This window comes from Lygodium microphyllum, chromosome 18, assembly GCF_053477565.2.
Source record: "Lygodium microphyllum isolate KBCC chromosome 18, Lygodium_microphyllum_v1.1.10, whole genome shotgun sequence".
Lineage (NCBI taxonomy): Eukaryota > Viridiplantae > Streptophyta > Polypodiopsida > Schizaeales > Lygodiaceae > Lygodium > Lygodium microphyllum.
Window position 1 is genome coordinate 25512188 of NC_141152.1, and position 72089 is coordinate 25584276.

At 41.5% G+C, this 72089-nt stretch overlaps 1 protein-coding gene across 1 annotated transcript; it reads right to left on the bottom strand.

Moving 5' to 3' along the window:
* Positions 1–22706: 22706 nt before the first annotated feature.
* Positions 22707–53738, bottom strand: LOC148020690 (uncharacterized). The gene is made up of 6 exons (XM_087698491.1): positions 53626–53738; positions 53368–53499; positions 51627–53295; positions 27757–27873; positions 23255–25470; positions 22707–23155 (listed from the first exon to the last, which is right to left on the bottom strand). Exons 3-5 carry the CDS (start codon positions 53193–53195, stop codon positions 23326–23328), a joined length of 3831 nt encoding a protein of 1276 aa, XP_087554617.1. The 5' UTR covers positions 53196–53295; positions 53368–53499; positions 53626–53738; the 3' UTR covers positions 22707–23155; positions 23255–23325.
* Positions 53739–72089: the final 18351 nt, after the last annotated feature.

A 72089-nucleotide genomic window follows, 5' to 3' on the forward strand; every position in this document is an offset into this window, starting at 1 on the left:
GATCGTGGTCTTACTATATGATGTGATGAGACATTGTTTGGTTGCTTGTTCCTTGGATACCTTGGTTGCAATTAACTCCAGAACTGCTTCAAAATCTTTAACGAATACGAATTCCGATTTCTCCAAAGACCAAGGGAGTGTTCACACTTCCATCGCTATAAGTTCTTCCAAGAGTCCGATATCTAGTCGATTGTAGCTTTTAGCCAATGTCATGAAAGTAGTGTCCAAGCATCGGAGACAAGTAACCAAGTCATTCCCCGCATTTTTAGCTAAATCCATGACCAAGGTTAGAATTGAGCGTTGCTCATAAGAGGGTTTGATCCCCCGGTAGAGGTGGTTGAGGTTTGACATCGCTAGAGAGGTTAGTAGCTAATTGTTGACAGCGATTCCATGCCTGCATTCTTAGTATTGGGTAACACATTGAAGATTATTGGCATACTTTTAGACTCGATAGAAACTCCAACCTTGCACTTTCCCAAAAGTGCATAGCGTTGGCCTCCATAAGGGGTGAGATTAGCAAAAGTGGGTTGCAACTACAGTTTTCCAATTTGGGTCCAATGGTCATGAGTCAAGATATTAAAATCAACTCCCCCATCGATCAATGTGTTGATGGTGCATGTGTGGTTAGCAATGACCGTCATGCGTAGGTAAGGTGGTGGTACTGCTTCCTCATCCTCACCGTCCACCTCAGTGATAGTGGCTACTCATACATGGATAGGGGGTGCTAGCATTGGGGGCTCAAGCAATGGGTGCGTGGGAGGGAAATACTTCTTTATGCGACTTCCATTAAAGAAGCTTATGCCCTCACCCTCTAGGGTTTCTAGTTCAATGTTGCTAGTTCAGCTGATGGTTCGAACCTTAAAAGGTCCTAGCCCTTGAAACTTCAGCTTTTGCTTATGTCCCTTGACCTCTACAGTAGTACTAAGTCACTGTGTTTGAAGCTGCACTGCTTGACATGCTTGTCAAACTAGCTTTTGCATCTTGCCTTCTTGCATATGAGCGCATGGGTGGCTAGAAGTCAAGTTTCTGTTAAGCGCTTGAGTTCAATCAAGTGTTCCGTCCATGACCCCTTCCCATCCCATCTTTCATAAAAGGCGATCTTGAGGCTTGGTACGAAGAATTCCAAGGGAAGGATTTCCTTTGTACTATATGTCAATCTAAAGGGGGTCTGTTCTACCATAGTCTTGTAGGCCATGTGATAGGTCCACAAGGCCGCTATCAATTTTTTATCCCAATCACTGCGTGAAGTAGAGACAACCTTGGTCAAGACATTTACTAGGATTTTATTTGTTGATTCAACTTGATCGTTTGCATGTGGGTAATAGGGTGAGGATTTTTTATGGATGATTAGGAAGGAGGACAAGAGGTGAGCTATTACTTCGTTGATGAAGTGCGTGCCCTAGTCACTGACTAGTTCGATGGGGTAGCCGAATCGTGATATCACTTGCTCCCATAGGAACTTAGCGGTGGTCCTAGCATCATTCTTTCTCGTAGCTTGTGCTTCTGCCCATTTGGTTAGATAGTTGGTGGCCACGATGATGTATTTAGCTTGTGAATATTGTGTTGCAGAACTAATGGGTCCGATGAAGTCAATCCTCCATTTCTCGAAGGGTTGTCGTGCAATAATTGGGGTTAGCTCCATGCAATCTTTACAGATAGGGACTTTAGTTTGTTGGCACTCATCACAATGCTTCATGAATCACGTCGCATATCGAAAGAGGATAGGCCGCCACAGCTGGGACTATAGCACCTTGCAGGCTGTCGCATCTCTACTGAAATCTTCTCTTGAAATTCCACTGTGTGCCTCTGTCAGTACGTCATGTATCTCATGCTCACACATGCATCTACGTAGCAACCTGTCTTTCCCTAGCCTGTAAAGTTGGCCAGCTATCAACTGATAGAGTTGGATTTTCAGGATAAGCCGCCTAAGGCAGGCCTTCTCTATCGGTCATTCTAATAGTCCATGTTGAAGCACTGGAACTACGTCATCTGCCCAATACGGAATCAGGTCATCTTTAAACAAATCTTTTTCGCTAGATAAGCGAAATAGGTGTGTATTCGGCAATTCATCCTCAACGCCTTTTCTAGCCACTTCTCCCGTGGGGATACGAGACAAATGGTCAGCCATGTAATGATGCTTCCCTTTACACACCATCACAGAGAAGTCAAACTCCAAAAGCAGAAGCAGCCATCTAGTAATGTGTCATGTAGCACATGGTTTATTAACCAAATACAGCAAGGCTTGATGGTCAACAAAGAAAATAAAAGGCGTAGCCAAAAGATAACGTTGGAATTTCTTCATGGAAAATACCATGAATAAGCCCTTTCTCTCAGTTGTCAAGTAATTCATTTTAGTCTCTCAGTGAGTTGTCTGCTAGCAAAGCTCACTAGATAATCCAAGTTGTGTTCACCAGGTTGGCACAACATAGCTCCTACGGTGAATTTCAAAGCATCGATGTGCACATGGAACGTGAGTGTCCAACCTAGAGCTTGTAGTATCGAAGCGGTGGTTAGTGCCTTTTTTAGTTCCTCATATGCATGTTGGTACTCCACGGTCCATTCGAATACAATCAACAACTTATATAGAGGTCTAGCAATCAATGTGTAGTTTAACACAAACCGTCGATAATACCTGGTATGTCCTAAGAAGCATTGAACACCCTTGTAATCAGCTAGGGGTAGAAGATCAACAATGGCCTTGATCTTTGAGAAATCCATGGCAATGCCATTCCTTGACACCACGTGTCCTAGGATACATCCATGCTTCGCCCATAACTAGCATTTCAAGGGGTTCACTGAGAGGCAGTATAGTTGGCATTATTCAAAGACTACTCGGAGCCTGCCTAAGTGCTCTCACCAAGCAGAGTGAACGCACAAGTCATCCATGAAGACTTCTAACTCCTTCCTTAGCATGTCTTTCAATATTGTACACATCAGTCGTTGGAAAGTGGTTGGTGCGTTAGTCAATCCAAAAGGCATGACTATGTAGGCAAAGACTCTCCATTCAATGGCAAATGCCATCTTATGCATATCGTCAGGATCCACTTGCACCTAATTGTATTTTGAGAATCCATCCAGAAAATTGTAGACTTCTTTGCCAACCACTCTCTCTAACATGTGCTCGATGTACGATAGTGGGTAATTATCTCTTTTTGTAGCTACATTTACCTTATTGTAATTGACACACACTTGAATCTTTCCATTTTTCTTTAGGACGATGACTATGGGCGAGATCCAATCCATGTGTTCAATTTCGTAGATGAATCCCACTCTCATTAATTTTTCAATTTCTTCCTTAATAGCATGAGTGTGCTTTGGATTCATGGGATATGGTTGGTACTTGGCTGGTGTTGCATCAGGTGTCATGGGTATGTTGTGAGTCACCGCACTTAGGTCTACCCCCTTGAGCTCTTCTAGAGGGACCAAGCAAAGACGTCTACATACTCTCGTAAGAGATTGATGAGACTTGCCTCATCTTGCTCAGCCAAGTTATCAGCTATAAAGAAGGTCGTGGGTTCTCTCCTTCCTTGGCCAAATCAACCTCCTTAACCTTGGTAGGTCCCTCGATTGGTTCACTTGCTTGCCCCTATCGTTTGGCTCCTACCAAGATCACCACCCAATCTCCCTTTTTTAACTTCGTGAATTGTTTTGGTAGGTCTTGTGGTTTTTCTTGATTGGCTGTCCATATTTCTTTGCCTAGTGCATGTCGTTTCTCCTTTAACCATCCGTGTCATAGGTGGACAGGTAGGTCCCCCTTAGTGCATCGAGTCTTGGGATGATGAGGTATTTTCAAGTCACTATCTCAGCTGACTTTCGACTCGAAATTGATCTCTCTCTCTTTGCTAGAAGAGGGGCTCTCTCCTGGTGGTTGTAGCTCAGAAGGTGAGTCAAATTGTAGCAGTGGTGCGTCACTTGGTTAGGCTAGGCCTGCTTGCTTGTAGTCGCAATTGTGCCTGTGTGCTCAACCAAATTTGATCACAATCCTTGTGTTTGACTCATTTCCCTACTCTAAGTGCACTCTGCTTACATGGTTTGGGGTCTACTTGTATTTTTTTGATCATACGCCCCCCAGTGTCGCACTCTAGGATATCGAATTTATTTTCCCTCTCATCATTGATGAAGGAACAACAATCCTCATATTCATCATCAAAGCTATCTTTTTCCGGTTGCTTTAATTCTCTTGGTTCTAACTATTCCCTTCTTGTTGGTCGAGAATTAAGGCCCAACTGTATTTCAAGTTCAAATCGTGCACCTTGGGCCATCGCCATTCAGGCTCATCCAAGAGATCTTGGAGTAGCTTAAGGTTCGTCATTGGATTGCCAGCCAACTTGTTGGTTAAGTCTCCTCGGATCTCTTGGAGCTCATGTCTATTGTTTGGGACTCACAATGTAACATGATTGGGTCTTTCACATAGACTCCCGACCATCATGTAGACTGTCTCACTGAAGGTGTGTCCTTGAACTTATCAGTTTCCTTGAGGGCTTGTTCGTACTCCTCAGCATCTAAGAATTGTAGGTTGATGGTAGCAAGAATGTGCATCCAGTCTCGTTCATCCTCAAGGTATATGATATACTTGATAAGAGCTCCATAGGATCCCCTAGTCTGTCCATTGCCCTTTAGCATGGCAAAGATGTCATCTATATCAAGCGACATAGTTTTCCAGGTGTCCATCTCTATTCTCACAGCCTATTTTCGATTGCCTAAGAAGATGAGACCATTGCCCCAATCTTCTACGACCCTCGCGTTGTGCATCCAAGGTCGGCCTAGCAGGATGTTGTAGTCTGTAGAGGTGATCAACCATCGAGACCCATGGACCACTTATTGTTTCAAGCATTCCAAGCTGAGCATAATGGCTACCTCTCACATAGCCAATATGCTATCCATCTCTATGAGTGTAGTGAGCTTACCTCTATGCCCGATCAAGTTACATCCTCTCCCAAGCGCTTCGGTAGCTCCACGATCTAAGTGCAAGCTTCAAGCAAGCTCCATCCTCAAACTTCACGCTCCAAGCTCCATTACCACGAGCAAGAGAAGAGAAGAGAAGAAGAGAGGAGAAGATGGAGAGCTTCTTCCACCACAGTCCCTCACCCTCGCACACTCACTCCCTCACACTCTCACGCTCCCTTTCTCAAGCACAAGCTCAAGCAAGCAAGCAAGAAGAAGAAGAAGAAGAAGAAGAAGAAGAAGAAGAAGAAGAAGAAGAAGAAGAAGAGGAGGAGAGCTACTTTTGGCCACACACAAGAATGAGATTCTCATTCACTTTTCAGCTTTATATACAAAACCCTAAATCCCTTTTGGGTGGTCATCCCCTTATCCCCTTTTTTTACATAGCCGGCTCTTTTTTCCATTATTCTCCTATCTTCCTAGCTTCCTTCCTACTGCCTATTTACCTTTAAAATTTGCACGAGTGTAAGCCTAGGTGAGAACCTGGTGCTCTTAAAATAAATCATGGTGCGCCTTGCGCTCTTTTACAGAAGTATTGACTTGCGCTTTTTCTTGTGCACCTTTCTCCTTGATTTAGGACTTTTTTGCACTTCTTGTACTTCCAGATTCTTCTTGGCGCGCCTTCATCTTCCGTTTCACTTTTTCCTTGGCCTTGTCTTCTGCTTTAGATTTTTTGGATTTTCCACCTTGTTTGTTTGAGGGTTAACATTACCCCCTCCTAGATGAGTGCTAGTCCCATAGCACTTGCTAATGGTGAGAAGGACGGTGGTGCTGGGTGGCTAGGGGCTTCTTGAGGTTGTGGTCATAGCTCTTGAGGGTGGAATGAGCCCTGGTATTGGAGGGATGGTGAGGTGCGGGTTCATCGTTGAAATTCAAACTAGTGTTAGATGGATCTAGTTTGGAGGATGGTGAGTGGACAGTTCCTTCTTTGAAATTTAAGATTGTGTTAATCGGATCCGTCATGTGACCCCCTGTGGCTAAGTTCTTCTACATTCTTCCAAAGGAGATTCTTCATTCACTTTCTGATTGTGGTTGTTGCATCCACCCCTTGCTTGGTTGTGCTTTGCTTGGAAGGTCATTGCATGGATGATGGGGTTCCCAAAGCTGGTGGTAGGGCCTTCACATGTACCTAGAAAGAAAAGGTGCACTACCTGGGGTATGTCTGCCTGACTATGGAGTGAATGGTGCTAATGCTTGTGGAACTGGGAGGTGGGTCTACCTTGGGCAAGCCCTTGGTGGTGTCCCACACTTGAGGACCCAGCTGGTGTGGATGGAGGGTGCGGTGTGTGGAGCTTGGGAGGCCTTGTGGATACCTCTGAGTGGGAGTAAATGATAAAGTGGTTACCTAGGTGGGAATTTCCAAGAGGACAATCCCCTCCCATGACATGAGGTGAGAGTCCTTGTGGATGCCTTTGATTTGGGAAAATGATAGAACTGCTACCTAGGTGTGAGTTTCCATGAGGAGCCTTCCCCTCCCGTAATGGAACCAAGTCTACATGTAGAATGCTATCAGTTTGTTAGATTGTCTTCTTTTGCAATGATAAAACAATTGTTTAGTAGTTATAAGAAATTGAATGCTTAAGGCTTTAGTCAAAATAACATTCAAAATCAATACATTGTATTTTCCTTAAAGTAAAGTTAGTAGAATGGATAGTACATTACATGTGATCACTTCATGTCTAAAAGGAAACCTAATCTTAAGAAGTTTGAAATAACCTTGATGCTATTTTTTATAAGTCATACTTGAAGAGAATATGTTCTTAAAAGGATTAGATAGTAGAGTATTGGTCTCTTGAATAGAAAATTTCATCTCTTTGATTAGTAAGATATTATCTTTGCTATAGAATCTAAGAAAGAATGGTAATGAAGACCTCACAATCTATACACTTAGAGGACGTTAATCCAATATCCCTTATAAGGAAAGGTTTCTCATTACCTTAGAACAAACTATTGTGATATAACATTGTAATCTAAAGTAGACACTAAGGTTTGAAGGCCTAGAACCTTGATGAGATACAAACATGAACTTAGAAATGAATAGAGTTTCAAGGAAGGGGCTAGGATAAACTAAAGATTCCATAACAACCCCAAGATTGATATCCTTCCAATGAGATGGATTAATGCCTAAACTCAAGCTCATAGAAACTTGATTAGTTGAATGGAACCCCATGCTAGAGGGTAAGATACTTAGATAAGATCCTATACATGGATTGTATTGCAAGAAGCTATTTGATACATTACAAAGGATTGATTGGGTGTTTATGTATTCTTTAAAAGCAAGATTATGCCAACACAAGCTGATTTTGAGGAGCATTATTGGTCTCCCCCAAGGACATATATTGATCTCTTCATCAAGGAGCTAATTTTCTACTCAAGATGTGCTAGGACTGGGCACTAGAGGTGAGAGGTCTCTCCATAGCGAATTGTAGTTGGCTAGGACGTATCAAAGAGCCAACATGGCTTTGGCCATAATTCTTTGGGTGCTAGTTTAATCCTAGAAAATCTTGCAATAGATCTCTCCAGAGGCCTTGATGCTAGAGTTGAGGGTGGATTATTGGTTTACCTTCGGGTAGAGTTTGCTTTATGGACTAAGGATTGATAGAATAAAATAAAGATTATGTGCATTTTCTAGTGGAATAAAGATTCATGCTATCTCAAATATGTTTTTTTGCTTATGTTTGTACCTATGCTAATATTATGTGAAGAAATGCATCCTAATGGATTAATAATGAAAGTATTTGTAAATGTCAAATACAGTTGTGCTAGGATTGATTTAAAAACCAAAACTACTCCTTCAAGGGAAGAGAGTGGGTGAATCCCCAACAAATTTATCCTATGATAGGAGGGTCTCAATTATTCAAGAGGTTTTCCAATTATAAATGTTAAATTAGGAAGATCTAACAAGAACTAAATTTGTTATCATCCTAGAGCATTGTCCTAGAGCCTGTGTCTTACTATCATTTTAGGGGACTAAAGTGACACTTTATCTTATGGGAAAAGGGGTTGATGTGTCTTGTTCCCCCTTATTTTTTCCTCTCCTTGAACCAAGTGTGATGCTAGTCCACTTTGATTTGGGTTTTCTTGCATAAGAAATTGCCAAAACTAATGCTAAAACCTTTGATAGGAGACCTTACAAGTCTTTTAGGACCCCTTTTTAGGTCAATCCTTATGGAGATAAGGTGGATCTTTCCCTATGATTGTAGACTCAAGAGATCCTAGGCCACAAAATTTGGACATTCCTTGGGAGTTTTGGACAAATTCACTTAGATACTATCAAAGATCATTAGATAAGTACATAACGTTTGATATCAAAGCAAAATGAAATATACTTATAAACCTAGGAGGATTGTTTATGAATTTTGTAAAAGATTATGATTAAGTTGTCAACTTTCTTGTCAAGTGTTTTTGCCACACTAATGAATGATGGAATTCTCTAGAGTGATAAAGCTTGGCAATGATTCCTAGTATTTTACTAGGATATCTTCACTTTAACCATACACTCTTGGGATTTTAGTTGGAGGGCTCGATTCATGTTTACTTAGATCAGATCTATGACCCATCTCCACTATATCATAAGAGGTGTTGGATACATGAAAATATGTATTGCTTCATCAGCCTTGATAGTCACCTTGTTTATATCTAGATGAATATGAAGTGAATTGAGTGTATAGAAATTCCCAAAGTTATTAAGTTCTTTAGTTTTGAAGAATCTAGATTATACAATACCTTGCACATAAGTGGATAGTAGATTTAACAGAACTGCTATAGCCTACATTTATCAACACATAATTCAATGTATCTTGGTTAAGCATATTTCTATTTGACACCACTCTTGTTGCCACAAATACTATTAAGAATATTACACATACCTTTATTCTCAATACAAAAACCTAGATATCTATATTAAGCCTCTAGCCTTCAAAGCTATTGATGTACCCAATTTTCATGGATAAGATTTTTTAAAAGGATGTTTATCATGATATAAAGCAATTGATCAAAGAGCTGAACCCTCCATTGGACATCCAATTGGAGGCTGCATGACCCTCGAAACTTTAGAATGCCTTATTGTGAGTAAGATCCCTTTAACAAGGCATCCAATCCAAATATAGAACCAAAAGATGCTAGGGAAAAGGTTCTCTGAAAAAAGGACCGTCTGCTTTCATCAAAAGGTCCCAATTCCAATAGCAAGCTAGTGTAGGAAAGAAGGCTAATGTTAATGCAAACTTTAGCTCAATCGATCAAAGCAATGATACCCAAAGATATTACCATTGCAATGAACCAAGACACTTCACAAAGCCATAAGCTAAACCAATCTCCCCATCAAGGATAGTTTCATGGAAAAAATAGAGAAGCAACAAAAAAATGAAAGGAAAAGTTGTCATAGCTACCTACAATGTAGAAGGAGAAAAGGAAGAGCCAACAATGGAAGTAGAAATATAAAGATGAATGGTTCATTTCTCTCTCAATAAGAAAGGACCAAATCAGTACTTCTTGGTGATTCAAACATTTGCAAGCCATCAAGATAAACCTTTCAAGATTTTTTAAGATCATGGAAGCACTCATTTCTTTATTTCTGCAAAGTCTGCAAAGAAATTAGGCTTTGAGCTTGCAGTTTCATCCAAGCTCTTTGAGAAACTAGCTAGTACAAAAGAAATTATATCCTCATATAAAACTAGGAAAGTGGGTTTGATCTAGGTAATGAGCCCACTAGCACAAGATTCCATGATATGAACTTGGGTTCCTATGAGTGCCTTTTGGAAATCAACTAGTTTCCTACATCCATTATGAGAAAGGCCAAGTCTCATTCTTGAAAGGAAATCATGTGAATAATTAGGGTGAAATTGGTAAAAGGCTTGCACTTCATACAAGGCTTAAGGAAAGAATTTCTTGTTTATTTGATTAATCTCAACAAGACTAGTCAAGATGACAAAGGGTTAGAAAAGGAACCCTCTTGGATGGAGTTTGTAGCTATCTTCCCTTTAGGAGCTAACCAATCAAACTCCTATCCAAGAGAAAAGTTGATCATGAGATTAAACTTGTACTAGGAGTAGGTCCTAATAGAAAAAAGGACTTATTGGATATCAATCCCCAAGGCTATTGAGTTGAAAGAGCAACTCAAACATTTACTAGATCAAGGATAAATTCGGTCAAATAACTTGACATGGGGAGCCCCAATCCTATTTTAAAGAAAGAAGGATAGAACTCTTCATCTCTGCATTGACTATCATTGGGCTGAACTAGGTGACAATGAAGAATATATACCCAAGTCTCAAGATTGATGAGCTTCTTGATAGACTTCAAGGATCAAATATCTGTAACTCTAAAATTAATCTAAGATTGAAGTACTAGCAAATCATAATCAAGGAAAAAGATATCTCAAAGACTATCTTCAATACAAGGTACATGTACTATGAATTTATTGTAATGTCATTTCAATTAACTAATGCACATGCTACTTTCAATAGGCTAGTGCAAGACATCTCTAGGCCTTATCTTAACAAGTTTGCTCTTGCTACCTTGATCACGGAAGAAGATATCCCAAAGATCTACTCAAAAGAAGAACATGAAGAAGGGAAGATCTCAATTTTGCTAGAGACACTAAGAATTCACAAGCTTTATGCTAAGAAGAGCAACTGTGCATTCTTCAAGAGGTAGATAAATTCAAGGGAGAAGACGTCAAGGTGGTTCTATGCTTCATTAGTAGGTTTGCCATAGTAGGCCCCTCACGATCATCTTGTAGGGGGCAGCTACAATATATTGGTGATGGTGAGTGTTTACATCAGGGGGCAACCATATGACAAGCCCATCTTCTCCAATTAATTGTTTGGTACTAGGGATCCAATTGGTTGCAAACTTGTCGGACTTCTACATGAAAAGCTTACATTTTAGCAAAGAAGATTTGAGCTTGAAACTCTTGTAGTGCTTTTGGGAAGAAACAAGGGGCTAAGATAGCAAGCCATTAAGGCCTTGGAAGGGGCATATAAGTTGTGTATAGGAGAGGGATGTTCATTGGATGTCAATGTTGTAGAGAAAACACTTGTGGTAACCATCGTATTCAACAAAACTCATCTACATAATCCTCACCATTATATGCTTCCTCCATTTTATTGTCATTGGAAAAAAATTTCCTTGCTCATGATCATGGGGATTTCCCCTATCTTTGTTTATTGGATAGCATATGCTGCTTAAACCCAATTCATTTAGCATCATGCCCTTCATACAAAGCATGCATTATATTTACTTGTTTCTTTGTGTTATTAACCACATCTTCATTACATGTACTTCTTCTCATAATAGCAATTTCACTCATCATGGGCGTACTTCTAGAATAAAATTATTTCAAATATGTGGAAATCAATTTGAGATTATATGAGATAATCGGTGTTATGTTGAAAGATACCTTTCAATGGAGAGTGAGATTTGTGCCAGGTTTGTCAATGAGTGTTTTTTGAAACAGTATGTTCATGTGGTTTGGTAATGCTTGAGATAAAGTGAAAATGGTTTGTTGTGACTCACACATCACCAAAGCCATTTGATAGAAAAGAGATACACCCTTTGAGGCTACAAGATTGAGTTTGCCAACAATGTGACCAAGATATAGAGAGTGTGAGATCTTTAGGGTCCCCTACCAACATTCCTTTGCAATCCGTCTCTGTGAGCAAAAGAGAGCATTCCCGTAGCCAAATGAAACTAGACTTTAAGTTTAGGGTCCCCTACCAACATTCCTTTGCAGCCCGTCTTTGTGAGCAATAGAGAGCATTTTAATGTTTTTTGCCACTCACATGTCATCATGACCTCACTTATCAAACAAAATATCCTTCATTACATCAATACCTTCGATACTTCGATAGACTATCTAAGGTGCAACAATTTCTTGAATCTTATCAATCTCACAACTTCATCAACAAAAAGACAATAGAAACTCCAAAAGGTGACAAACAATTGTAGGTATGTCTAAACCTTACAATGGTGGAGGAGATCTTGTGACTCCCGACTCAAACCATACTAACCACGTTGCAAGAGCCCCAAGACGATTTCTACTTTCCTAATGGGAAACTAGGATAGGATTATCTTTGATGACATCTGCAACCAAGCCCTCAAAGTGGAGCCAATTCTTTAATATGGCTCTTGTTTCTCTACATCCTACCACTCATGTGGCCTAGTTGCAAAAGCATCTGATAGGAAATCTACTCACATACACCCTCTAAAATTAAAATCGTAATAACTTTTGGCTTGAGAGAGTTCATGAGATGCACAAAGGTATCATCAACATATGCATAGGTTAGTGCATGATGTAAGGTCAGTGATACACTAAGACCCAATAAGACAGAAATGAAAAACCAAAGAAGAAGACTATCAAGAAAAAGAGCCAAGGTGATGAAGAAACCAAACAAGAGTGGCTATTGAACAAGTAACATCATAGAGAACAAAAATTAAATTGACCCCCTAAACCTAAGCTAGATGTAATGGAGCAAGAAAAGCTTGAGTGGGGCCAAGAGGAGTCTAGAAAAATGGCTACCCAGAGAGAGAGAAGCTAGGAAAGCTTGAACAAGACCAATTAGTGTAGGCTAGCATGGTACCTTGAACTACCCCAATACCAATAATCTATGTTGAGTCAAGCTAAAGCACAGATAAAGGCAAGTCTCCTCAAGAGCACATCTTGCTACCTAAAATCAAATCAACATTGGAGCATACAACGATCATTGTCTAGCAAGTCACGAGATTCCTTGCCACACTACCTAGCTTTGGCTCCATCCTAACTACAGAACAACTTTTCCATGTTTGTACTCACAAGAAAACAATCTAAAGGCTATGTCTTCCATCCTAGCACCACTATCTTAGCATCAAGAAGAGTATAAGCTGTCATCGAAAGAATAAAGATAAAGGGGAAAGGACAGAAAGAGAACTTCAACTTTCTAAGGATTACATCCATCAAAAACATCTCATTGACATCACAAGTCATCGAGCATGAAAGCCAAAAGAACCAACTCAAAGTCACAATGAAAGTAATGATATGAACAATTGTGGCCCATCAGCTACAGCCCTAGAGCAACACACACAAGCTAGCCAAGCTAGAGAAGAGTAATTAAGAGATATTGAAATATACAACAAGAGACCTAGCAATGGCTCACCAAGAATGCAAAGTCCACAAAGAATAGAACCTCATCCTCAAACAAGTGATGGATGCACAACCGCAAAAATTCCACGTACAATTGAGAAGACCACTATCCCTATCAAGGATCATGATATCCCTAATCTAAATGCCAAGTTGCAAGTTGCCCAATGCGCATTAGCTCATAGATTTCCTTTGACAATGCCTCCTATTGAGTTCACTAAGCCTAAAAATGCTAGTGTCTATTATTGATAAGACAAGGCTACACAAGGGCTACACTAAGGTACAAGTTAAGGAAGTAGGCTACTTCTGTGACACTTGAAGAGAACTAAACCTTCAAGGTCACGGTGCTTCAAGATACCCTCCCTTCACACTTTGGCTTTCCCATGCCTAAGAAATTCAAGCATATGATGTCTCTTAAAGATGTCAACTATTTCATCTATATTAGCAGCCTCATTATTAAGCATTGCTTGCCCAATCCTTGGACTCAATCAGATTGACCTTACAAAGCATCAAGCATTTGCCGATGTAGTTATAGATTGTTCTTTTTGCTAATTGTACTCCATCAAGGTAAGGATTTTGGCCCTGCAACCCATAGTTGCATAAATATATTTTTGCTCAAAGAAAGACCCTACAAATTATGTACTCCTATATTATTGTCCATCACAATTTCATCCTACTTTTGTAACCATCTTTGCCTTTTTGGGCCCTATAATGACTTCTCTATAAGCTAGCAACTTCCCTAAGATCCTTAATGTAAGTCATGAAGCTAAACTCTATTTCTTTCAACTCAATGGCCACATCTTTTCTCTTATCTCTTCTTTTAACTCCTTCATCAACCTCTTCAATAATTGTGGAAACCCCGTCTTCATAACCAATGTAAACTATCACTATTTGCTAAACCTCCTCATTCACAAATGTAAAACTATCTATGAGGGCCACTTTCCTAAACTCTTTTAAATGTAAATGCATGCATAGATGCTCGCACAATCACACACCTCTTATGGCATTCCTCTTTCCTACCTATTGCTTTGCCCTATTAGATGACATGATAGAGAGTAGATTTACAACCTACAATCACCTATTCCTTCATAGTGTTTGCCTCCATGTAAAGCTCTCTCAGAAAGGCTATATGCTTAGTCTTCACTTCATTAAGTCCCTGCAACCTACCTGTAATAGCCTAGAGTCCCCCATCCTCTTGTATTTTTGAAAAAAAACATAAAACAAAGAGCAAGTAGTAGAGTGCATACATGGAATCATTACGCTTGGGGTTCTCCAATTAATGATGCCAAGTGACATGAAGTTTACTAGCTCCTTTATTAACCCCGCAAACCTTTCCGCCCCTCACACGCTAAAGTCATGAGGAGAAAGATCTCCTTTTGGCTTGCCAAAAAACCTATCCCCTAACACATTGCAAACACACTAACTTGTCACTAATTATATCCTCAAGGTTGGGACATATCTAGCATGCTCTCCTAGTTTTAAACCTACACCCTAATTGCTTTTGCATGAGCAACACTCTTTGTAGTATAGGTACACCTCCTCAGGATGCACGTACTTTTCCTACAAGTATGAAGGCATCTCCACCTTTTGCAATGATAATTATAAGCAACACTACTCCAATGCTCAATGGAGATAGAAGGGGATAATGTCACCAAGTTTTTGGAGAAATGGAAAAAACAATGGAAAAGGAAGTTGAAGAGCTTGAAGAGCAATAAAGTAAGGTAGAAAGAAGAAAAGGAAAGAAGATATGAACAAAACATAAGAAGAATGCAAGAAATTTGGTTCATGTATGGCAAGCAAATATCAAAAGCAGCACTAACATAATTCTTCTAGAATAGAATAGAAATATGCTCTAGGAAAGCCATGAAATTATTGGCTAGAGACCAAGAATTATAAATGGACAAGAGAGGAAAGAAAATTTAGGGCTTAGACAACTAAAATTCCATCTCAATTTAATGGAGGAAACTCATTATTATGTGTACCAAATATTAGAATCTACCCTATTTATTTTCTTCTCTTCCTCTACATCCACCATCATAGATTGTGAATGAGAGATTCTATGAGGCAGTGAGCTTGAGTGAGTGTGAGAGAATGGAAGCCTCTCTTTTGATCCTCTACTTCTCCTCTTCTCTATTTTTTGTCGCAAGAGTTAGAGCTCCGAGGATTGGAAGCTTAGAGGTCATTTGACCGTTTTGCGCTTGAAGAAAGAAGCCATTGATAGTGAGGATCATGGAGTATCGTATCCACTTATCTCATCATATAGACTACAATGGAGGAGCAAGTTACCTAGTAAGCATATAGCCTTCTCTCTTGAGGTTGATCTTGTTGGGTTGCTGACTTGAGGATAAAAAGAGCTTACATTTCTTGCTCAAGAGAAAAGATAGGTAAGGATCATCTTGGAGAGCTTGGTAGGAGGCTATGAGTGTCCAGAAGCTCTTGAAGGAGTAAAGGCTTCATCCATGTGCCAATTGGACTAAGCCTTGGCTTTTCCTTGACCTAAAGGAGGATAATAAAACACGAAAGCAGCAAGGCTATTGGAGCATAGGCAAGTGAGTGCTACGAGGCAAGTGATAGCCATTGGATTTGCTTGACTAGCCTAAAAGCATTTAAGTGTGTCTAGATGTTAGCTATGCCAATGAGAAAAACATGGTTTCCATCTCTCTGCTAGCATCATAGTTGCTAGGGCAAGACATTTAAAGAAATTCTCTTAAACCCATATCACCTCTTTGTATAGTGCAGTGGTGTCATAATTGTTTTTAAATTTTCGTTCAAAACCTCCTAGAATGCAATTAGGGTCATAGTAATGTTAATGACTTGTAGATTTTTCCTACATGATTTAGGCCTCTTCATTAGTTTATTTCTCATAAATTTAACATAAAATTGTTTGTGCCTCCATGCTATTGATGGCATCAATCTATCTTCATGTACCACTCTATTCAAGAATAGTTGAGTTCACTTTCTTTCATGCATTGTAAAGGGACAAAGTAGACCTCCACTTCAATCATTTCACCCCTTTATTGCAACATCTATTTCTTTATTTCAAGTTTTTAAACACTTTGTCAAGATCAATCTACTCCTTCTAAGGCATGGAATAATGATATTTGCAATTCACCTATTTATTAAATGAGTTGAGGAGAAACTACATTATTGTTCAACTTCTTTATCCACTTTTTTTTAGTTGATTAGATCCTTAAATGTTAACCTTAATCTAATTGAAATAGCTCCCACTTTGTTTGTTCCTACATGCACTTAACATTTTCATTTCCTTTGATTATCTTTGAATACTTTGTACATCTATACTTGCATTGAAGTCCACAAGTATGCATTGTCTTGCATTTCTAAGTTCTAAAATATCCTTGTTTTGTCTAAGTTCATAAAATATTCAATTAAGGGAATGCCATCCAACGAGTCCATGAATACTCATGGTACTTGGTTGTCTTATATTGAGTGACCTCATCTAAGAGTCATGTACCTCTAAGTCCATATTGGTTATGATCACCAAGAAATCAGTTGTTTGTATGTTGTCCATGTATGTAAAGATGGTTGTAATTGTTGGTCTCTATGCTTAACCCACTCTACTACTTCATAAAAGGTAAAGTTTTGCCCAAATAATGTATTAGCTAGCTGAGTATTTTGGATCGGTGGCAACAATGGGGGATCTTTGACAGGGTGTTTTATGCCCTAGCCATAAAGGTGATTATGCACAAATTTCTAATATCATGCCCCTCATTTGTAGGGCACATTCAAACCATCTCTTGTAATAAGGTCGTGAACAACAAAAGAACACACCATATGCACCTTGACCAAAGTTTTTTAAGTTTTTTTTTGTGAGTTGAGTATGCACAACAAGTTGTGCAAGTGCTATCACAAGGCCAAACCCTTACACCCATGGTTTTGTCTAACATGTCCACTTATTTCCACTTCCTTCAATTGATAGCTCTAGGAAGATTGGCCTTATGTTGGTGAGGGTAGGCACCAAGCATCCCATTGAGGGGCCCAACAATGCATGGGGTACCTCATATTGAGAGACCAAAGTTGGCCTACATGTGGAGATGCCTTCAAAATGTTAGTTTTGTAGAGCTTTATATCTTCCAAAGTTTTTTAAATGCAAGGATGCTATATAAACCAAGAAATAATTTGAATCTACAAGAAATATGGCATTAGCTTTAACTCCAAAGTAAAAGAGTATGAAACTTTTAGGAGGAAATCAATATTTCTTTAGCAACATCATGCTAACTATAGTGTTTGGGAAAAAGCCATGTGAGAGTGGGTGAATTCTTGCACATGGATTTTAAAAATGCATCCAACATTTGAATGAATTGGTTTGAATCCTACGAGAGCATTCTCAAAATAAGGACCAAAGCTCCCTCATTACCTTAAGGTTTTTAAGTTTGGATGGTCAATCTAATTTTCGACATGTCACCGGAATATGAGATAGGGAATCTAAGGAGAGATAGGCCTTTTGTTGATTATAGAAAATGACATAAAATTTTTGAGACATGTGACCTTCCAAAGAGAGGTAGGACTTTCACCACCTCAAATTTGGCATAGTATCAGAGCCTAGGTTGTAATCCTAAGACTTTGGTCCAATGGAAAGTGACAAGGTTTGGGCATTGCAATCTGGAATAATAAACAATAGCATTCTGTGCACGCTTCGTGCACACAGAATGCTAGGCTGCTTCGCGGTAGCTTCGTTGCCTCGAAGCGGCGCTCAACAATCCATTTCTCATCTTTCTCTCTCCTATTTTTCCTCTCTCTCTCTCTCTTCCCCAAATTCCCTATGTCTAAATTTTTTCTCTCTCTCTCTCTCTTTCTTTGCCTTCTATTTTAGTTTATTATTTCTTTTCTCTTGGTTCTCTCTCTCCTTTTATTCTCCCCCCTCTCTCCTCTCTTTTCCTTCTCTCTCCCTCTCCTCTTTTTTCCTTTTTTTTTCTTCTTCTTCTTCTTCTCTCTCTCTCTCTCTCTCTCTCTCTCTCTCTCTCTCTCTCTCTCTCTCTCTCTCTCTCTCTCTCTCTCTCTGTCTTCATCCTCTTTTTAAATTTTTTCTTTTCTCTCTCTCTCCTCTCTTTTCCTTCTTTCTCCTCTATTTTTTATTCTCTTTTTAAATTTTATATTTTCTCTCTCTATAATTCTCTCTCTCTTCTTCTTCTTCTTTCACTTTCTTCCCCCCCCAAGTCTCTCTTAAAGTATGTAAATTTTATCTTTTTCTTATATATAATTCTCTCTTTATGTTTATTTTCTCTTTCTTCTTCTCCTCTCTCTCTCTCTCTCTCTCCTTATTTTAATTAAATAAAATGTTTACATTAAAAAGTTTAATCTAACACACACACAGAGAGAGAGAGAGAGAGAGAAGACCTAGGCCCTACGCATGAGAGAGAGGGGGGAGGGGGAGAAGAAAAATGTTTAATTAAAAAAGATTGTTCTCTTTCCTCTTTCTCCCCCTTCTCTCTCCGTCTTCTTCTTCTTCTTCTTCTTCTTCTTCTTCTTCTTCTTCTTCTCTCTCTCTCTCTCTCTCTCTCTCTCTCTCTCTCTCTCTCTCTCTCTCTCTCTCTCTCTCTCTCTCCTCAAAATGTGTGAAAAACTATATTTAAAAAAATTCAAATTAAAAAAAGCTTTTAGAATGTTTAATTAAATAAAAGTTTAAATTAAAAAGTTTAATCTAACTCAGAGAGAGAGAGAGAGAGAGAAACTTTTGATTTAAAAAGAAGTTTGATTTAATTAAAGGAGAGAGAGAGAGAGAGAGAGAGAGAACCTAGGCCCTACACATGAGAGAGAAAGAGGGGGGAGGGGGAAATAATTTAATTAAGAAGGAAATGGGAAAAAGAAATAGAGATTATAAGTGAGAGAGAGGGGACGGGGTTTTAATTTAAAAAAGGGAGGTGCCAAGGGGGGGGGGGGGGGGGGGGGGGGGGTGCTTTAATGAAAAAAGGGAAGGGGAAGAGAAAATGAGATATTGCACGTGAGAAAGAGAGGAGGGGAGGGGGTTTTGATTGAAAAAGGGAGGTTTGGAAAAGGGCGTAGGTTCGGGAAGCCCTCTAGAGGTTCAAGGCTTTCCGAATCTATAGCTAAAATAATATAATAGTAAGACTAGGCAAATGGGAACCCATCCTTCAAAAATGACAAACAATCTCACAAACTGATTTCCTATGCTAGAGAACCATGAAGAAATCATGTGGAAGAGATAATGATCATGCATCATATAGACAAGAGAAAGTTAACACGTGTCATATCGACTAAACTTTGGTATATTATGAATTTTCTTTTTAAAAAATCGATAACCATGTGTAATGTGGATTCTAGAACAAAGAGATTTGCTTTCATGCAAGCCCAATGAAAGTTAACTCTATATAAACAATGGAGACAGTAGACCTTGCGAAAAGAATTTGCACATTTTGAGTTCAATAATTTCAATGAAAGGAATTCTTGACTCTAAGAAAAATAGGAAAAGTTAATGTTTGTTACGTTCTTCATTTTGACATTTTCTAAGTTTGTATCATAGATTGGATCCTAACTTTTCTTTTTTTCAACCTTTTGCTTGGCAATGCTCGTGAGAAAAATAACCACATTTAGTTGTGGTCAGGCCATTGTCTCACATTCATGTTGATGTACATAAACTAAGGAGAAGACTTATTCAAGGTTCCACACGCATTGATGTGGAACCTAAGACCAAAACAAACAAAACACAATAACAACTAGACAAATGAGAAAGGATCACTTTTCATGTTTTTGTTAACATTTCTTGTCAAGGTAGTGGACTTTATGAGGTGAGGCATGTTTAAAACAAGAGTCAAATATTAATTATGGTCAAAGTACACTTCATGTAAGAGAACCAAATGGGAATACTAACATGTAAGAGTAATAATTGGAGCTATTATAACACTCATATAGTAAAATAGCCAATAATGAAAACAACTTTAAAGAATCCTTACATGCATGAGGAATGATTGGAGCCATTAAAATAAACATTTTAAAACATAACCAAATGCAAAAAAAAACCCACAAGAGGAAGACCCACAAATCTTAAAAGGTTAATATGTGCATTTTACCAGCCAAATGCCACAATGTAAATGCTCAAGAACTTATCCATTTGTTAGCCTTAATGAATATGGCTTGGAATAAGTAGCATGTGTTACTTACGTCCTACCTTCATGATAGGATCAATTACTCCAATGTTTGCCAAATATTGCACTGGAGTGGTTCAAGCAAATGGCTAGTTGAAATGAAGTTGAAAATTGGAGGTTGTGCATGCAAGCTAAAAAGTTGTTTACGTAATATTGATGGTTCATGCCCTTCTTGTCAAAGAGTTTTCTTATTGTTTTCCTATGTGCATCAAGATGATCTCTCTTCCATCTCTACTTACATACTCATTTGACAAACTCACAAGCACTCTCCCTTGGCCCTCAAGTATCTCTCTAATGAGTCAAGGATGACACAAATCTACCATGTTTTTAACTCTACTAATCAAAGATGAAGTGTAAAGCTTGTAAATGGATTAGAGCACGTACGTATTATCCAAATAAGTAGTCAAAAAATTAATCAAGTGTGATAATCATTGAGGATCCAATCATTCATCCATGTGTAATCATATTATCAACTAATGTAGAGATTACATATATTCACTTTTTATACTAGAAAATTGGATTTTAAAAAATATGTAGATCTTTAAGTGGGAATATATATGTGCTTAAACTCTTTAAAACTTACTTGAAGTAGCCAAGGACCCCTTACACCAACTCTACATTTTACAATGTTATGTCTCTTTATCCATCATAGTTTTAAATTTAAGAGTTTTCCACAACACAAGCATAATTTTCTACTACTTCCTACTTGTATCAGAGAAGCTTCAACGTGTTCACAAGCCTTAACAAGATACAAACTCTCTATTCCAAAGATATCATGGGTAGCTATGATCACAAGTGGCCCAAATTAGCACCTTACACACGAACCAAAGCAAGTGCCATAAACAAAACCCAAATAAACTTACACCTTGTTTCATGAAATAGAGGCATTCTATGGAATTTTGATAGAGATTACCCCATATCTAAACAAAAAATTATCATCTTAAATGCCAAATCAACCACTAGGCAAGTGTCTTTTCTAACTCCACCTTATAAGTGGTGTTGATTTGTAAAGTGTTGTTTTCCCCTTCAAATTTGAAGGAAGACTCCAATTTTATTAAGCTTCGAAAACTTTCCAAGGTTTGCATGCTAGCACTTGTTCACCCTAGAGGTGAAACCGGTCCCCCACCCCCCAAAAATAATAATTATAATTATAATTGTAATAAAGGAACTATAGGTGCTTTGAGGAATACGTATGTTAACAATTACTAGTTGAAGGTGGATTTACAAAGATCTATCCTCACAACTCTTTCCAAGTAGGTTCACATGCTAGCACTTGTTCATGCTAGAGGTGAAACCGGTCCCCACAACTCGATCCCAATTTCAAAGATCTATCCTCACAACTCGAGCCCAATTTCAACCTAGAAAACAATTTCGGCATCACTTTAGATAGAAGACCTAATCATAATGATGTTCAATTGTTTACATACAGTGATGTGATGACATTAGGTGTGCTGTATGTTTTAGCAAACCCCTCCTAAGATCAGATTAATTTCATAGCTACTATTAAGCATTCCATGGAGTACCTCTATGACCATTACTTTTATTCCATCTTTCAGAAAAATGTTGCTTTTTTATCATGGTTATTGTGCCAGCAATGTCATTCAATCACCACGACAAGCAAAAGTAACGCATCCCTTCAGTACTCCTCATACGTCTGCTAAGATATCAAAATTGGATGATTATGATAGTTTTACCAGAATGATATGCCAGATGTATTACCTTTTTCAATATTATTTTCATTCAGATAATCCAAACTCCAAATCCTTGTAACAATAATATTCAGATCCTCAGAGTGGCGGTGGATTTTAATTTAACTTGGCCTTTCACCCAAAATTGATTCCTTATGATAAACATATTGATCATTATCTTAGTTTATATATTAAACCTATTCATCATTATCTCAATAGTGACAAAAACTCCCAGTCCAGATCCCCCCACAATATTTAGATTTGCCTTTTACCCTGTAACAAATTCATATCTTACTTGGATGAAAACCTATTTTAATTTAGATCTTTCACACGTTACAATAAAGCTATTGATCATTACCTCTCTCCTTAGCATTACCGTAAGACCTTAACAGAAGCTTTGTCATGATGACAAGTATTGGCATGCAACTTTAATTCCATTTAGAAGTTTGGAGACAATATCACCTAAATGTTTACCATGACCAAATTCCTATTGAAAGTTAGAGACCACATTGCTAAGAGCACAATGACATGTACGAAAAATATAAGTCTCAAAAAAGCTTGACCTTCAAAAGCTTCTCACTTCACAGTTTTGCATTTGAGGCGTTTTTTAGCATTCTTGTGGATGTCTGTCTGCCTCGACTTCGCTGTATGACAGACTCCTGATTATGTGGCATTCCCCAGCAGAGACTGACACTCACCCTCACATTCTAGATTTTCTATTAAAAGTTGAAGAGACCACCAAAGGTGTGTGCAGTTTTCCAACGTTCTTATATGTGACCATCCATGTATGCTTAAAAGTATGTTTCACATGTTAACGATAGACAGCACTCCAGCACATAGAACAATGAACCTCATGCAATTGCAGATTAGTCGAGAATCCCGATGACAAGCTTTTATGATATGTACAAAATCTATTTCCTTTCTGTACAGGATGTAGCTTTCGAAACAGAGAACAATGCAGAGGAACTGCACTCATTATGACACCATATAGTATTACTGCACAACCTTGCAGCTTTGAAGACTCTTACACTTCCTTTCATTGCTTTGCTACAATTCCTGTATGTTGAAAAAATATCTTACAGCCAACCCAATAGAAGGAATCCCTAACAGCGAATGATCTTCCCAACAAAGGAAGCATAATACCCCTGTCCACCACTCTGAGCCACTTGACTGGCAGAGACAACATGCCAAAACGAGGAAAATGTGGACATGTAAGCAACATTTCATGAGCTCAGTGTCTGTAAGCGGCTTTCTTGTGGAAGGTCCAATGTTTGGACTTTGAACAACTGCATCAGAACAGGTCCAAATGTCAGTAACAAAGGATAAGACCTCAATGCAAACAAGATGTTTCCAGCCAACTTAATTGACCAAAATCTGCTTCCTACCTGAAGCTGACTTTGTCAAGCTTTTTAAATTATGTTCACCAGAACCAAAGAGCATAAGCATCAAAGCAATCCTAAAATCCCCGTCGAGGAACATACACTTCATGCTTGCTCCGTATCTGCCTTGTGTCTTTATAAGCCTGGACCGCAACTTCTGTAGATTCATTATTGTTGCAAACACCTACATTTGCTTTAAAATGGTTGTCATTCAACATCCTTGGGAAGTATGACCCATGAAAAGAATGTGGAGGCCCACGAACACCAAAGTCGAAGCTACCAGATATCTTTGAGTCAGAATTTGGGAGTGCAACATCTGGAAAACCTTTGAGCACACACCTCTCCTCCAACACTTTGGGAGGTGGTCCCAATATGGAATCACCAGGAAGAGTTTGTGGTCCTAACCTTTCCCATACACTCTTTCTACTGGGAGTTCCTTCGACATCAGGTCCAAGAGTGCTCTTCATTGTCTTAATAGCCACATTAGCTTTCTGCTGGCCACCATCACTCTGCATAGACCTCCTTGGACCCTTCTCTTTGCTCAAGCTCTTTGCCCTTGACTTTCGGATTCTGGGGCTGGCATGACCAGAACTACATGAGTTATTACTGTTGAAGCTCTCAGCTCTGTACAATAGGCTATCTGGATTTCCATTCCTACCCGCCTCCACAGGTGTTTGTAAAAAATCGTAATTGTCAGGAAAATCATCAACAATATCCCCCCACTTACCTGAGAGGGGTGTAGAGTAGTAAGGAGTTTCTTGTACAGGTAAAGGACTCAGGTCAGCTTGCAGAGGTGATATCCCCTCCTTCCTTTCATTTTCAGGTTTCGATCTCTTGTCAGACTCCACACATTGCTGAGCAGAAGAAAGGCTGTTTGCATTCTCCTTAAACTTGCCAGACCTAGTCATGACTTGATAATCTGACTCAGAAATGCTGGATGCTTGGCGAGAAATACCAGATTTTGTTTGTGATGAATCAATCTCTTGTAACTGGTTCATCAAAGGCGACCTGTGTTCTTTATGCTTATGCTTATTCCTTGAATCTCTCTTCTTTTTGCCCCTCTCAGCAGAAGTCACTGCTTTCTGTTTCGCATCTGAATCAGTCTGGTTCCTTGGATTATTAGACCGAGAGCTCTGGGAAGCAGACTGTGCATTTGTACCCTTACTGTTCCTGCCTTCAACTGGCCATGCTCCTACCACATCACTTTGAGTATGTTCAAGATGGCTAGAGTTTCCAGAATTAGAACTATGTAGGGTTGGCCTTATCATTACTACAGTGGCATCAAATCCTCTAGTATACTTTGATTGGTTATTTTGAGGATGTTCACTGCCCTGATCAGCAGTGCCTTCCTTCAACCACAAACTCGACCTGTCATGTGTTACTGGAACAGCTGCAGTACCCATGGAAACAGCAGATTTTGCCCGTGCACCCTTTTCTCTTCTTAGAGAGTGTTTATTGTAACTGCTAGAAGATGGGTCTCCGCTAACAGTGGCATTGTTGAGTGACAGTGAGCTCCCATATAAGGCAGTGGGGGAGTTTCTAACCAGGCTGTTGCCTGGAGTTGTCTCAGACATATCTATTGTCTTGCCTACCCTGCCTGAATCCAGACTTTCAGTAATTTCAATGTGTCTTGTTTGTTTCTCGGTGTCAAACGTGACCTTGATACCCATTCCAAGTGTGGATTGTTCAGAATCAGAATCCATATAGTGCACATACCGCTCCCCGGAGCTGCTCTTTACTACAGTAAGCATTCCTTTCTCTCTTTCTAAACCTGGTGATCTCACAGAAGGGGAGTTGCACTCTGAAACTGAGCTTACTGAGCCATCCGGTGAGTTGGTCCTAAAAAAACTTGCGGATTGTTGGTGTGACAAATCTGAATACTTCAGCTGATCATCTGCCTCACGTGCATTAGGTGGTCGATAGATTGGCATAAAGCAAAGCTGCTTGTGTTGACCCAATTTTGCCGGCTGTCTTAACCCATAGATAGCCTCCTCTTCCGAGAAGTGAGGTGCTTCACTAGCTTCAATCCCTTCAGAAAGGGATTCCTTGAACTGTTTGGGGTCACTCATAGCTGGAGATAACACACCTTTCTTATTGATTCCACCATGCCTTTGCTGTAAGACCTTTCTATGTCTATCACCTTTAGGATCACTCGGACTTCCAGATGTTAAACTTTTAAGAGAATTAGTCCCAACTTGACTTTTTTCAACTGTGCTTTGTTCCTGAGAGTCATGATAGTAAACATGAGAAGTTAGCTATTTGATTCTGCTCATTGTTCAACTAGAAAGGTATCTGCAGTAGTTTCAACCCCACAAATAAGAACTTTATAATAGGAACCATTTGCATACCCAAAATCTAGTCAGTCTCTGAGTAAGGCAACTGTTCTAAGACTAGCTGACTAGATTTACCTTTTACCAGATGTTACCATTATTCTTGTGCATCATTATTGTTATAATTCGTACCTTAAGATCATGAATAAATGTCATTTTCTGTGTCCTACTTTTAAAATATGTTTACACCCTTGCCAATGCATCAATGGGTTAGATTTAATCCACTTAACCATGGTTGTACCCTCTATATTTGATTAGCATGGAACAGAACAATTTAAACCCACAAAATCAATAGGAACAGAGAGCTTGAGCAAAGTGCTCATGTGGGAACCCACGTTAATGCCTTTGACTTTCACACTATCTGTGGAACACTGACTGCTGCGCTCTAGTTACACTGTACAAAATGCACATACTGAAGAGTAAGGGGAGATGAAATAATCAAGGATTTGATTCTAGTGTAAACTGAGCTAACTATACACCTAAGAGGCAATCAATTACCAATAACAGTAAAATACATATGTTTTCTATGAAAAGTCAGCCTGATATAATGGCAAATCAAATACTGTCAATCCAAATGCTAAATATGAAAACTACAAAAAGCTGGTCTACTAAGACTACAGTCACCTCTGAGGAGTGCCAATAGGAGGACCATATCTGTGCCTTGGAGGTGGGGGTATGTATTCCATAGGTGCAGGCATTTGATTGGGGCAGAACTGAGCAAGATATGGAAGTCATTCACTGATTGAGAGTACTCCTTCGCAGGCAATCTTGTTGACGTGGATTCTTATTCAGGCAGTGAAAGATCCCAAGAATGTGGACACATCCAGAGAGAAGGAAATATTTGGAAGATGTTCAAGCCATGATTTAGGACCTTATGGCAGATCTCAAAGCTGGCTACAGGTTCATTACAGCACAGTTAACAAAATCTGCATTTCCAGCAACAAGGAAGAGTGTATATTGACCAATACACATGGCAGCTGGAGGTAGGGCCAAATGTGTAAATATGTGATGGTGTATCAAAGTGTACATCAAGAAACGTCAGGAATGAAAGTGGCTGGCCAAGCGTGTGCAGTTTGATGAGTAGGCCCTACCCACCAAGGCGCAGACTACAGAGATCACTTTCACAAATGATGGGTTACCAAACAACCAAGCTACATGGATATGCATATGTCCCAATAGCGATAGTTTCTGGAGTCAATGGAGAGCAAGAATAATGATGATGATGATGATGATGATGATGATGATGATGATGATGATGATGAAGAGGATGGAGAGCTGGCACAACATGAGAACAAGGGGATAAATTATGGATGCCCACATGTCCTTACATATCTTTGGGCATTTGTGGCAAAATAAAATACCTTACTAGTGAATAATAAGCTTGGGGCTGTTTTTGTGGAGCTAAATTGAGCCGAAATGCTTGATAATTTTGTGTTGAGTGAGGCCTTTAATTTTGGTTGCTCAAATAGTTGCCACTCCCCTAATCACAGTAAGTGCAGAGTTCAAATGCCAGAAGTCCGCCATAATAGGTGACATGCACACACATGGATGCAATTGCTAAATGTGTTTGTTCAACTATCTATCTACATATCACACTACAGATTTTGCCACAATAGGTGGCATGCACACACACGGATGCAATTGCTAAATGTGTTTGTTCAACTATCTATCTACATATCACACTACAGATTTCACTTCATCAAGTGATAGAGAGCTTTATATGCTCAATATGCAATATGCAATTGTTATGGAGAGAAACCTTTGCACATTTTCACTCTGTTCCTCCAGCATTTTGATAGTCTTCTAATGTGCACTAGTTGTGCAATAGAAATTGTGCTATAATCATCCCCTCCTTCCCTCAATTCTATCAAAAGAAGTGCACATTTCTACGAGTTGCATCATCCAATCACAAGTTGCTAATAAGTATGAAGCATTTGAAACATGCTATTCAATGCAAAGAAAAGCTCAACATAATGACATGTGTGGACTAAAAGATCTTACGGTCTTCCTTTGCTGCTCATACTACATATCCCAATCAATTACAAGCACACCTCCCCAGGGGAAGGAACTGAAAGATAAGGCAAAGGAGGGAGACCCAATAGCATTTCCAAGTGCTCAAAACAACAGTGGCATTGAGTGCACATTCATTAATGCATGAAGGAGATGCAATGAACTTGCCTTGCTATCAGCAATAGTCTTCATATTTTGGTGAGACATATTAGCAGCATTTTGAGCTAGGATCTGCCTTTCAATTTGCTCCCTGTCATACTGCTCTCTATCGTGCTGAATTTTCACCTAATCCAGTCACAAACAAAAGATATGGAAAATCAGACACTTAACTGAAGCAGCGAGCATAAAATACCCCTCTTAGAAAAGCATCCTCTCAGTGACAAATAAAACACTATCAGCTGATCCTTCCCAAATCTTGTACTCTTAAGCACAAACAATTTAAACTAGGGGTTGCATATATCTTCACTCCTCGATGGGACCAAAACAAGCATCAGGTTAGTGATCTATGTGCATATGCATATGGACTTGCTCTTTTGCTAAACTGTCCTTGGAGGTGCCAGATAATACTCTTGTAGCATGTTATCATTCACCTAGAGATAAATGTTTGTCCTTCACCAAATCTCTTGCAATATCTGCAGGAAGATGCTTTTCTTTTTTACTATTGCAAAGGCTCAAGCATGGCAAAGTTTTCTTCTTTGTCCTTCACCTCCTTCCATAAGACGAGCTAACACATCTTCAAACTTAGTTGTTTGGTTGACCCATAACACAAAATTTTTCAATGCAAGATAAAAGTATTGTCTTTCCATTCATTTCAACAGGTCATACATCTAGACATTCTTATTGTGAAATACAAGAAGAAAGTAGCAAGTGTCCAGCACAAGTGATCCCTTCTTCCACTTTTGACCCACCCCCAAGAAAAAAAATCAAGAACAACCTCTGAACTTAATCATTTTGTGGCCAATCAGATTTTTTATTTGGTCCAAATTTCGTATATTGTGCTTTTACATGTGAAACTGGTCAGTTTACTGCCAGATATGTCAAACTACAAGGAACAAAGCAAGAGCAAAGCAATGCAGACTTCAAAGGAGCATGTGAAAGTGGTGAATTTACTCAGTACTGACAGATTTGTCAAGCTACAGGGAACCAAGCAAGAGGGGAACAGCACATAGACTTCAAAGGAGTGGCAATCCCACTCACATTTTATGCATCAAGAACCAAGTCCGAAACTTGGCTCTGACACCATCCAAAGAGAGAGAGAGAGAGAGAGAGAGGCATGTAAAATTACATGCCACAATGAAGGTTAGATGGTGATCTAGACAAATGCTAGGTGAGGAGCTGAAAGCCTGATGGATGAACTCAAACTGGGCGAATGGATAATCATAATCAAAGAAGGCCTCCTTTTTAAAGCGCCTCAAGGTGGTAGGTTGGCATGACTAACATAGCATATTGTTATCCTTCGCAATACCGCCAAGCAATATCAAACTCTGCCAAGGGGGACGCTAGCCCCCTTGGGGACCCCCAAACAAGGGAAAATAGGAATCCCTAATAGCTCCCACACCCACCAACTCCATCATGGCTTCTTCTCATAACAAGGGCTGCCATAAATCATTGGTGGCACCTTAAAGGGTTGGGCATTGAATACATCTACAAGTGAAAGAAAGAGTTTTACATGACTAACAAACTGACCGGTTTGACTGTCAAGATTCCAAAAGATACATATCTTCATTTTTAATAAGACTCGGATTTTCTTTAACACCTTGAACCACATTTAAAGTGGAGATCAAAGCATTTGCACATATTTCACATGCACACACTAGCAAATGAGGAGATAAATAATCAACTCATTTTCATATTTAAAAATTGGAATTAAATGGTTGGCCAACTTTATATCCAATTCTTAAGTTTTGATGCAAGCTTTTCCTCATATAGCGCAATACGCTTAACAATTAAAATATTGGCTTACTCCTATGACTAAACATTGGCATTGAATATGACTATTACTAATAAATAAAGGATATCATAGACATAAAAGAGATGGAGATAAGTTGAAGTTTGAAGATAGTTACGCTAAAAAAGGACAATTACCAATTTAAAAATGTAAATTACCAATTAAACCTTAATTAGTTCTTCAAAACAGACTCAAAACTCAAAATTAACAAAGTTTCTGTGTTCCATAAGCAAACACCTAGACTCTTGGAGGGATCTATTGACCTGTTCTATTTCAGTCTATCATCTTAAGTGCCCTTGGTGTACAAAAGACTATTGTTGGTCGTGTGTTCCTTTTGCATCCTTGCCTTTAACTTTGCTTTCTCCATCTAGTAAGTGCTCAATATCTTTAAGTGAGAGACTTGGAACATTACTTAGGGTGGACACAAGATTCTCATATGAATCCTTATTTACACTTGCAAGCAATACAACTATTGCTTCATCTTCATCAATATTCTTCTTAAGAGTTGTAAGCTGGATTTTTAGGCTCTTGAACTTGTTAATGTATGTGGTCATGGAAGCACTATTTAATATATCCAGTTTATAAAGCTGCATGAGTAATTTTACCTTTGAATTCTTTGCTTGGATACCAAAGATCATGTCAAGTTCCTCCCGAGCAATTCTAGCATCTCTGATGCCAGAGATGTGATATAGCACATCATCACTTAGTTCTCAAGCAATGATGCCTAGTGCCTTGTTATTCATCTTCTTCCATTCTTTGGTTTTTGGTGGAGCTACTACAAGGATTCCGCTTTCTGAATCTTCTTTCCCAACATCTGTATCACCATCATCATCTTCAAAGAGATCTCAGAGGTCTTTCCTCATGAGGTGGTACATGGTCTTTTCCTTCCAGGCATGGAAGCCTTCTCCATTGAGCTTTGCTATTTGTTTGAGCTCTGCCATTTTTTATCAACAGCAAATCAACCAACAAAAGAGTTGTACTTCAATGTGTCAAGAGACACAAGATGATTAGTGTTTAACAACACTGCATGAGCATTTAAAAAAATACTATCTTGGAGCTCAATGTTAGATATTGATGCTTGATCTTCTTCTTGCTTGCTGATTTAGTGTGATGCTTTGCTAGAAATTAAGTGCTCAATAAGGCTAGAGTGATAATCTTCAGTGGATTGAAAATGAAAGATTTTATGACCTTGAGAAAACTTGGCTATGGTTACCCTTTAGGGTTTCAAGACAGGCGACTGGTTTTTTCTCATTTCAGTAGCTACAATGAAGCATTTGGGCTAAAATTTTGTCAGGAGAAAGCTCATGTGTAGGCCTTCCAAAGCCCTAAGCTCCCATAGTGAATCGTGCCACGCAAGGAGAGAATCGACGTACGAACTGCAGGTGGCGCAAAAACGAACAGCGAACAAGGAAAAGCACAATGCTGAGCTCTGCGATCAACAATGTTGAGTTGTAATGTGATAGGATGGTGCACCCTGCGCAGAGAGAAAGATCTCCAGAAGAAACTGTGTGGAGATATTGACTGTGGAGAGAGATCTAGGTGCTACAAGCAGACAGGATATTACTGTCCATGGCAGCCATGAAAGCTCTAGTGAAGGTGAAGGTGAAGCTAGAGTAGAAAATAAAGTCTTGAGTTTATACGAAGTTGGGCAGAAGTGAAAGGGAGCTGGAGAAGTAGAGTAAGGAGCTGACCATGCTAAACTGAGCTCTGATACCAAGATAAAAATGTTGGATCTAGAGCATGGCAAGAGCTATGGAGGTTGAAAGATGAAGACTAAATTCATGTTGACATAGACAATGAGTAGACAATTGTTATACAAGTGAATTAGGTTCCAAGATGGAAGCTTGGACTCATAAAGGCAATCTTGTGTATTGGACTGACAATGACAATGACACTAACTAAAAGAGAAAAGCATCATGATATTGTATTCATCATTATAAAAGTGATAGTCAAGTACAATGCTTTATAGAAGTTGGGTTGTTCCACTCTCCTCATTTTGCATATGGGATTCAAGACATCTCTTCCTACACATCTCAGTCGACAACGTTCTCAACTCCAGAGGGCTTGTCTGACTGGTCTGCAAAGGCCCATATCGTCTCCATAGAGACATCATATGCGAGTCTCGTCCACATCTGTGAGTTGCCTCCCGACGAGATTACTGCAGAGGCCCACTCGTCATAGCCAAGCACTTCAGCTCCAATTTGGATTGTGAACAGTGGAGCTACACATCACATGACTGCTATAGAGGACATTTTCCGTACCCAAGCCCCTGCAGCCGGGCGGGTCTGTGTAGGAAACAACTCCTCGGTCAAGATTCAAGCTCAAGGTTGCGTCAGTTTTGCCACTGCCAAGGGTCCAGATCTGGCTTCGCTGGACAATGTATATCATGTCTCTCAACTTGGGGTGAACTTGTTATCTGTTCAGCAGCTTTGCCGATTGGGGCGAGCAGTTTTCTTTACAGCGACCACAGTCGAGATCCTTGACTCTCTGACTGGTTTAGTGATTGCTCGCAGTGAGGCACAGCCTAATGGCCTATATCACATGACACACTTTCTGACCGAGCCAACTGCCGAAGGCTCCGTGTTCCATAGCTTTCAGGCCTTAGCCACATCTCGAGAGCCTACTCACAATGAGCGTCTTTGGCATTTTCGCTTAGGGCTGTCACACCGTGAGCTGGTTGAGGGCCTTCCATACCTGAAGCTAGCTCAAGATGTCTGTAAAGCCTATCAGCTCGGAAAGCAGCACCGTACCCCATTTCCTCAGCAGTCTACACATAGAGCTGAGGAGCCTCTTAGATTGATTCACGTTGATCTTTGTGGGTCGACATCCACTATTGCTTTGAACGGCGCGTTGTACTTCTTTTTTATAGTGGATGATCATTCTCGATACATGTGGGTGTACTTCCTCAAGCATAAGTCAGATGCTTTCACATATTTTTCTACTTTGGTGCTGCTGGTTCATAACCAGACTAGTCGTCGTGTTGGGTGCATGAGGAGTGATGGCGGTGGTGAGTTTATCTCCCACGAGTTTTCCGAGTTTCTACAGAAGCATGGCATTTCTCGTCAGCTCACCTCTACCAACTCCCCCTCTCAGAATGGAGTCGTAGAGCGTAGGAACCGCACAGTCATGGAAATGGCACACTCTATGCTGTTCGCAGCAGAGCTTCCTAAGCGCCTTTGGGTCGAGGCTGTTAACACTTCGGTGTACATCCTCAACCGGTGCCCGACTATAGCTCTTCCTCAAAAGACCCCGTATGAGGCATTTTTTGGCTCTCGGCCTGTTATTTCCCATTTCAAAGTCTTCGGGTGTTGTGCGTACTCACACACACTTGATGACAAGATAGAAAAGCTTACTCCCCGAGCTGATCTCCTTATTTTTGTGGGATATTCCTCTGAAGCGAAAGCCTATCGTTTGTTCGATCCTCGGACACGCAAGGTGATCATTAGGCGGGATGTCATCTTTGACGAGAGGGATATTGTGCAGTCTTCTGCACCGAATTCCGATCCGCTTCCTTCTTCCATATCATCAGAGATCGTGCCTACTAAGCCACTTCCCGCTCCTGACATTCCCGTAGTTTCTTCACCTCCCAAGCCCCCTTCGCGAGACCCGTTACCTCGCTGGTACCAACAGACCATGCGTGATTCAGGGATCCTACCACCGGATTCCACTCCGAAGGGACATAGAAGATCTGTCCGGCTTGCTCCGCAGGCATCATTTGCATCGTTGTTTACAACTGATTACATAGTGCATTCTGAGCCAAATACCTAGCAGGAGGCTCTTCAGCACCCTTAATGGTGAGAGGCCATGGAAAGGGAGCTAGAGAGTATTGACCGAAATAAGACTTGGACATTGGTGGATCGTCCAAGCCACAAGACAGTCATCGGGACAAAGTGGATTTTTCAGACAAAGCTAAAAGCTGATGGGACTTTAGACAAGTACAAGGCTCGCCTTGTAGTGCAAGGGTTTCGACATAAGCACAGCATTGATTATGAAAAGACCTTTGCCCCTACTGCACGGTTGACTTCATTTCGGTTGCTACTCGCACTCACCGCTCACCACGACTAGCCAATACATCAGATGGATATCAAGAGTGCCTTCCTCAACGAATACTTGGAGGAGGAAGTCTATGTGGAGCAACCACCGGGCTTTCCCTCAGGTAACCCTAGGGATACGGTATTCTGCTTGCAGAAAGCTCTTTATGGGCTGAAGCAAGCGCCGCTGTCTTGGTTCCATAGAATAGATGAGTTCTTACAGACTCGTGAATACCATTCTACCCCTTATCACCCAAACTTATATGTTCGATCCACTCCAGAGGGGGTTAGCTATATCCTGCTATATGTTGATGACTTACTCATCACAGGTTCAGATTCTGCTGCCCTAGCAGAAATTAAGGCTAAGCTTAAAGCTACATTTGAAATGACAGACCTTGGTTTGTCGTTTTATTTTTTGGGAATGGAGACAGTTCGTTCTGAAAAATATATTTTTGTGTCACAGCAGAAGTACGCACTTCAGCTTGTGGAACAGTACACTTCAGATCAAACACGGCCAGTGGCCACGCCTATTGATCCTACTGTCCACTTGTCGAAGGATACCCTAGGATAGCCCTTCGATGCACACACCTATCGTTCTATTGTAAGAAAACTTCTTTGGTTAATTCACACTAGGCCAGATTTAGCTTACTCAATTAGCATACTCAGTCGGTATTTCACAGCACCTAGATGTCACATTGGATTGCATATCTTCGTGTGTTGCGTTATTTACGGTGTACTTTTTATTATGTCTTGACATATGGTTCTGGTTTATGTTTGCAGGGGTACACTGATTCTGATTGGGTAGAAGATCCTGACACCCGGCGTTCCCATGGCAGCTACCTCTTTACCTTGGGCACAGCTCCCATTTCTTAGTCCAGCCGTAAGCAAGAGACGGTGGTGGCTTCCACGACTGAGGCCGAGTACCGGGCTCTCTTCGATCGCACCACCAAGACCATCTATCCGAGGAGTTTACTGCGGCGCTTTATTTTCCATGTGACTCTCCCACAGTTGTCTACTGCAACAACTAGAGTGCCATTGCCCTTGCGGGCAATCCGATCATCACACCACGGACACAGCATGTGGGAGTCCACTTTTACTTTTCCAGAGAGCAGGTTGAGCTAGGCGCTATTCGCCTAGAGTTTGTGCCTTCATCGGATAATTTTGGAGATATCTTGACCAAAGCGGTCAACTGGCCGGTTCTTCAGTACCTACTACCCAGGATCGGCTTGGATACACCCTCCTCTACTTCTTCAGCTTGACAGGGAGAGGGTGCTTCCCTCTTGCTTTCCCTTCTAGTTTGAGAGGAAGCGGCCCCTACTCTTGATCGTGACAGTGATGATGCTTACAGTTTTTTAGACATTACATTCACATATTCTTTTATATTGTGTTATAGGCATTTGTAACTTCATTCGCACTACCAGGATGACCTGATTGTAAAAGGGTACTTGGACAAGTGAACACTTCCCCTGTGAGAGCACTGTCCCAGTGGCACCATTGCATAGCATATTGCATGAGCCTAACATCTTGCATCTCCCTTTGCATTACCCTATGCATTGGCATTCTGATCATGTCAACATACATTTGTGCGCATTTATCCCTTTTCGGTCTTTTGGAGTGGTCGACTCTAGGATCCACCATATTCGTAGCATAACACATGGCAGTTCTCCTAAAGGCAGTTTTCCTACCCTTGCTTGCTTGCTTTGCTTGTCTTGCTAAGCACACCGTTTTTTTTGTCTCTCACATATTCAACACATGATGGGCACATACACTCACTTTTATCATCCTTAGGCACTTATCTGGGTCAGTGCGAGGGATTGGCTTGCTAGTTTTGTGAATAACTTGGATTTAAAACTCTCTTTATCTTTTCCTATCTGTCACTTGATCGGCCGCTACCCCTATATTACTTATGTATTTTCAAAACACTTTTCAAAAAAAAAAACAAAACAAAACAAAACAAAACAAACAAGTCCATTGTTGATTCCATCCACCTTTGTAGGCCCTGGTAGGCCCTTGGGCAGCCGACGAGCACCCTTGGTCCGATGTCCTGACCTCTCTCGGGTGATCACTTGGGCTCCCTTGGTAAGATATCCATTGCCTCTGTAGTCTTGGTAGGCCACTGAGCAGCCGACGTGCACCTTTTGTCCAATGCCCTGGCTACTTTGGGGTGGGACGCCTTGGGGTAAATCAAAATTTAGACTGGCCTACTTTTCTCGCCCTATTTTGGGCCTGAGAGGGGGTGTTGTGCTAAGAAATGCACTTAAGCACTTAAAACAGCCCCAAAACATGCTTATTTTAGGCTTATTTTAGCCAAAACCCTAAAACCGAGAGCGAATTGAGAAAGTTAAGTGGGAGAGGATCTAGAACCCTAATTTTCTATAAATTGGCAGCCAGCCCTCCACTCTTTTACAATCTCGTTTTTGTAGGTTTCAGGTGTTACCAGCTTGCTGCCCACACCCCAATCACGGAGGACATCTCAGCCCTTGCTATCCATCACTGTTCCCTACAGTCTGGCGCCTATTTCCAACCCTCCACACGCTGATTGTTGCTGTTTCTGCCTGGCGACTGACTATTGTTCATCTGCACTGTTGTCATACAACCTGCCACGCCGGCAAACTGCTGTGTTTGCAGGCTCCAACTGCTGCCCTGACAGTTTTCTCTCTCCTGTTTGCAGTCGCTGCAATTTTTCTCTCTCCTACAAGCTGTCTTGCCTGCGTTTTCAGTCTCTCTCTCTTGTAGGCTCTGTTTTTAGTCTTTCTCTCTCCTCACTACTGTCTACATCAGGTCCAGCTTCTCACTGCTGCGTTTGCTGGTGTTCGACATCCGGATGCTGCCTTGCTGCGATTCAGGATCCGTTTGGAGTACGACACTCTCCAGCTCATTATCCCTACCCTGATCCTAGAGATACAAGAGTTCGAGGTTCAGTATTCATTCACTGCATAGTGTGTTTGCTGCATGAGCATCGTATTATTAGTAGTCATATCATTTCATTTATTCACTGTGTTCATTGTCTCTAAGTTACTCTAACCCTAACCCTAACATGCAATTGTAAATTGTTATGTCAAGAAGGCAAATGAAAAGAATGGCACCATAAAGACTAAAGAAAAGAAGACAACCAATACAGCTAAAGCAGAGTTAAAGTTATTCATGGCAACCATTAAGAAAGTGTATTCACTATTCCTCGACACAAGAAATATCTAACACTAACTCATGGGTATCAGATAGTGATACCTCCCGTCACATGACTAACAAGAAAGGTCTATATAGTTCTATAAAGCCTCTGTAAGAATCCATCATTGTGACGGTTGGGAATGATGCAAAATGCCCTATTGAGGGCACAGGTACTATTTCCTTTGTTACTACAAATGGTGAACTCAAGAATCTTTCAAATATGTTGTATGTTCCAGAGATTAACAGAAATCTACTATCAGTTGTTTCTATAACTGATATTGCCCATGAGGTGAGGTCATAGAGACAAGGAATGCCCGTTCCAACGCATAGAAACGGATTAACGCATTCTAGGAGGTCCAAGCCCAGGAAACGCTGGCGGAACGTCCCAGCCCGTTCCCTGTCCCGTTCGGGCCATTCTCTATTTGGAACAGCCGTTCCAACAGCTAAATTTTTCTTTTTAATGGTCGATCGATGTCCGTTTAGGTCACAACTCGCTAGCCCGACGTCACCTGTCACTAGTCCAACTCTCCCGCCTCTCTCACCTACCTCATCTACCTTACCCAACTGCCCCGCCTACTCCCACCTATGTCGCCTGCCTCGCTCTTCTGCTCCCGCTTCTCCCGCCTTCCCCGCGTGCCTTGCCTGGGCCTTGCCTGGGCCCTGCTTGCTCCTACCTGCCTAGCCTGTGGCTAGCCTCTCCTACCTGCCTGGCCTATGGCCGGCCTCTCTTGCCTACCTGGCCTAACTCTTGCCCGCATTCGAGTGAGGTCCGAGGAATCTTGTGTTGAAATTTTGACTGAAATGTTTACAATTTCATTGAACTTTCAACTTTGACTGAAATTTCTGCAATTTCATTGAAATTTGACACATGCATGTTGAAATTTTGGCTGCAATTTTCTGCAATTTCATTGAAGTTTATTGATTATTTGTCACTTTTATATAGATGGCAGCATTGACATCTATGGGATCTTCTGTTAGCCTGCTCTTATTCAGTCTCAGACTGTCATCTCCTGGTTGTGAGCTCCTGTCAGAGTCTGACAGGAGACAGAGGAGCTCTGTCAGTGTGTTTTCAGGCTGCCTTAGTATGTATGCAGCCCTGGGCATTTTACAGCCCAGTTCTGGGCTGTTTTTGGGGTGACTGCCCATTATTTTGGGCAGTCGGACCAGTTCTGGTCAGTCGGACCAGAACTGGCCAGTCGGACCAGATCTGGCCAGTCGGACCAGATCTGGCCAGTCGGACCAGATCTGGCCAGGTCGGCCAGTTTAGCTGGTCGGCCAGTTTTCTGGCTGGGGGCTATTTATAGCTGCCCCCCCAGTCAGTCCAGCATTCATCTCATTCATGCTCTGCAGGTTCAGCACTGCTCCCTCCGTCTCCGTCTCCGGCATTGGTGCTGCCTCTGCTTCCAGTCTGTCCTGGTTCCCTCACTGACGCTCCGGGCTGCGTGCAGGGACTGTTCTGTCCATTCCAGTGTATTCAGCATTCATCTCAGTCAGTGCAGATTTTCTTCCTTCATTCTCTGCTTCATCTCTCCTCTCCTCTGTGTTCGTGTTCTTCTTTCGCTGCGCACTCTCACATGGTATCATCGCCTGATTGAGAGCACGGAGGACGCGAGAAATACCTTACTGCTGCTGTTCACAGTCCCACATCAGCCAGGCGATTCCTTCAGGAGGCTGCCAACAGGTCTACACCAGCCAGGCGACTGCATCAGAAGACTGTACAGCCTGCGTTTGCTGTACACAGGGGCTGCCACGTCATCCAGTGACGCAGCAAACCTGCGTTTGCTGCCAGGCGACCTCCTCTGCTGCAGGGCGACCCTCCTACAGCCTGCGTTTTGCTGTTTTGCAGGTCGCTTCTACCCTGGCTGCTCCTCTCCTGCAGGCGACCTCTGTCTGGGCAAGTTCCCGGTGCTGGTGGTCTCGTTTCTGGTGTTAGCCATCAGATCTATTTGCGTTTTGCAGATCCAGGTGGCTGTTGGCACTTTCTGCCTGCATCTTGGTGGTTGGTGACCACACTGTTGGTCCTATTTCGTCAGCAGCACAACTTTCTTTGGTATTTTGCAGATTGGAAGATGTCTTACCAGTTTTCAGGCTTTGAAGACTCAGAGGATGAGCTTCTTTCTCATCATTCCTCTGAGCGGAGGCGGGACTATCGTGAAGTTCGACAACGGGATGACCCTCCTCGCACTCGTCCTTCTTCAGTCCATGCATCTCAGAGGGTTCCATCTACTGCGAAGGTTTCTTCAGTGAAGACTGCATCTACTGTGCGGATGCCTTCCTTGATTCCCTCTATCCAGGTGCCGATTCTCCCTTCCTTTCCGAAGGAAGACAAGTTGGATGGTTCCAACTATTCCCTATGGTCATGCAAGGTGGCTTGCATCCTTGATACCTTTGATCTGTGGGATCTTGTTTCTTCGCCCATCGACCGACCCCCCGTGGATTCGTCCGATGGCACCTCTATGGACCGTGCAGCCTTATGGGATCGGCTCAACTCTCGAGCCCGTTCCTTTCTTTTTATGAGTCTCCATGATTCTGTTCTTGTACATGTTCACAGGTTAAAAACCGCGGCGGAAGTATGGACAAAGCTTGCGTCTTTGTATCAGCACAAGACATTTGCCCACAAGATTTCCCTGGAGAAGAAGTTGCGGATGCTCAGTCTTGATGGTTCTTCTTCCATGAAGGAGCACATCACGAAGATGGAGGATATGCGAGGCGAGCTTGCCTCTCTTGGTCGTCTGATATCGTCTGAGGATATGGCGATGATTCTGTTGACTCAGCTGCCATCACCCCGCTATGATGTCTTCTACACCAGCCTCATCACCACGAGAACCCGTGAGACTCTCCTATGGGAGGAGCTTTCCCCGCTTGTCTTGGAGCATGACGAGCGACTCAAAGAGGTGGGAGCCAGTGGCTCCACCAAGGCATTTACGGCTGCCACAGGTGGTGGCAAGAAGAAGAAACAAAAGAAGGAGAAGTCCAAGGACAAGAAGGAGGAAGATAAGAAGGATGCGAAGGAGAAGAAGCCCAAGTGTCCCCATTGTGGGAAGGGCACTCATCCCGAGGAGAAGTGTTGGCAGAAGTATCCCCATTTGAAGCCTAAGGAGAAGGACTCGAAGGCGGCCCCAGCCACAACAGAATCTGCGTTTGTGCATCTCTTTGTTGAGGAAGACACTGCCCTAGCTTCTACCACTCCGGAGAAGCCTTGGCTCGTCGACAGTGGCGCATCTTCACATATGACCTTCCGTCAGGATTGGCTTCAGGATCTTCGTTCCAGAGGGGGTACAGTCACCATTGGTGACAATTCTACAGTTCCTGTTCATGGAGTGGGGACTTTACCTATGTTTTCTGACAGGCGGTCTTCCTCCGCCAAAGTGCTCTATGTGCCTGATTTGGGTTTTAACCTATTATCTGTGCATGGTCTTACTCAGTTAGGTACCCGCGTTATTTTTACTCAGGATGCAGTCACAGTGGAGGATGCTTCTACAGGTGATGCCCTTTGGACAAGTACACAGGAGGGTGGGCTTTATACGCTCACAGCCTTGGCTGCGCGGACTTCCCATGAGCTTGGGCTACTCTGGCATGCTCGGTATGGTCATTTGACCCTTGATTCTCTTCGCCGGGCTTCTAGGAGGAAGATGGTGGAGGGACTTCCTGATTTCCCTCCTCTTCACACTTTGTGCCCTAGCTGCTTGAGGGGCAAGCAGCACAGGCAGCCTCACCCGCAGGTTGCTTCTAGGAGGGCTACTTCACCGCTTGAGTTGGTACATACCGACCTTTGCGGACCTATGGGCACGGCCTCCCTTGGGAAGGCCAAGTATTTGATCCTGATTGTGGACGACTTTAGTCGTTATGTGTGGCCTTATTTCTTGGAGTACAAGAGCGAGGCGTACTCCCGTTTCTGTGAGTGGCAGGTGTTTGTGGAGACCCAAACAACTTCCAAAGTCCGTGGTGTTCGAGCTGATCACGGTGGAGAGTTCACTTCTCACCTTTTCTCTCAGTTTTGCAGGGATCATGGTATTCGGGTGGAGTATTCCCATCCGAACACACCATCAGAGAATGGTGTGGTGGAGCGTGCGAATCGGACCATGATTGAGATGGCCCGATCTATGCTGGAGCATAGGAGTCTTCCTCATTTCCTTTGGGGTGAGGCGGTGGCTACAGCGGTGCATATACGCAACCGCTCTCCGACTTCGGCGTTACAGGACATGACTCCATATGAGGCTTTCTTTGGGAAGAAGCCTTCCGTGTCCCATTTTCGCATCTTTGGGTGCGATGCGTTTGTCCATGTGGACAAGAAGAAGAGGAAGACGAAGTTCGACTCTAAGTCGAGAAAGCTTATCTTCGTTGGTTATAGTACGACCACGAAGGGATATCGGCTCTACGACCCGACGACGCGGAAGGTTGAGGTGAGCAGGGATGTGATCTTTGATGAGGCTTCGGCCTCTGAGGATCCGATTGATGGTTCTATTTCCGATGTTTCTTCATCATCGACGGACCCCCCCCCACCTTCTCTCCCTTCACTTCCTTCCAGGATCACCCTTAGCACCCCCCCTATTCCTCCTCCTCCTTCGGCTTCCCTTTCCCCTTTGGTGGATGTGCCTTCGTCTTCTACGAGCTCTTCTACCGCCTCTTCGGGATCTTCACGGGATATACAGCCTTCTTCAGATGCGGAGGATTTACCTTCACTCGGTGAGGGGGAGTCCCTCTCCGATTTGGGTGCTTTACAGGTTCCAGAGACCCCCCGGTCTCCCTCACAGAAGGAGTCTCTTAGGATTCCTTTATGGTATCGCCGGCTCATGCAGGATTCAGGTGTTACACACTTTCCTGCCTCTTCTACAGGTCCTCGTCGATCAGCCCGTTTACAGGCCCAGCGGGACAGTTCACTATGTGTGAACTATGCTCTTATGTCACAGATTCTTCAGGATTCTGAGCCTTCCACAGTGGAGGAGGCTCTTGCACAGGATATTTGGAGACAGGCTATGCAGGCCGAGCTCGACTCCATCGAGCGAAACCATACGTGGGAGCTTGTACCGCGTCCCGCGAAACGGAAGGTGATTGGTGTGAAATGGGTCTTTAAGACCAAATATCTTGCAGATGGCTCCTTGGACAAGCATAAAGCTAGGCTTGTTGCCAAGGGTTTTGCCCAGCGTGCAGGGTTGGATTACTTTGAGACTTTTGCTCCTACAGCTAGGATGTCCACCATCCGAGTACTTTTGGCTCTTGCTGCACATCACCGTTGGCCTGTCTATCAGATGGACGTCAAGTCTGCTTTTCTGAATGGCGTTCTTGAGGAGGAGATTTATGTTTCACAGCCTCCTGGTTTTCTTGTGCAGGGGAAGGAGGATCATGTCTACAGGCTGCGGAAGGCTCTTTATGGCCTAAAGCAGGCTCCTCGTGCTTGGTACCAGCGGATTGACCGCTTCTTTCTACAGAGTGGCTTTGCGCGCTCCGCTTATGATCCCAACCTCTACTTACGGGTTGTGGATTCTCTTTCGGTGTTTCTCATCTTGTATGTGGATGATCTTATTATTACAGGGAGCGACACTCAGCAGGTGGAGCATACACGGTCCATTCTACAGCAGGAGTTTGACATGACGGATCTAGGGATCCTTCACTTCTTTCTAGGTCTGGAGATCTATCAGATGGCACAGGGCATTTTTATCTCGCAGCACAGGTACATCTCCGAGCTTCTTTCGGAGTTTGATATGGCTGAGTGTCGGCCTATCTCATGCCCTATGGACCCTGAGTCCAAGCTTTTGACAGCTGGAGTTCCTCTTACCGATCCCACCCGTTACAGGTGCCTTGTCGGCTCTCTTATCTGGCTGCTTCACACTCGGCCGGATATCTCCTTTGTGGTGGCTTTATTGTCTTCCTTTATGCAGACTCCTACCCAGGATCACTGGCAGGCGGCCCTGCGGGTTCTTCGCTATTTGCAAGGGACTCGATCCTTTGGGATCATGTATGGAGATGGGATTACCCTTTCTGGATGGAGTGATTCTGATTGGGCAGGTGATGTGGATTCGCGACGATCCACTACAGGTTATGCTTTCACCCTTGGATCTGGTGCTGTCTCTTGGAGCAGCAAGAAGCAGCCTACTGTGGCACTTTCTTCTACAGAGGCTGAGTATCGGGCCCTATGTTCGACCGCTATGGAGGCAGTTTGGCTCCGTCGCTTACTCGCGGAGATTGGCTTTACCCAGACCGGACCTACGGAGCTGCGCGTGGATAACCAGAGTGCTCTTGCTCTGGCCAAGAACCCGGTGTTTCATGCTCGTACGAAGCACATTGAGGTTCAGTATCACTATGTTCGAGAGCGGATCGTGGATTCGGCGCTGGTGGTGGTCTATTGTCCTACGGCGGCCAATGCAGCTGATCTCTTTACGAAGCCTTTGCCTCAGGCTTCTTTGCTTCATCACATGCGGTTCTTGGGTCTTCAGTCTCTCCCAGGAGTTGAGAGGGGGTGTTAGCCTGCTCTTATTCAGTCTCAGACTGTCATCTCCTGGTTGTGAGCTCCTGTCAGAGTCTGACAGGAGACAGAGGAGCTCTGTCAGTGTGTTTTCAGGCTGCCTTAGTATGTATGCAGCCCTGGGCATTTTACAGCCCAGTTCTGGGCTGTTTTTGGGGTGACTGCCCATTATTTTGGGCAGTCGGACCAGTTCTGGTCAGTCGGACCAGAACTGGCCAGTCGGACCAGATCTGGCCAGTCGGACCAGATCTGGCCAGGTCGGCCAGTTTAGCTGGTCGGCCAGTTTTCTGGCTGGGGGCTATTTATAGCTGCCCCCCCAGTCAGTCCAGCATTCATCTCATTCATGCTCTGCAGGTTCAGCACTGCTCCCTCCGTCTCCGTCTCCGGCATTGGTGCTGCCTCTGCTTCCAGTCTGTCCTGGTTCCCTCACTGACGCTCCGGGCTGCGTGCAGGGACTGTTCTGTCCATTCCAGTGTATTCAGCATTCATCTCAGTCAGTGCAGATTTTCTTCCTTCATTCTCTGCTTCATCTCTCCTCTCCTCTGTGTTCGTGTTCTTCTTTCGCTGCGCACTCTCACATCTTCATCATCCTCAGCACATATTTCGTCAACAACTGGACGAAGTCAAAGCACTACTTGGTCATGGTGGGATGAGGTAGATGCAAGGGTGCCATTGAGAGGTGGAGGGGCTTGCCGTTGGAAATGCAAACTTTGCTCTTATGCTCGCACTAGTGGGGCTGATAAAGTGAGAGCCCATCTTCTACATGAGGAGGGGAAAGAGGGGCATTTTTGCACCAGTGTATCAATTGAGAAAAGGTAGGAGTTACTTGATGGCATAGCCACTTCTATGGGGAATTCACATGCCAAGAGGACACCAAATATAGCAGTGGATCCAACAACATGGACTCCAAGGCCAGTAGGGCATGGTACTTCATGCAGAAGACCACTAGGATTAGTGGCTACACAACCTTCTCATGGGCCATCAGTGGCAGCTTGTTGTGGTGTTAGACAGAGTTCATTGCACACTTCATGGAAACCAAAGACAAAAAGAGGAAACAGATGTAACAATGGAATGCTTTTTTTACCATGATCATATTGCATTCAAATCAGCCAGGTCACCTTATTTTTTAAATATGGTGACAAAGATTGCAAAGTATGGACCCACATATAAGCCCCCTTCATAAAAAACTATCAGGACTACATTGCTTCAGAAGAAAAAAGCAGCCATAGAGATTGCAACAACAAATATTCACAATCAATGAGTAAGAAATAGAGTGGCATTGATAGCAGATGGATGGAGTGACATACGCCATAGGTCCATACATGGTGTTGTCGCATATTCTCATGGGGATGTATACTTCATTGATAGTCATGATGCTTCATAGACTGGAAAGAGTGCAGATGTATTGGCATCTGAGTGGTGTGAGGCAGTGCAAGCTGTTGGGGCAGAAAATGCAGTGCAGTTCCTGGCAGATGGTGAACCTACAAACATGGCAACAATAAACACTTTAATTTCAATGTATCCATATATCACCTTTAGTCCATGCACGGCACATTGCTTGAATAACTTGTTGAAGGATATTGGGGACTAGCCATGGATGGCATCTCTTGTTGCCAAAGGCAACAAGATTATCACATTTATATGTAATCATCAGTACTTGCATGCTGAGTTTCGCAAGAGAAGTGACAAAGAGCTTCACAAATACTCTGATACACGATTTGCATATAACTTTCTTATGCTTGGTCAATTGCACTATTTGTATATAACTTTCTTATGCTAGGTCGATAGCACTATTGCAAAGGTGCAATTAGGGAGCTATTTGCTAGTGATAAGTATGAAAATTGGATTGGGGCTGCCACTGCTAGTGCTGTGTTATATAATGCATATGTCTCTGATAGAGATTTTTGGGATGAGGTGAATCGCACCAACCAAATGGTTGATCCTATTATGCACATGTTGAGACTTACAGATGGCATGAATCCATGGATCGGGAAGATCTATGAAGGTATGGATCACATGATTGAGAAGTTGGAGAGTTTAGAACCAAATGCAAACAGGTATGAGCAAACCAAGGAATTATGCATCAGCAAATGGAATGAGTACGACTCTCCTATGCATGCTGCAGCATATGTGCTTGATCCTGAGTTTCAAGGAAAGATGCAAGAAAGAGACCTTGAGGTGGTCAAGGCTTGGAACACATTGCTTGCAAGGCTTTATCCTAGCTGTGAAATGCAACACAAAATTAAAAATCAGCTCTTTGTGTATCGACAAACATTAGGGATGTTTGGTACAGAAGATGCACTAGAGAACAAGACAAATATTGGGGCTGCTTTATGGTGGGAGGACTACGGGGCAGAAGCTCCAAAGTTGAAGAGTTTCGCTATTCGTATTCTCAACCAAAAAATTAGCTCTTCTTACTTAGAGCAACTATGGAGCTCATTCAATCACATTCACTCAAAGAAGAGAAATCGTCTTGGTACAGTGAAGACGAATGACCTAGTTTATGTGAGCTCCAATCTTCGCTTGCTAGCTCATACATCAATTGCAAAGGCTGATTCTTTTATACGTTGGGAAAAAGATGACGATGATGATGATGATGGTGAGGATGATGGATAAGATGTTGTTCAACAGGATGAGCATTCAGGCACAATGGAGCCATCTTCCATGAATCAGAGCACTTAGCGGCTAGCCTTTTGAAACTTTAGAGTATTGACTTGGAAATTGGAGCTCTTGTAACTTGGATCTTTAGACTTTAAAGTTTAGTTCATATTTTATCTCTTTGCAATACACACTTGTTGGGGACTTATGCAACATTGTTGATTACAATATTGAATCATAAATGCAACAGTCCATTGCTGATGACAATGTTTTGAATCTTTATTATTGTTGAAACTTGATTATTATGTCTCTAATTTCATGAATTATGGTTGATATGATCTCTCTCTCTAAATTCTAAGACTTAAGTGTTAATTCTCTCTCTCTCTCTCTCTCTCTCTCTCTCTCTCTCTCTCTCTCTCTCTCTCTCTCTCTCTCTATATATATATATATATATATATATATATATATGGGGCTTAGAATAGAGGATGTCTCTTAGAATAGAGGAGCAAAGAAAGGCTTCTACTTACATTCAATATGGCCCTTATGACTAAGATTATGAGAGAAGTAAAGGAGCCAACATACTTGAAAGAAGCACTTGCAAATCTAGCATGGAGAGTAGTTATGCAAGCTGATTATGACAGCATAATGAAGAATGACACTTAGGAGTTAGTGGATCAACCAAGAAAGAGGAAGATTATTGGCACCAAGTAGGTTGGGAAGGTAAAGTACAAGGCTAATGGCAACTTAGAAAAATACAAAGCGAAATTAGTTGCACAAGGATTTTCACAGATTGAAGAATTGAATTTTCAAGAATCATTTGCTCCAACTACTAGAATGACCACTGTTCACACAGTACTTATAGTGGATGCTCATAAGAAGTGGCTAGTTTACCAAATGGATGTTAAATCCACGTTCTTAAATGGTGACCTCAAGGAAGAAGCCTATAGAGCATGGTGCCAGCAAATAGATAAATTTTTTCTAGGTTTAAATTTCAAAAGATGTGCTAACTTGTCTGTTTACAAGGATAGTGAAAAGTTTGTAGTAATTGTCCTATATGTGGACAACCTTCTTATTACAAGTGACTATGAAGATATGATCCATCAGACTCCAAAGCCTTTGAGCTTTGAGTTTGAAGTGATAAACTTGGGCTTGTTACACTATTGTTTGGGGATTGAAGTCTAGCAAGAGCCTCGTAAAATCTTCATCTCTCAAAAGAAGTATGCATGGGAGATCTTAAAAGCATTTGGAATGACCGAGTGTAAGGAGATAGCTACACCTATGGAGGTCAATGTGAATCTATCCATTGAGTATATATCAACACTAGCGAACATTGGGAGGTATAAAGAGGTTGGTTGGCAACCTCATATACTTATGTAACACCACGCTAGATATCACTTTTGTTGTTGGGATTTTGAGCACGTTCTCAAACAAACCCTCAGAAAGTCATTGAAATTTTGAAATGCACGTGCTTAGATACTTAAGAAAAAACTCTTGACTATGGTATCACATACAGTTCCGAAAGTGCTCTCGTGGGAAACGATGACTCAGATTGGGCATGTAACAATGATTCCAAAAAATTAGTTTATGGATATTGTTTCTCCTTAGGTTCAAGAATCTTCTCTTGGATCAGTAAGAAGCAACTAACTATGACATTGTCTTCTACCGAAGCAGAGTACAAGGCAACTTTCTTTTGTACATGTGAAGCAATGTGATTAGGAGGATCCTATGGCATATGGGAGTATAGGATGAAGATCCAACAGTACTAAGATGTGACAATCACAGTTGCATCGCCATTGCTAAAAATCCAATTTCACCAAACACATTGAGATCCATTATCACTCTATGCATGACTTGATCGAGGATGGGATAGTAGAGCTAGTCTACTATCCAATGAGAGAGAATGGAATAGATATCTTTACCAAAGCTCTTACAAAGGATCTCCTTCAAATTCATCTTCAAAGACTCGGCATTGGGCCGAGAATATAATTCACCTACAAGTGAACATTGAGAAGGGTTAGATATACTCAATGCCTCACCCTCGTAAGGTGCCACCAATGATCCATGGTGAAGTTATAAGGTCCCCATTATGAGGAGAAGCCATGTGTAAGTATGAATATTGGGTGGATCTTGACTTGTATGTCAGATGAGGTCTATGTGACCAGATGGCAAAAAGGTGACCTTTTGTGGATCTAGCCTTTGGGTTAAATAGAGTAGTTATGCTAGTAGCACCTCAAGGCATGATGCATCGAGTTGCAAGGTGTGGGAGTTATCAAGGACCCCTATTTTGGGATCCAAGGGCCGCTTTCGTAGCCCCTATCTGAGGGGTCTCAGGAAGGCCACTAACGAGAATCCTAGGGCAGCACCCCCGGCTCGACAGTAAAGGGAATATTTCATAGCCAACTAGGAAAGCTTCAAAATATAGTCAAACATGCCTACCAGACTACCTTCTCGGGCTATAAAAGAAAGACCCATCTAAAGCCATTGTCAATCTATCTTTCACCCAATCAAAATTCTTCTAGCTACCCTTAAGCTCTTTGCATATCATCTGTCTGGATCACCATCTAAGCTTCACAATAGAAGTGCACACGTGGACGGAGCCATTTTTGTATCCGTTCGTTCGAAATTAAAGCAATCTCTATTCTTCTTGTATTTGTTATGTGTTCTCTACTCCTTGCTCAAATTTTATACGCTATGCCATGTAATTTCTACACCAAATGGCACAAGCGAGGAAACTAAAAATTAAGAGTGAAAATGTTCAGTTCAAGAAGCACCCACATATAAGGTAAAAAACAATGCAAGTCTAGCCAACAATATAGTCTGACCAAGTTGAGCAGTTGGTCAAATAATCAGCCACAACCAAAAGCTAGGTGTAACCAGCCTTCCTCCTCAGATATGGTGGTAAATAACCTGATTAAGCACTATTTACAGCAATTAACAAATTCACAAAACCAAAATGCGCATATATAATCTTGGACATTGCATACCCTATTGGCCCCAAAACTAGAGCCTCTTTCGGTATTTATTTAACTTAATTAAAGAAGAAGAAGAAGATATGCAATGGGATTCTCTCAATCCCTTTCGGTATTCCAACTTCCCTTGCTGACCAGTAAGTCATCAATTTAATTTGCCCCTTGATTCGGACAATCAATTGGCCTTCACTTGCTTTGATGGAGATGAAAAATGCCCCAAATTCATTGATTTACTAGTCCCTCAACTTGAATTTGACTAAAAACAGCTTCAACCTTGTTGAATCCAACTCTTGGAGCTTCCAATTTTTGGCATACTTCTTGAGGTTGCTACTAAACCCTAATTTGTGGTACAACTTAGCATTTACACAGCAGAGAAATCTAAAATTTCTCAGCCTCTAGTGATCTCAATGTTATAATCTTTGGAGAAAGGCTTTAGAAAGACTGGGAGATGAGAGAAAATGCTAAGAAGAGAGAAAATTTAGACTTTCTTCGTGAAAAACTGAAAAAAATCCGTCATTTATTGCTGCTACATTGTCTCAACAGGTTGTAAATGCAAAGAATTGAAAAAATCAGACATTTACTGTTGTTGCCTTGTCTCAACAGCCTGTAAATGCTATCATCTACTGCTGATTGGTCTTCTCCTACCCCTAGCTACCTTAGAAGGTCCTCCAATGGCTGCAAATCAAACCAGCAGCATCTCCTCCCTCTCTCTTGCAAGCTGAATACACTAAAATGCCTCTCTCCAACCTCTAAAGACGTTTTTCAGTCTTGCATAAGCATTTTTTATAAGTGAAAACCTTTCCAAAATGGTTTTTCCAACATTATTCATAATTAACTATTAATTTTTAATCTTTAAATACTGAAAATTAATCTAATAATTATTTCGATACCCTGAAAAATAATTTAACTAGCCAGTAATTAAATTAGCTAAGCAACTTCCATTCTTAAGTGTCTTTGTGCCATATTTGACCATCAAATTGGTGTTAGGTATCATTAAACGCCACTTCTCTAGTGTCATCAACTAATACTTCTGACCAAATGAATGACCTATGTCGACAACTGGCACCAAATACCACCAAGTACCTGTGTGGCATAACTTATAGCAACTTTTGTCTTTGACATCCCGTGATTTCCTTGAGTCCCGAGCTCGTAAATTTACTCTAATCCCAAGTACGCCTCACACGTGCAACATTTACTTAACCATGTGATTAAAAATTAATCTACATGTTGAGTGAGGTTTCAAAAAAATATATCCCCATGGCACTAGGGTCAAAAAAATGCTCTCGATAGGAGATGGAGATGAAAGGACACACGAGCAACAGAGGAGAAGAAAACAAAGCAGCAACATGCACACAACGTATGTCAAAACTTGAGGAAGAATCTCTTATCCCATGAAACCACTTTATCTTGACATGGTTGCAATGCATTTTCAACTCTTAACACTTCACATATTAGCATGCTTGGATGACCTAAGAAGTGTCACACCAACATGGACAACGATTATCCACTCACATAAAGGTTTTCAGCCCACAACTTACTTTGCACCTCACATCATGCTATTCCACTGGAAAAACTATACTTATGCTGCTACTCAGATCTGTTCCAATGTTATCCTAGCTTTGTGTGTACCTCTTGGGGTGCTTTCTGTTGGCAGGTGGTCAGCCAGGGCCGTCACCTTCTGTATGAGGCTAGGATGCAAGACACGATATTCATGATCGAGGCAGAGTCATGTGCAGTGGTGGGTTTAGAGGCTCTACCCATCCGCCAGGTACTGGAGCCCACAGCAAACCGCTCTGAGGTATGGGAAATCATAGGGAGTCTCACTGGTTGGCATATCTGGAAGGCACGGTATCAAGTGGCTTTCAGCGGAGAGAGACCTTCAGTACAAGCGACCCTAGCGGAGCTCTGGACCTCCATCATCCACTCCCTTCGAGGCCGATGGGATCAGGTGTAGGGCAAGTCCAGGGCTCGCCAAGAGCTCCGTGGTCATTTCATGCGCACTTGGGGCGGCCAGGACCTGTTCTTCGTGATGCAGGCAAGCAGCCCCAGATGGCGATACATCCCCCCCCCATGGCTTCTTGCCCCTATCCCCCCCCAGACCGCCTTGAGAGGCTTGTATATATGATGTATCTGTGACTCTCACCAGCTCCAACTTGGTCTGTTGAGCATGAGCACTTCTTTGTATTCAGGTTTTTTCTGGAGTAATATAATTAGCCACATTTTATTTGCCAAAAAAAAAAATCCTAGCTTTGTGTTTGCTCATTTCTTCCACTCTTACACTGAACCTACAGTGATCCTTCAAGTGTACAGGTTGTGGTGGTTCAATTTTTGGGAAGAACAATTCTCTTGATAAAGCAGTTTACAGCAAATTGTACAGCCATATTCCTTCATTTCTCCTGCATTTACTTGCATTTCATACTGTAAACATGTAGCATTTCGTCTCTGTGTTAATCCTGTTTCCGATGTAGCAGAAGCCTTATGCACACATCCAATTGACGAGTGACTCCAAGGGTCCTTTTTATAGGCTTCCTTAGCCTCCTCAGATTAAGCTCCTGATTTTTTGGATATCACCAAAAGAAAAAGGTCATCTGTATGGCCATCCACTACAAACAATGCTTTACCATGATTAGGCAACCTAACTAAGGGCGTATAGATATAGCAGAAGGCAAACATTCCAAGCAGTTGGGCCATTCTAAGTAAATACCAGGCACAGGTGGAGATTGCTGCCCACAGTAGTACTTACAAAATGAACAAACCCCTCAATTACCAGATGGCTATCTATACAATATAGATTTAGTTAGCCTATAAGCCTGCATGAGTCTGCAACCCGCACTGCCTATCTTACATTTTATTCAACTCACAATTTCTCGTACGAACTGGTGGTGAATATTAATCCTTTTGCGCTGTTGAAGAGGCTGAAGAGAGATGGGGCTGCTGGCCGAATCTTCACTGTGGCTGCTATTTTCTTCATTGTCAGCCGCACATTCTCTGTTGCCATCTTGTTTCCAGCCACTTCCAGCTGTGCTATCCATACTGCTACCTCCATCCTTATCATGACTTAGACCACCACTCATCTGCCCCTCTCGAGTTGGGGTCGTGTCTCCTGCTTGTACTGTTACTTCAGTGGCTGTTTCTTTGTTATTATTTTCCAAATTGCATTTTGTTCCATCTTCTTTCAAAGCACCCATTGATGGAACTACCAGATCTAGTTCTCCTGGGCATAAGTGAGTTGCTACACCACTGCCATGTGATGTGTTTACTACCAGAACACCTTCCTGACCAAGACCATGGTCACAGTCAACACTGTCAGAGACCTGGGACACCATAACTTGGTAATGTTCACTCTTGTGAGAAGCATCGCCATCCAGGGATCCTTTTGCACTATCCTCAACCTCTGAATGGATTTGAAGCAATCCCTTGTTAACAACTGCAATCCGTGAATCCACATCCAAAGCATTGCATGGCTCCACATTCTCTGCTTGTCGAAATGCGCCATTTGCGAGGCCTGAAATTGGATCTTCAAAGCCCTGTTCAAGTGTACCTTTGGTCTCTAGAACATGAACAACCTGTCTTTCTAGAGCTTCAATAGCCTTTGCTACTACTTCCACAGTTTCAGAGGATTTGAAATAGGGCATCTCCCATTTGACCAAAGGCCATAAATCCAATTTAATCTCGCCATTGCCATCCACCCCTGCATTCTCTCGGGAATTGCTACAGATAGGGCCTACACCTTCAGAAATCAAGTGACTGCTTCCTGATAAAGAGGCTTCATCTTCCTCGACACTGAAGTCTGAGGACCTTGAAATATCTGGCTCACAATCATGCTCTATACTAGTACACTTTTCAAAGCAAGGACTGGCATTCAAACCATTATCTGGAGAACTTATGTCCTTATTGTTTCCGGTGCTACCACCAGTAGTAGGGTTGCTAATCGACATCCCCTTCAATGGACTAGAGGTATTGCTAGTAGCAGGTTTAATGAAACAACAGGAACTCCCCTTATCACTCTTTGCCATGTCATCATGAAGACTCTCCACTGCCACTTCAGCATTATGGTCTTCTTTGTCATGTCCTGTGTCCTTGGCCACAATAGTTCCCATGGAATCGTGTAAATTTCGGTCAGCTTCGGTACCAGAAACAGCATTTGCATTTGATTCTTCCTCTGATTTTGGAACAATTGCTGGTGATAATAAGACCAACTGACTTGCACATGATTCTGTCTCCCTTGCAACTGCACCTGCATTTTGTGCACCAAGAGAAGATCTGAGGGCAGCATGTTCATCACTCTTGTGGTTTTCATTCAGAACACCTCTCACATTGGATTGCGAGTTCTGCTCCGTTGCACTCGTTTCAACATTGTCCGAAACAAGATGCACTTCGGTACTTCCAAGATCATTTGGAGCAAATTCATGACTATCAATTCCCATCATACTCTGTTAAATACCAGTACTCAACTACAGGTCCTTGGTGCGGAAGTGCAAATATCCTCTACGAATAGCATCTGGCTCCACCAATCCTCAGTACACAAATCTGAAGGAATCTCAGTATTGAATCTGCGTTATTGGATCACCCAATACACACAAAAACGCCAAACTGTTTTACCATGGGAACCTTTGATCCCCGTGATCTCACGTAACAAAACAAGGATTCCTGCGATTGGATCTTCGAGTTTTGATTCAGCACCATGCAGAGGGGTAAAATTTGGCGTAATGCACGTTAAACTGAGTCATTCACCTAGATGCAAAGGAATGCGTTACAGAAATTCGCAAAACTGTATTGTATATATATATATATAGAGAGAGAGAGAGAGACAAAGAGAGACAAAGAGACAGAGTAAAGTACAGAAGACGATACGGACACCTGTCAAAGAACGAGAAGCACGGCTGCGCGGCAATCCGCGAATGGGAGCTTTTCTCGAAGAGACACCTGCAGTTTTGCATCGCAGAGAACAGGATGACAGTAGAAGGAAGAAGAAGACGACGAACAGAGAAAATAAAAGAAGAATGTGAACTTTTAAAGAAGCCCCTTATGACGGCCCCGTCATCACCACGTCAAATCTATCGGGACTGGTCGTTGTTTCTAACGGAGCGTGCGCTTAAGCAATGGTATAAAGTTTGCGACCAAATACAAGACTTGTCAATTGCTATACATAACTTTTTGTATTGGGTTGGAGAGCGCTTCACTTTTGGACAAGTTGGGTGGAGAGCACTTCTCTTTTGGACAGGAAACATCGTCTGTCGGAATTAGCAGTTCACACCACTTGGGTTGGGTGGGGCATACAAGGTGGGAAGCCTTTTGTGTGTCCATCTTTCGTTTGCGTTGAGAGCATGTAGGGCAAAAGCCGAGGGGGAGTCTCCATAGCTCAAAGGGCCAACAATGGGCATACGGAACTTGATTCCTATGCTAATCATGCTAAAATAAATATGTTGAATCTGCAAGTGGGCTTTCAAGCTATGGTATCTATGTGTTGATCATGCTAAAGTAAAGAAGTCGAATCATGCTAAAAGTAAAGAAGTTGGGACCTATAGGCGATCTCGCAAGCTATGGCTTCTGACATATGGAAGCTGGTTGATACCACTAGTTGAGTAAATGCTGAGAGCATTAAGAGAGTACACAAAAGTGTATGCATCATTTCCCATTGAATCTCTCTATTCTAGGTATTATGACTTTCCTACAACTGATGTCTATTTCTTCTTCATGGATCATGTCCCAACTGAAGATGAGCTCTCAAGGTGATGTATGGGTATGTAGTAGGTCCACTGCAGTTTGTATGGTTACAAATTTATTAGAAAAGGTTTTCTTGAGTTTTGGTGGGTTCCTTTGTTGAGAGAGATTGAATTTTCTCTTGTTTAGCGGATTACAAAGGAAAAATTGTGCTTTTCTCCTAATTATATGCCTCAATGCAAGTGCCCTATGTGGGTATCTTTCCTAACCTACATGCAAGTTTTGAGGTAGATATCAAAGCTTTTGGAATTTCTCTTAGCAAAGCTCTACATGTTCTTCCTCTTCCATCTAGCATGAGAGGGAAATGTAGGGTGTACAACTTGTGGCATAAGAGGATGGAACCTCTTAAGGTTCTTGAGATACAAGAAATCAAGGAACTAGAGGCTATATGTGATGTGCATTTTTCTCCTTTCCCTGTCACATGTTGTTATTGTCATGCATCATGTCATTTTGCAACACAATGTCCAAAAACGATGGAAAAGGGACATAGTGAAAAGAAGTCTAAGCAATTATATGGTAAAGATAATAGGGTCCATGATGCAAATAAATAGATAGTCAAAATTGAACTTGAGCAACAATTAGAGGGCAATAAGAAGGAATTTGGGCCTCAAGGTTTTGAGTCTAAGAGGCAAGCTAGCCTACAAGGTGCTACAAGGATATGCTTAAAACAAATAAAAACACAATGGTAGTGGATCCTAATGTGGGTAAGCATAATCATGATAAAGGTGAAGGAAAAGAAAATATACAAAATCTGCTTTCAAAAATGGCAAGAAATAAGCAAGCTTTTACCAATTTTTATGCATCTTTTGGGGAGCTACCTATGGATGCTTGAATGCTTCATTTGCATAGAAAGCACAACAAAAAACATTTCATTAATCTCTTGGAATACTAGGGGGATATGTTCCATAATGTATGTAACACGATATTGAAGTAGAGAAAACCACTTGTTTTGGCTTTGTAAGAAATCAATTTGGACAAGGTTGATGCCAAGTCTATTTGATGTAGCAAGTATGTAAAAGCTTCACCAAGGCTCTTGAGAGAGGAAGGGGAGGAATGCTTGTTCCTATAAAGGAATCTCTATCTATTGTCTTGGCCTTTAAGCATAGTGAAGGTTGCATCTTGGTTGTACAAATCAACTTTGATGGAGAACTTGTGGATATAGTCTCTATATATGCTCTTAATGTCTCTTTGAAGTACAAAAATGAATGGGAATGGTCAATTCATCAAATTCATGTGGATAGCATTGTACTAATTGGAGACTAGAATGTAAAAATACATCACACAACAAACAAAATCTAAGAAAAGCATAAAGAGTACAAATCAATTAGATATGTATCAAGATTCCTTTATTTGCAAACAAAGTGATACAATGATGGCTCTATCCACTTGTATGCTTCCACAACGAAGCTTAGATGGCAATCTAGCCGAATTCTTTGTGAAGATATTAAAGCTTGTTGGATGAACTCTAGTTGAGTGGATGGATGATCATGGTTCTCAGAGGGCCTTCTTTGTATAGCCCGTGAAGAGGTAGATCGCCATGACCCATAGACCATATTATTAGTTTGCACTAATCAAACGAGGGATATTCTAGGTGGTCTCTAATAATTCCCATAACTCAATGTAGTGTGCCTCAAGTTACTACCCATCTAATTACTTCATCAGACCTATAGATTGAACCCGTATGTCACCTTTTTTACCATCCACTTGCGTAGACCTCATTTGACTTATAAATCAAGGCCCATCCAAGCTCGCATGGCATCTCCTCAAAAGGAGACCTTATAACTAGATTTTTAGCGATAGTGGTGCAACTTAATTTGTCACATCTTAGCATGGTTGGCTCTTTTTCTTGCATTTCCATGTGCCATAGGATCGTTCTACTTCACATGTAGCAAAAGAAGTTGCCTTATATTGAACCTCAATGAAAGAAAATGTAGTTGTTGGCTAGCTCTTTCTAATCTAGTAGAAATTTCTTAACCAAAAACTAATTTTCTAGAATCACTCTCTTGCCCAATCCGAGTCGCTATTCCTAACCAAAGAAGTTCTACAATTCTAAGTGGTGTCATATTCAAGAGTTTCCTTCAAGTACCTAAACAATTGTATCCCACCTTTCTAATGGCAATGATTCTCACAACATTTGTTTGAGAACCTACTCAAAATACCAATACAAAATGATATCTACCTTGGTGTTGCACAAATAAATAAGATTGCAAACCAACTTTATATGCCTTTAAATGTCTACTAGTGGTGAGGTATCCTCAATGGGTAACTTCGCATAGGTCTAATTATTTTTTTGCAATTGAACATGCCAAATGCTTTAAAGATCTTATTGTATACTTCAATTAAGAGATTATTATATTTCCCAATGCTTGCTAGATGTCAATCCTCAAACAGTAATGCATTGAGTCTAAGTTTATCATTTCAAACTCAATGCTCAAACTTCAAGTTTGATGGATCATGTCTTCATAGTCACATGCATAAGAAGGTCATCCACATATAAGAGAATCATTATGCCGTATCTGGAATTTAAAGGAAGCGCCTATCTAGACAAGTATAAACTTTTCACCATCCCTATAAACATAAAATAATCCATTTATTCAATTAATATCATGCTTTAGGGGCCTATTTTAGCTTATACGATGCCCTTTTTTACTTACAAATATCGTTCTCAAAATGGGGGAACTCAAACACTAGTGGTTGAGTCACATGCATCTTCTCCTTGGGGTCACCATTCAAGAATGCTAACTTGATATCCATTTGGAAAACTAACCACTTTTTATGTGTAACCACTACAAATGCTATCTAAATAGTGGTCATTCTAGACATTGGAGCAAGGTATTCTTAAAAATCAAACCCTTTAACATGTGCAAATCTGTGTACAACTAATCTAGATTCATACTTCTTATGGTCCCATCAGACTTGCACTCTACCTTCCAAACCCATTTGGTGCCAATAATCTTCCTTTTGGTTGGTAGATCCACTAGCTCCCAAGTCATTCTTCATTATGAACTCACACTCAACTTGCATAGCTAATTTCCAAGATATGACTCTTCCAAGTCAACTAGCTCCTTTACAACTTACATAATCTCAACCATCAAGGCCATGTTGACTATGTGAGCAAAAGCCTTCCTTTTCTCCTTTATTATCTAAGACATCCTACTCGCTCTTTTGCCCCTTCCTCAAGGGACATTGGCTTGGGGTTACTTTGATCATAGACTTCTTTCATCCATCATAGTAATGACTTTTTTGGTGGTGCCACGGCAAGTTGGTGCACTTTCTCTTCATCATTCAATGATGATGCTTCCTCCTCCTGTATAGTAGGATACTTGTTTAGATGAGTTCCTAATGGACTATTTCTTCACTTGAGGATAAAGTGGAAGGACTTTTCTTTACCTCCATTACATATAGCTAGTTCTTGAACACCACATCACAACTCATGATGATCTTCTTTGTCCCTTAATCATATGTATTCATAAGTACTTTTCTCATCACTATAAACCAAAAAGATACATTTGGTGTTTTTTGGTTGTAACTTGATCATCTTCTTGTTTGGAACATGTGCATAGCATTCACATCCAAAAGTTTTGAAATGGGGATTACACAGCTCCCTACCATTGTAGGCCTCATCGGTGTTTTTACATTGAGCCTTTGTATATCTTTCATTCAAAATGTAACTATCATGTTCTTGGAAGAGCATATCAGCTCAAAGAGAATCATCACATCATCATGAACACCTATGCACATGTTGAGTTAATTGATTGGTTGATTTGTACCCAATAATCTACACACTACCAAATAAGAAGTAAAATCAACATTCAAGTATACATTGAAAGCGAATGTGTGTGTGTGTGTGTGTGTGAAAGAAAAAGCAATCAATTCCCTAAAAGCTATAAGAACATCATCCATCTATTTGGACAACCTTTGTATTCAAACTATTGGGGATTGGAAGAAAAGAGAAGTTATTCGTAAATACTTAATGGAGATAAAGATTATAATTGTATCAGAGGTAGACCTTAATTTCCTTGAAAATCCAAAGGCAACAAGTGAATCCTTGAAAAATAACCTCCTTTCAAGAAATAAAAGTTTTTTTCTCCTGTGTAATAGCATGATTTATGGCAAAATTTACTTAAAATCTAGGGTCTATTAAGAGTAGTAATTATTGTTATCGTGGACAATGATCACAAGTGTTTAGAGTTATTGACAACTATAGTCCCACAAGTGCAAACTAAGTCCTTGTTGGAAATCACAGTTTGTAGCATGATAAGAAATGTGCACAAGAGGGAGAAGAGAGCTCAAGAAGTACAATAAGAAAATCTTGCTTATTCAGTTGCTTTATGGAGTACAACTGGTACACACTTTCCCTTCTATGAGAGTGACCTCTTGGTTGTTGTTTAAATAGACTATGGATGGATAGGGTTAGGGTTTCCACTTGCCCTCTAGTCCATTCACACCCAACTACCCTTATCCACCCTTGCATATATAGGGTTCACATGCCTATCTCTCAAAACTCCCCTCAATGCCAGGGTGGCATTGGACTACAAAACACGTTAATGTTCCCCCCTCAAAAAAATGGGATGCCTTTATAAATTAGGCTACAAGAGTGCTTATAGGTAGAGGATTTATAGATTGAGAAGAGTCGATCATTAGATGTTTTGGAGATAAAGTTGGCCTCCAATTCTTTTGGTACTTTGGGAGTGGTAGGACATTTAGTCCTAGTAATATGCCATGTCTTCTTACATTTATTGCACTTCATTTTGTCAAGGTATTTTTTCCAACAGTTGCTTACAAGATGTCCCTTTTGATTACAAAAGGAGCATTTAGTGAAGACAATATGAACCAAGAGTTGCTCATAGGCTATTGAAGTAGATGCATCACTAATGCTACCTTCTTTCTTATTTATTTTCTTCTCATCTAAACAAGATTTCATCGATGCTTTCCAAGGTTGGATTAGGGATATTTGTGAGAGTAGCCATGGGGTAGGAAATACATTTTTTACAGTTTTCAAGAGAATCGCAATGGCATCTTCATCATGAATTGGAGCTTGAACTAAGGATAGTTGTGCCATGAGTCCCTTCATGTGTGAGTTGAACTTACCTAGGTCCTCTCCTTGCTTATACTTCAAGCTAAAATTTTTGATCTTAAGGAAAATTTTAGAGTTCTTTCCTTTAGCCCCTTAAAGCTTTTCAAGCTCATCCCATTTCTCCTTGGCAATGGGGAGTTGATCAATGTGATGAATCAAGGATTCATCCAGATGAAGCATGACTATGGCTTTAGCTCTTTCATCATCTTCTACATCAAGTGGGTTTGATGGGTCAATAACCTTGGTCACTTTGATGAAGGGCTAGTAGCCCCATTCTATCATTTTATGATTCACTAATACTTACCATGGATGAAAGTCTTTTCCATCAAACTTACAAAATTGAGGTCTAACATTGGCATAGGCCATGGCCATGATAGGAAGGTCTTATTGATTGCTCTAAGCAATGGTAGTGTTTAGTCCTTTACATAATGGCCAATAAGTGCAGAAGCAAAAGAGATTATTAATAAGTAGCAAGCTCAAATTTAATGTGTTACAAGATGAGATGAGGGATGAGGACAATGGTCAATGTGTCTATACCAGATTTAACAAATATCTAGCAAGCAAGTGATTAGAAGATTAATCAGTTCCCAAAGTGAAAAAAGTGAAAATAGGAGAGCTTGTATGGCTACTAGGAAACCCATAGCTAGGGCTTGATAGAGATCTCTTTCCGTGGGCAAAGATTTGAGGAGCCTTCTTGTGGGAGAATAGCCCATTAGGGGGGCTATCAAAGCCCTAAAGGAGCCACCATTAATTCATCCCCTCTATTAAACACAGAATCGTACAAATCTGTTGGGAATAAAGGGCACCATGCCCACACCCACACTGGATGTGAATGTACCCTTTAGGGTTGTACCATCTTCATACATATACCTATCTAAAAACCTAAAGTGATACTATTATTGTATCCACATATTGTGTCTGCTTCTCTCTCACTCTACTTGCATCTCCATTGACATAGCTTGAAGCTATCCATGGATCTATGTACCTCAAACTAGTATTAGAGATGGAGTTCCCTGGCTTTGTGGGTGCTTTACAGGACTTCCTTGAGCTTGTGTTGAGCGCAAGATAGTGAGCTTTCAGCTGTATAGGTCAGTTTCATCTCAATTTGCACATGAAGACTTGTAGCCCTTTTTCCCTTGGCTTGCAATGGGGCTTGCTCTAGACTTGGTCTAAGCTTATCTTATCCTTCCTATAGCCTTGATTGAGGCTTATAAGCCAGTGCTTGTTATTGCCTAAGCCCTAAGAATAGCAGGTGTAAATTCATGCTAATAGCTACCCAAGTCCCTTTTTTGTCAGATTAGTCCTCTCCTGCTTCTATTCTAGCTCAATGGTGGCTTATCCTCCTTGGTTACACCCTTGGTTAGTGGTAATGAACTCTGGCATCAACTATTGACACTTGACATTGAGATTGACCACCATATCTTCAATTTTGGAATGTGAACAATAGTCTACACACTGTGTAAAACTGGGTAGCCCCTTGTCTTCTTGATGCTTCATGCTCCTTGGTTATGCTCATTTGATGCCCGAATGGCTATGATTAATGATGGATACTTTGGGGATGCTATGCTCATGCTATGAGATGCCTCTAGGATGATTCAAGCACTTCATTTTCTCAGTTTTGATAGAGATCTATGTGCTATAATACATAGGGTGGAATGCACTTGATAGAGGTTTATGCTATGCCTAATGCATGTGGGCTACCTCTAGGGGGCTATTGATGTTGTATTCATGTATATAATGAATGCTAAACATGTGGAGATTACGTTGGGGATGTTTTGAGCTTGGTTTGGAGCTTGCCAACATTGTCTTTGGCTATGAAAAATTGTAGGTTGCAAATACTATACCTGTGAGAGAACTTGGTTGAGTTGTATGCTTCCAATGAAGTTCTACGATACTGATTTGGTACTGACATATAAGCATACGCATGAATCGTGATTGCATATGCTTTATGCCTTATCTTTGGGCTGAAATGGATTAGTTTGTGCAGACATTTTGATGTTGTACACTGTGAATAGTAGGTCCCATATGCAAACAATTCATTTATAGAGCTATCAACTACTATTTGGTGATGCATTCATCTATGCTACTGATCTCAAATGCCTTGGCAATGCTGGAATATGATCAGTAATCATCAGTACTGAAGTCAAGAATTTGGGAATATCTCAGTGTTCAATTTTGTATCTCTTCTTGGTCAGTTGTGTGGCACTTTGGGCTTGTCTTAGTGACATTTCTTGTCATTTTTGGTTGCAATCACACTTGTAGCAGTGATAGTAGCAACCTTCTACATATCGAGAAGCTTGAGGGTGCACATAACTTTGCCATATGGGAGAAGCAGTGCTACAATGTCTTCATGTTGTAGAAACATGTCAAACCCATTAAGATGAAAGGGATACAATAAATAGACATAGAGCTAGAGGATTGGGATGATTTGGGATGAAAATGAGCTTTTAGTTTTGCAAACTCTTTGTTGTTCAACATAGAGAAGTTGGATTCTACCTATGCTATGTGGATGAGACTTGAGGAGTTGTATGGTCAAAAGAATGCTACTAGCAAGGTTTACTAGCTAAAGAAGTTGATGGATCTCTACATGAAGGAGGGTACAACCATGTCTGTACACCTCAATAAGTTCAACTCGATTTTCAGCCAGCTGATTGCTTTGGAGTTTAATATTGATGATGAGTTCAAGGCCACTTCCTTGCTATGCACTTTACCTGAAAGTTGGGATACATTTATGACAGCCATGAGCAACTCTAATGCAATGTTGATGGATTCCAATGTGGAGAGCTCTTTGCTTATGGAAGAGCTGAATTGACTAAACAATGCAACCAACAAGTCTTCCAATGCATTGTATACTAGAGGTAGGTCTAAGAAAAAATGCAAATCTAAAAATAAAGGATGTAGCAAGTCGTGGGGGAAAGATGTAGAGTGCCATCATTGTGGCAAGGTCACTTTAAGCATGATTGCTATAAGTGGAAGAAAGACAAGGCAAGGGTAAGAAGACTAATGAGAGCAAGGATGAGAAGAAGGATATCTAGCTTGCAAAAAGAAGACCGATGGTAGCAAGGATGAGAAGAAGGACATCCAACTTGCAAAGAAGACCAATGTCAAGATAAAGTCAATGTAGTCAACCATGAGAGTGACAACAATTGTGATATCCTCTTTGCTTCTTCTTTTAGTGCACACTCTTTGGTACATCATCCAATGATGACATGCATACTTGGATATTGGATTCTAGTGCTTCATTTCATGTTATACCCCACTACGAGTGGTTCACTGACTACAATGGTGGTAGACATGGTATTGTCCACTTGAGGGACAACTGTGCATGTGATATTGTAGGCATTGGCAGTGTGCAACTAAATTTCAACATGATTCAGTGTTTACCCTCCATCATGTGAGGCATATACCCTAGCTCAAGAAGATCTTGATAAGCATAGGGCAACTAGATGACGATGGCTATCATAGTACTTTTGGGGATGGAAAATGGAAAACATGTAAGGGATCTAGGGTCATTGCTAGAGGCTCTGTATCTGGTGTGCATGACCATGTAGTCACCATAACCAAGTAGCCAAGTGTTTATTTGTGGCCTGGCTAGGTGGGACACATGAGTCAAACTGAAATGAAAGTGCTTTCTCATTTGGGTTATTTGCCTTGTTTGAGGTATGTTGATTTTGACCATTATGATCATTGCGTCTATGGTAAACATGCTCAAACATCACATAAAAAGTCTCTTGTATGGAAATCTTCTCCTTTAGAGTTGGTACATTTGGATGTATATCAAATGCCATGGTTGTCTCTAGGGGGAAGAAGTACTTTATCATTGTTGTTCATGATGCTACATGCAAAGTATGGGTATATCCTATCTGCCATAAGGATGAGGTTGTAGATAAATTCAAGAAATTCTTAGCATTGGTTCAATATATGACTGGTAAGCTAAGATACTCAAATGTCTTTGATCTGATAGTGATGGAGAATATGTGTCTAAAATCTTTTAGGACTTTTGTGACAATAAAGAGATAAAGAGGGAGCTCATTGTCCCTCATAATCTGCCCTAAAACGGAGTCGCAGAGCATATGAATCAGACCATTCAGGATAAGGTCTACACAATGCTGTCTCATGCTACATTAACCCATGGTTTTTTGGCAAAGGCTATTATGACATCATTTCACTTGATAAATTAGTTACTGAACAGGTCTTTGGGAGGAGAGTACCTTAGAAAGTGTGGTCGAGCAAGCCACCTTCATATGCTCATTTGAGGGTGTTTGGCTTGCGAGGCATTTATGCATATCCATAAGGAAGAATGCACCAAACTTGAGCCAAAGTCTTGTAAATGCATTTTCCTAGGATATAATGACACGGGTGAAATGGGGTATAGGGTATGGGATCTTGAGAAAATGAAAGTAATACGTAGCAATGATGTTATCTTCCATGAAGACCGCATGCATAAATAGCCCAAAAAGATAAAGGAGGCCAGAAGGGTTATATTCAAGGAAGATGTACCTATAGGACAACAAAGGACACCCATTGGATAGTAGTAAATACGTGTTATAAATGACCCTAAAAATGTAGGGAATGATGCCGAAAATGGTCGGCAAGGTGTTGCCCATGATGTACCATCGTCTCAACAGGAAAACATATAGTTAGGATAGTTGGAAATGGCAGGACAACATGCTGAAATTTTAGGATAGCAAGCTGTAAATGCAAATTTGCAGGCCCCATAGCCTACAAATGCTGAACCTTTGGTCTGTAGGTTGTGACCCGACCTTCAATGTAGTTGGATAGATTTGTCCCTTGTGCTTAGTATGCTGCTGATTATATCATGTTGACTGACTGTGGTGAACCATCATGCTTCAAGGAAGCAATGGATAGATAGGACAGTAAGAAGTGTTTTAAGGCCATGCTATTAGAGATGGAATCTCTTGAGAAGAATGGCATGTGGAACTTGGTGCATTTCCCTAAAGGGTAAAAGATTTTACCATGCAAGTGGGTATATAAGATAAAAGTCACTCTTGGTTCCTTGCCAAAGTACAAAGCCAGCTTGTTGCAAAGGGGTGTAAGCAGGAACATGGGATCTACTTTGAAGAAATCTTCTCTCTTGTAGACAAAATGGCTAAATTGAGGACCATCTTGAGCTTGGTTGCATATGAGGATATGGAACTCATGCAGATGGATGTAGAGACTACTTTCTTACATGGTGATCTACATGAGTACATCTATGTGCAGCAACCTAAGAATTTTGTGGCAAAGGGGAAAGATAAGATAGTATGTAAACTCAACAGGAGTTTATATGGAATCGGCACCTTGAGAATGGTATCATCAATTTGATACATTCATGTAGTCTCAAGGTTTTAACGGGAGTCAAGTGGATCATTGCTTATATACCAAGAAAGTAGCAGATGGCAAGCTTGATTATCTTGGTTTTGTATGTGGATGACATGCTGATTGCAAACAGGGATGTTCATGCTTTGGACACCTTGAAGTAAAGTCTACATAGCAGTTTTGACATGAAGGATCTTGGTGAGGCTAATCATATTCTTGGGATGCGGATACTCAGGGATAGACCAAAGGGGCTTCTCTATCTATCACACCAAGAGTATGTATCCAAGATTTTGTTGTGTTTTAATATGGAGGTAGGAAAAGCAATTGGTGTCCTATTGCCTCCATATGTGAGGCTTAATGTAGAGGACAACCCTACATCTGATGATGAAAAGGCTGAAATGGCCAAGATTCCATATGCTTAAGCTATTGGTAGCTATGGTTGCTACAAGACTTGACATAGAATTTACAGTGGGAGTGGTTAGTAGGTACATGGCAAATCCTAGCAAAAAGCATTGGAAAGTAGTGAAGGGTATCATGAGATACCTCAAGGGCACAAAGGATTTGTCCATCTACTTTGCAAAGCAGAAGGCATCTGTTATTGGCTTTACAAATCCATACTTTACGGGTCATTCAGATTGTAGGATGTCTACTTCATGGTATGTATTCACCTTGACAAGGAGATCAATCTCTTGGATATCTAGGCTACAAAAGTGTGTTCCATTATCTACTATAGAGGTAGAGTATGTGGCTGCACTGAGGCATGCAAAGAGGCTTTATGGCTTTCACATCTGTTAGGAGAGCTTGGCATTACAAAGGTCCATGTCCTCCATTGTGATAGCTAAAGTGCTATCATGCTAGCACAGAATCATGTCTTTCATGCATGCGAAGACAAAGCACATACAAGTAAAGTATCATTTTATTAGGGAAGTACTTGGCAGTAAGAGCATTGAGCTTGTCAAGGTACATACCAATGATAACCTTGTAGACCTTCTCACAAAGGGTCTTCCAAGTAGAGCAATTTGCTCATTGTTGAGGTAGAGATGGGAGTTGGATGGGTATAGGTTTTTAGCTTTGTACATACTTAGTTGAATGTTTCCTCTACCTTTAGGCACATTGCCTTTAGGGGGGAGGTTATTGGGAATAAAGGGTCACTAGGACCACACCCACACTAGGTGTGAATGTACCCTTCGAGGTTGTACCATCTTCATACATATACCTATCTAAAAACCTAAAGTGGTACTATTGTTGTGCCCACATACTATGTCTACTTCTCTCTCACTCTACCTACATCTCCATTGACATTAACATAGCTTGAAGCTTCATCCATGGATTCGTGCACTTCAGAATCTGCATGCTACCCCAGATTGCACTTGTATGCATTTTTCGACAATGGTGCCTTGCTGCATAACCAATGCTAGGATTTGTGGTGCTAGGAAGAAGTGCTGATGGTGAGGAAGGTTTCTCCTAAAGACATTAAAGGCCAATATGCCCTCTTTTGCTCACACAAGCTCCTCTAATGGAGTTATAGGCACTGTGACTAGCTATGGAGGTTGAAAGACCAAGATGGAAAAATGTTTACCGCAGCACAGAGAAACGGAAAATGGAGCAGAAGTGCGAGAATACCGCAGCACAGAGGAACGGAAAATGAAGCAGAAGTGCGGGAAAAATGGAAGAAGGAGACAACCAAGAAGGCATAGGACAAAGGAAGGAAAAGGCATCCTGGATGGAGGTTAGACCTTGAAAATTTGAATGATGGTGTCGCCTCGAGAAAAGAGTAAAACTGCGCCATTATATATGAAGGCGCTCCCGAATCCTTGTAAAAAGAGCACCGGGCTCACTCTTGTGCAAATTGTATGCTTTAGTGGGAACATGATAAGTTAGAATGGTGGGAAATAGGAAAAGAGGGCCTAGGCTAATGGTTGGCCATGTAAAAAGTGGGGATGACCGCCTAAAAGGTAGGGCATGTATATAAAGTTCAAAAGTGAATGAGAAGCTCATTCTTGGGTGTGGCTAAAGCTTCTTCTTCTTCTTCTCTTGTTTCTTACCTTCATGCTTGTGCTTGATGGGGGATTGAGGGAGTGTGAGGGAGTGAGTGTGTGAGAGTGAGGGATCGTGGAGAAGAAGCTCCTTATCTTCTCTCTTCATCTTCCCTTCCCTTCTTCTCTTCTCTTGTCTCGCGTGACTATGGAGAATGGAGCTTGACGGAGGGGGCTTAAGGTTGCTTGAGCTTGCCACAAGGATCGTGGAGCTACTGGAGTGCAAGAGAGAGGAGGGAACTCGATCGAGCATCAAGGTAAGCTCACTACACCTGCAAGGTAGGCATTGCGCGTCGGCTATGTGAGAGGTAGCCATGGCCGCTCGGCTTGAAACGCTTGATCAATAAGCGGTCCGTAGGTCTCGGGGTAGAGCTCCGTAGCTCCCCTACATTTTGGTTCCATTGCCGGGACAGACGGAATTGAGCCTTGAGCGCCACAGCATCGAATCAAGCATAGCAGTAGGGTTTGCAGCGTGAACCGGTGCTCGAGATAGTTAGGAGATTTAGGAGGTTTTAATCCGTGGAGCAAGTAAGTATTTTGATTTGTTGTTGAATGTTAGAGTAGGACCATCTGTCTCTATCTCTGTTTTTTATTTCTGTTGCATTAGGTTAAGTGTAGGATAGGAAAAAGAAGGGAACAGAAGGGTTTTGTTGCTGCTAGAGACAGGGAAGTTGGGGCACAGATTCAGACATCTGGATGGAAGAGTGTGCAAGATTAATCTCTGAGTCTACAGCAGGCTGAGATTAGGTAATAAGGGGCCTAGGGAACCAGGGGATGCCACATTTGACATTCTGCCTCTTGAGAATACTATGAGCCTGAGAGCCAGGGAGAGAGCGAGAGAGAGAGAGCTACGGGAGATCACAAAGTGTTGGTCGATTCGAGTGCCCCATCGCTTTGAGGTATGCCAGACGGTTCCCTCTGTTGCTCGCATCTATTTGGAAGGCACGACACGATTCGATAGAGTAGATGTTGACCTAGAGGCATCGTGCGCAACTTGCAGGCCATCATCCACGCCGTCGGACCAGTGTGGCCGAGTCCCAGAATAGGACTGTCCGATTTCAAGAGTCGGACAGTCCGACTCCGGACCAGCCAAAATCAGACCATCGGTCTGATCCAACTCTTATAATCGGACCAGCAGAAAATCAATCCTAGCATTGACGAATCTTGCTCATCTAGGCCTGAGCCCCCAGCTATGCTAAAGCCCAGGGAAACTCCTAGAACCTTGCATGAGATAGCAACCGAGCAAATCTTCATAGAACATAGAAGTGTCACAAAGTGCTTGAGCGAGTTGGAGGCTAAACTCAAATTATTCGCACGTGCTTACATCCTTGTAGACATGGGCACATTCCCTAGGGAATAGATTGAGGAATACTTGCCATATCTACTATCTTGGGAAGAGTAAGAATATCTTAATGAGCACTATGACAAGCTCCTACATGAACACATGCAACTCATCTCTGACAAGGAGGCCGATGAACTATGCTTAACTGTGATATTCAATGAAGCACTTTGCCAATGAATCCCTTAGAGATAGAGCAACTAAAGCAACAATCAAAGGGTCAAAGTCAATTTAAATGTTGGTTTGAAAACCGCGCTACAATGACTGAACTTGGAATCTAGATTATGACAGTCTCAAAGAAGCGATTGGCCAAATGGCGGTCTCAAAGAGACCCACCCTATGTGGCACCAACTTCCTTTCGAGTACTAACTGTTGTTCGGGATATGGACTTAGCCGAAGCTAGCCAAGAGAACTCTTTGCTTGATAAAATTCTCACTGAGGAGGAGCTACATGTTGCCAGTAGACTCAGACAAGGTACCATGCTACTCGATGTTATAAAATATTTGTTGTTATTAAGTAGGCTGCCATGAGTACTAGATGCATGTGCCACACTCCAGTATAATCTTGAGTTCTACAATTGGTTTTTATCCTCACGAAGTGACATGGATTTATAAACATGTATATAAATAAACAATGTGTTTTGTGATTGTGTATAAATAATACCAAAAGAAGCAAAGCTAGCACACACACAAGCAATGATAATCAAGCGCAAGTGATATGCATCAAAGTCAACACTGTGGGATTCAGATAAGTGATGTCTTTTTGAGATGCACCTATTCATTATATGGTCGAAGCATATGACTTGCATGTACTCTCACGAGTTTCCAAGTGAATGTAGGATGACATAGGTCTTTGTACGAAAGTGTTCAATGTCCAAGTCACCACAAGACCACCAACCCCACAAAAACCATTTTGGAGAAATTGACAGAAATATCAAGAAACAAAGAGTCGTGATGGAAGCCATGTTGGAAGAGAAAATCACCCCTACAAAAAGCACGCATTGCATTAGAGCATGGCCCAAAGCATAGACATTGGCTACTCTCCCTTTCTTAGCCAAACTCTACATTCGGCTCACTACAATTGCTACCTCGATTGTTCCGATGTCTCACAAGTTACAAAGAGGTTTGCAAAATCTCAAATGTATCTCTTTATCTCAGCAACTGTTCGCCTGACATCGAGGCTAGTAACAGGATCATCCTTGTAATATCCATTTTTCACAGCCTTTGGATCTCGACATTTCTTAGTCCAAATGAAAGGTTGATAGCCTCAATGTATTGCATTGACTGTATTCATTTTATCCCAAAAAAAGAAAAGAAATAGAAAAGAGAAAAAATCGAGAAATCAAGAAAAGAGAAAACAAAAAGAAAAGAAAAGAAAAGAAACAAAGAAAGAAATGAAGAAAGAAAGAACGGAAAAAAAGCACTCACAATCACAGCACACAATGCCTAGGGGTCCTCAAATTAGGTAGGTCCAGTGACCTTGGTTAGTTGGCTCCGTCCCTAGTCCCCTAGCCCTTCACATATCCCCCCAATTGTTCAGGGAACATCAAGGGCAGGACATACTTAGAGAGCTTGGTTAGACCTGTCACCTTGAACCATTCGCACAATTCTTTTTTCACACCCCTTCTGAGTACCATTGTAATCAATAGTGGTAAGCAAGGCACGAAAGACCATGGAAAGTACACTATACTCTTCAAACATTACAAGTAGCCACCAGCTACCAAAAGCTAAGGTGTTAATGAGCTCGATTATGCTACATCATGTTGACAAAATCACAAATGATGTCTCAAGAAGCCTTCAAGTGTACTTCTCCTCAACATCGACAATTTTTTCCACCCCATTGAACCCTTGCTTCATCCACACATTGCTACGAGGAACTAGACCAAGAGTCTTATAACTATATAATATCTAAGTATGCACGTGAACTCACATAATATCTGCACCACAATCTATACATAGTTTGGGTCCTCAAGTGCAGGACATTATTCTCAGCTTACCTAGAGTTGACATGTCTCCCAAACTAATCAAACTATATCTTGTGCATGATAAGAAGACTAGCACTACCCCGAGGGAGAGACCACACATGAGAGGTTTTCAATTGCATGTATTGAAGACTCCAATGAAAGTACTGTCAATTCTTCATCAATACTCAACTCTAAATTTTTATCCTCAATCATCCGGCAAGCCCTCGTCGCCCACCGCAGAATCCCCAGAACATCAACACTGGTGCCAGCCGCCACGAGTGCAACTCCCAACAAAAACTAGCCCTATCACCAACTTCAACAACACTATCACTAGCCAATGCAACCAACAACGTGCCCCCAATGACCTTCATCAACACCACCACCAAAACTCCTCCATTGCAAACCACAAATGTCCCTTCCACCCACGTCTTCAGCTCATCCCAACACCTGCTACCTACGATGGTGAGTGCCATGGGACTGGCACTCGTTTAGGAGGGGGGTAATGTTAACCCTTAGACGAACAAGGTGGAAAATCTAAAGCAGAAGACAAGGCCAAGGCAAAAGTGAAACGGAAGACAAAGGTGCACCAAGAAGAATATGGAAACACAAGAAGTGGACAAAACTCCTAAATCAAGGAGTAAGGCACACAAGAAAAAGCACAAGTCAATAATTTTGTAAAAGAGCGCAAGGCGCACCATGATTTATTTTAAGAGCGCCACGTGCAAATTGTAAAGGTAGATGGGCGGTAAGATGGAAGCTAGGAAGATAGGATGACAATGGGAAAAAGGTCCTAGGCCACGACGGGCCATGTAAAAAAGGGGATAAGGGGATGACCACCCAAAAGGGATTTAGGGTTTTGTATATAAAGTTGAAAAGTGCATGAGAAGCTCATTCTTGTGTGTGGCGAAAAGTAGCTCACCTCTTCTTCTTCTTCTTCTTATTCTTGCTTGCTTGAGCTTGTGCTTGAGAGAGGGAGTGTGAGAGTGTGAGAGAGTGAGTATGTGAGGGTGAGGGACTGTGCTAGAGAAGCTCTCCATCTTCTCCTCTCTTCTTCTCTTCACTTCTCTTATCTTGTCTTGCTCATGGAAATAGAGCTTGGAGCGTGGAGCTTGAGGATGGAGCTTGCTTGAAGCTTGCACTTGGATCGTGGAGCTATCGAAGTGCTCAAGAGAGGAGGCAACTCAATCGGGCATGGATGTAAGCTCACTATACTTGTAGAAATGGATAGTGCGTCAACTATGTGAGAGGTAGCCATTAGTGCTTGGCTTGAAACGCTTGAACAATAAGCGGTCCGTGGGTCTTGGCGGTTGAGCTTGAGCTCGCCTCTACACTTGCTAGGCATGATTAATGTGCTAGTTATGCTCTGCAAAGTGAGAGTCACCTGGATTATCAATAAGACCACTCACATCTATCATTTGTTGATTCATGTAAAGGTTTTCCTATGCCTTTCTTTCACGTATCATCATACAACTAGATCCATGAGGCTTATGCTATTGATTCACATTCATGTTATGTGTTAGGTATACTCAATGCCCCACCCTCACAAGGTGCTAGCAATTATCCATGGTGCTCAAATATGTAAGCCCCCCACTATGAGAATAACCCATGTGTGAGCCAGACATTAGTTGGTGGGTTCTAACTTGTACATCAAATGAGGTCTATGTAATTGAATGGTAAAAGCCATGACATGTATGTGTTTAATCTATGGGTTACATGGAGGAATTAAGTGGGTAGCAGCTTGAGGTACATTGTATTCAGTTACATGATGTACAAGTATAAGGAACCCAGATATTATTTCCTAGCTAATTGGCAAAAGTTAATAGTTATGCCAACATACCATCTCTATGGGCTATAAAGAAAGGAGAC

What these genes read in the sequence shown, in the direction of transcription:
- LOC148020690 (XM_087698491.1), bottom strand. Translation starts at nt 53,195, where the DNA reads ATGATGGGAATTGATAGTCATGAATTTGCTCCAAATGATCTTGGAAGT. An exon ending in ACCAGTTCGTACGAGAAATT is followed by an intron (nt 27,874 to 51,626) that starts GTGAGTTGAATA and finishes TGACTGGATTAG; the next exon opens with GTGAAAATTCAGCACGATAG. An exon ending in AGACTATTGCTGATAGCAAG is followed by an intron (nt 25,471 to 27,756) that starts GCAAGTTCATTG and finishes CATGACTCTCAG; the next exon opens with GAACAAAGCACAGTTGAAAA.